The sequence below is a fragment of the Lactuca serriola genome, chromosome 1 (genome assembly GCF_051521515.1).
Source record: "Lactuca serriola cultivar US96UC23 chromosome 1, Lser_US96UC23_V15, whole genome shotgun sequence".
Taxonomy (NCBI): domain Eukaryota; kingdom Viridiplantae; phylum Streptophyta; class Magnoliopsida; order Asterales; family Asteraceae; genus Lactuca; species Lactuca serriola.
The window spans coordinates 3,516,969-3,589,057 of NC_136408.1; the positions used below are offsets into that span (position 1 = coordinate 3,516,969).

A 72,089-nucleotide genomic window follows, 5' to 3' on the forward strand; every position below is an offset into this window, starting at 1 on the left:
TCAAGTCAAGTAATACTTACATCTTCGGAAGATCGGGTGAATAATGGTATGCTACTTGAGAGAGAATGGCTTTCGTTCTTGAGTTTGGAAGTTAGGAAATGAAAGAATGGAGAGTAAACTCATGCTTAAGGCATGGGTTTTCGGCCCTAAGAGAGTTCATGGCCCAAACTCTCTTTGTTTGGCCGTGAACACCAATTCAAGGTGTTGATTGTTCCATTACATTCCCGATTAACTAGAAATCACTTCCTTTTATCCTTCCAATTAGTGAATAATTAATTAAATTACTCAAATGGACTTTAAACTGGCTAAAAATTAGCAGAAAAGTATTTAACTTTTAATTGAAGCGTTGAATTGTAGAGTTCGTACGAATGAACATTTCGGGTTGTCACAAGTTAGGATTTATCTACCGAGTCGACATCTACGAGGTGAGTTATCCTCACTATATCAAAGGGTCTAAGGCACCAAGGCCGGCCCTTTATGGTTTTCATCCTAGTTTAGGATGGTTGCTATGTTATTGATATGCTAGATACATCTTGGTTTGGGATGGTTGCTATGTTACTGATATGCTAGATACATCCTAGTTTAGGATGGTTGCTATGTTACTGATATGCTAGATTTCATCCTGGTTTAGGATGGTTGCTATGTTATTCATATGCTAGATACATCCTGGTTTAGGATGGTTGCTATGTTACCGATATGCTAGATTTCATCCTGGTTTAGGATGGTTGTGATGTTACTGATATGCTAGATTTCATCCTGGTTTAGGATGGTTGCTATGTTAGAATTCGGTTAGATCGGTATCCTGATTATAGGATGTTGTTATGCTATTTGATCTGTTAGATCAGTTTGACTGTTACAAATGCTAGCGTATGATATTTATGTGCACATGTTTGTTTGATTGGGGGTTGGGTTGAGGCGGTCCTACTTTGTGTTGAAGGCCAACATACCCTATGAGTGGTCCGGAGAGACTGTAGGCCCACGTGGCGGTCCAGTCATGCCGAAGGCTCGGTATAGATTCAGTTAGACTGTACGCCCTGTAGGGCGGTCCAGTCGGGCCGATGGCCCAATATGCATATTGATGGGTGGATTATTACTGTTATGATATTATCAGTATGGTGTTGGTATTTTGGGGGTAGCTCACTAAGGCCTTGGGCTTATAGTTTCAGTTATTGTTTCAGGTACTTTAGGAGGCCGTGGCAAGGCGATAGTGTGACCGTACCGCTCCTCATCCTTACGATCTGTTTTTGGGACACTCTGATGAACAATGATTTGAAAAAAATTTGTAAACAAACACTATTTGGGTTTAAATTGTGATTGGAAAATTTTAAATTTGGTGTAAAATTTATGGATATTACAAGTTGGTATCAGTGCCTTGGTTTGAGTGAATTGGAGGAGCACTCGTGTGAATCCAGTCTCAAATCAAGGAGATTTTCGGAAAGTAAAATTTTAAAATGGGTTTAAAAATAAAGGATAGAGGATGCAGAGGGTACGATCAGTCCGAGCCTGTAAGTGAACCCCAAAATACCATACAGTTATTTGATATTATGATATGTTAGAACATCATGCTAGTGCTAGGCTAGGGATCTTCAGGAATCGCATGATAGACTTGCCTGATTATATGATGCCTACTAGCCTAGGGTTTCCCATATATGGAATTGACATCATTATTGTAGTTGCTAGTGTATGCATCACGGTCGTGCATAATCAAGATCTTATAGCCTGAGAATGTTGGATTCAATCTTCGGATATGATTAGGTATTCGAAAGTCTATTGGTTCCAGTGTTATGTGCGACTAGCATGCACAAGCGATACAGGGGGTTGATGGAAGTTTCATGGATGTGTGGGTTGTGGGAGCAGTGAGGTCAGTTGCAAGGTAGGTAATGCTCCCCTGGGAGCGAGGGTTAAGCGCATATTATGTTGACGATAGTATCAGGGTGTTGTGGTGATACTTGAGACAAATATGGGTAGGTGTGGAAGGTAGTATGGGCCTGTACTACTGAAAGCATAGGACCCATATGCGTAGCAAGGAAGTCACAACCCCTAGGGTATGTAGGTTTGGTCTCCCGATATTATGTATCTTATCTGATGTCTTGAGTGTATCTTTCAGTATGGTGGTGACGAGACGTTTTGCTGCTCGGTTCGGATCAGGATTTGGATCCAGATCCGGATCAGGGTCAGGTTCGGGAGACGGAGGGCCAGAGGTGCCGGTAGCACCTGAGCCCGTGGTTTAGATAGGGACCGAGGAGTTGGATGCTAGGATCCGGGAGATTATGCACGACGAGATTGTTGCGGCGTTCAGAGCGCAGCTGCCAGAGATGTTTGGGTCGATTAAGACTGCAATGGTTGAGTACTTTGATGAGCAATATGCAGCTCTAGCAGAGACTGCTGCCGCTGCAGCCACTTCGGCTGTATCTGCAGCAGGGGTTGGAAGAGGAGCCAACAGGGCTTTCCAGTACCGGGACTTCGATAATACGAAGCCCCTGACATTTGATGGTACACAAGATGCGATCAGGGATATGAGGTGGTTATCTGACGTGGAGGGATGTTTCTTCACGTGTTCATGTCCTGCTGACCAGAAGGTCAGGTGTGCCCTAAACCTGCTGAGGCTTGGGGCAAAGGACTGGTGGAGGTTGACAACAGGGTCGTATACTGATGATCAGCGAGCTGCTGTTACTTAGGAGCAATTCCGGGATATGTTCCGCACCCGCTACGTTCCATGCGTTGAGCGAGAGAGGCTTGCTTAGGAGTTTTTGACATTGAGACAGGACGGGGAGTTTGTGATGGAGATTACCTGTATGTTCACGGAGAGGGCTATGTTTTGCCTAGAGTTTGCTTCAGAGCAGTCTCAGATGACTCCTTATTTGAGTATGCTCAAGACTGATATTCGACAGTTTGTGTCTGCACAACGATGTGATACCCTCCTAGATTTTCAGGAAGCCGCGAGGCAGCGTGAGTTGGAGTTAGAGTTGCAGCTGAAGGAGTAGCGTCAGGCACCGACATAGTCTCAGTCAGTGCCTAAGCGGTCTAAGACCGCTGATACTTGGGTTGGGAGTCAGCAGAGCCGCACGTGTGGAAAGTGTGGCAGGGGTCATTCTGGGGTTTGTCGAGCAGGGGGTGGGTGCCACAAATGTGGAAAGGAGGGGCATTATGTCAGGGACTATCATCAGTCTGCCCCTCCATCAGATATGAGGATCTGTTATCATTGCCATCAGGTTGGTTTTGTGAAGACCAACTCTCCGCAGCACACCGCCAAGCCGGCGCAGGGTTCCGCACCAGCTGCTGTGAGGATTGGTGATGGGAGGCCAGTCAAGGTGGAGCCTCCAAAGGCTCAAGGATGCGCTTTCCAGCTCACAACTGAGGAGGCCAAGGCAGCACCGGATGTGGTTGCTGGTACATTTCTATTTTTCTATTTCAGTATTTTATCTGTGTATGCTTAATTGGTTTTATCTGTGTTTAGGTATGTTTTTAGTAAACTCTTTTCCTGCTTTGGTTTTATTCGACTCGGGGGCGAGTCGGTCGTTTGTATCTCAGACTTTTAGTAGAGGGTTTAGTGTACCAGTAGAGGAGCTTGAGTGCCCGTTGCGAGTCTCGATCGCCAACGAGCACGGGGTTTCTGCTTCTTCGGTCTACCGAGGATGCGAGTTGGAGATTTTCGAGGTGCCCTTCCCGATAGATTTGATTCCTATTCCTATGGGGGAAGTGTGCGCGATCGTAGGTATGGATTGGCTCAGTCAATTTGGCGTCATGATCGATTGTGAGCGACAACGAGTGGTGGTTCGAACCCCAAGTGGGGGAGAACAGGTGGTATATGGCGAGGGCTCCAGGATGGGATCAGGGTTTTGTTCGGCGTCAGGGCTCAACAGTATATTCAGCATGGATGCGCCGGTTATTTAGCGTACGTGGTGGATACGCGGGTTAGGGATCAGCCCTTGGTTTCGAAGGTCCCAGTAGTTAGAGAGTTTGCTAACGTGTGTCCGGAGGAGTTACCCGAAGTGCCTCCGGAGAAGCAGGTTGAGTTCCAGATTGACCTAGTGTCGGGTGCGGCTCCTATCACTAAGGCGTCGTACCGACTGGCACCGCCATAGATGCAGGAGTTTTCATCTCAGTTGTAGGAACTGCTGGGTAAGCAGTTTATTCGCCCGAGTAGTTCACCTTGGGGAGCACCGATCCTTTTCGTCAGGAAGAAGGACGATTCGCACAGGATGTGCATTGCTATAAGGAGTTAAATAAGTTAACGGTGAAGAACCGTTATCCACTCCCGAGGATAGATGATCTATTCGATCAGCTGCATGGTGCATCTTGGTTTTCCAAGATTGATTTGAGATCTGGATATCACCAGGTCAGGGTGGGGGAGGAAGATGTGGAGAAGACTGTGTTTCAGACTCGTTATGGTCATTTCGACTTCGTGGTGATGTTGTTTGGGCTCACCAACGCTCCGAAAATGTTTATGGATTTGATGAATCGAGTATGTAGACCGATGCTCGATCGCTCGCTCATTGTGTTTATAGACGATATCTTGGTATATTCCAAGACCCGAGAGCAGCATGAAGAGCATCTCAGGGAGCTGCTGGAGGTTCTGCGGTGAGAGCGGCTGTATGCCAAGTTCTCGAAGTGTGAGTTTTGGTTACGAGAGGTCCAGTTCCTCAGACATCTCGTTAATCAGGAGGGGATTTTATTCGATCCGGCCAAGGTGGAGGCGGTTATGCAGTGGGAGACTCCGAGATCTCCCTCCGACATCAGGAGTTTCTTGGGTTTGGCAGGGTACTACCAGATATTTATTCGAGATTTCTCCAAGATTGTAGTACCCCTCACTCGTCTTACGAGTAAGGGGGTGGATTTCCAGTGGGGCCCTGAGTAGCAGAGGGCATTTAAGACCCTCCGACAGTGTTTATGTGAGGCACCGGTGTTGACACTCCCCGAGGGAGTTGAGAATTTTGTAGTATATTGTGATGCATCCATTTTGGGTTTGGGGGCAGTCCTCATGTAGAGGGGGAGGGTGATAGCTGATGCATCGCGACAGCTGAAGCCGCATGAGCCGAGATACCCTACGCACGATATTGAGTTGGGAGCGGTGGTTTTCACTCTTAAGATTTGGAGGCATTATCTGTACGGTGTCTGTTGCACTATATATACAGATCACAAGAGTTTGATACATATTATGGATCAGCCGAACCTGAACATGATGCAGCGCAGGTGGTTGGATGTGGTCAAGGACTACGATTGTGAGATCCTTTACCATCCTGGTAAAGCGAATGTAGTTGCGGATGCTTTGAGCCACAAGTCAGCTGGGTCTTTTACCCCCAGCAAGGTGTATGAGGATAGCGGTGGATTCCCTGCTTGTGAGCTTGATTAGGGATGCTCAGGTTGAGGGTATGAGACCGGAGAACTGGAAGTTGGAGATTATTAGGGGCGAGAGCGCCCGATTTGTTCAGGATAGCCGAGGGTTGTTGACCCATTACGGTCGGGTTTGGGTTCCGATGTCCGGAGGAGTTCGGCAAACAGTGATGGAGGAGGCTCATAAGTCTCACTTTTCTATTCATCCAGGGCCACCAAGATGTATCGTGATTTGAGTTTGAGTTATTGGTGGCCCGGAATGCAGCGAGAAACCGTTGGGTATGTTGAGAGGTGACTGACCTGTAGAATGGTCAAGGTTGAGCATCAGAGGTCGCACGGTAAGTTGCAGCCTCTGGAAATTCCCATGTGGAAATGGTAGCAGATCACGATGGATTTTATTACGAAGTTGCCGAGAACGAAGAAGGGGTTTGATGCCATATGGGTCATCGTGGATCGATTGACCAAGAGTGCCCATTTCTTGGCCATACGGGAGAGTTCGTCGGCAGAGAAATTGGCCGACATGTATGTCAGCGAGATTGTCTCTCGCCATGGGGTTCCAGTTTCTATCATTTCCGATCAGGATGTCAGGTTTACTTCCCGTTTTTGGCAGAAGTTCTATGAGGAACTGGGTACGCGACTGCATTTTAGTACAACTTTCCATCCGCAGACAGATGGGCAGAGTGAGCGGACTATCCAGACCCCCGAGGATATGTTGAGGGCATGCGTTATTGATTTTGGTGGGAGTTGGGATTCCCACCTACCGCTTGCAGAGTTCGCCTACAACAACAACTATCATTCCAGTATTGGCGCCCCGCCTTTTGAGTTGTTGTATGGCCAGAAGTGTATAACCCCAGTCTGCTGGGGTGAGATTGGGCACAAGGTAATGGGGAGAACAGAGGTAGTTCTGCAAACTACCGAAAAGATACATCAGATTAGACGGCGTTTGCAGACCGCTCAGTGTCGGCAGAAGAGTTATTGTTGGGTCAAAATATGGTTTATACTTTGCTTTTCTGGGCAATTGTATTTTTCTATAATATTTTTGGAGTTTACGGTCATGTTTATGGCCGTAAGCCCATTTACGGCCCATGTCCACCAAGCCAATGTTCCCCTTGTATAAATATAGGTGTTAGGGTGTGAGGAATAGATTGATGAACCCTAGAGAGTTTACGGCCAGAGAGACAGAAGAACTATTGTGTGTTAGTGTGTGTGTGTGTGAATCTCTTGTATCCGGATCATCATTCTATTCCGTAATACATTGAGATTCATCATCTACTTTTTCTCCTTCTCTTCTATTTGATCTGACATCATCCGTTTGATTGAGATTCTGCACCATCAAACAGATTTTATTGATACACAGGCATATTAGGGACTTACAATTGGTATCAGAGCCAAGTTGTATCAACCAATTTTGTCAGATTTGGAGCATTATTTGATCTTATTTTCGAAATATTCTTGCGTTTTTGGATAGATCTCTGAAAAATAAGGGGGGTTTGTTCTTCGTGTTTTTCATAAATAAGGGTTTTTGATCGAGTTTTGGAGCAAAAAAGGGCAAAAATCGGTGTTTTTTGTCGTAATCAGCGAGGGGGTGGCGGCCAGCAGCGAGGGTTTCCGAAGTGTTTGCGGTCTGAGGCCTCGCACGCTTACGGTCCGAGCTTGCGGCCTCAAAGTTCACGGTCCGAGATTACGGGTCTCGCAGTTTTCCGTTCGTAACAGATCCTGGCATCGCGCGTCGCACCTCGGCCTCGCAACCAGCTTCGCATTTAAAAAATAGGACGCGACTTTAGAGGTACTGGGGATCGAACCCGCGACCTCCAACTCCCAAAGATAGCGCCTTACCATCTCAACTACCAAGCTTCATGTTTCACTCCTCCGAAATTTAAAACATAACCCGTCTTTTTCGCTTCAAATTTCGCATTTTTGACACTTTTAACCCCAAAACTCAATTCCTTTTAATTTTAAATTTCTTTTTATCCAAAATAATAATAATAATAAAATTAAAAATAATAATAATAAATAAATTAAATTAAAATTAATAAATAAAATTATATTTTAAAATTTGACTTTTATTTTTTTTAACTTTTGACCTTAAATTTTGACTTTGACTTCCAAGTTTGACCTTTGACTTTAAACTTTGACTTTTTCGATTAATTTTTAAATTTTCAAATTTAGCTTTTTGGTTTGACTTTTAAGTTTGACTTTTGAGTTTAACCTTTTAAATTTGACTTTTAAGGTTGACTTTTGAGGTTTATAATCAAAGGGTTTGACTTTTAAGTTTGATTTTGGCTTCTAGTTGTGCTTTTTAATTGATTTTAAGGTCTACAAGGGAGTTGAAAACATGAAAGAGAGTCGTCAAGATATGTTAAGACAAAATTTCAACATTTTCGATTATATCCCTGGAGAAACCTTTGAAACTCAATTGCAACGATTTACTACACTTACTACTGAGATGAATATAGCTGGGATCTTCTTGTCTAAGTTTGAGATTAACAAAAAGCTACTGAATTCACTTCCGAAATCGTGGGATATGAATGTGGCCATCATCAAGAAGACAAAAGATCTCAATAATCTTAGTCTTGCTGATGTAATTCAAGAACTTGATGCTTTGAAGTGTAGAGAAACAATGAGTTCTAAAAACATTCTGGTCACTGAAGTTACATGTACTCCAGCTTGTGAAGCCACGATTAAATTTCTTCGGGAACAAATTGATTTATTAAAAAGGGAAGTTGAGGACCTGAGATATAAAGGATATCAACTCAGGAAAGGACAGAAACCCCTGAAGGCTGAATTAGAAGCAAAAACCAAGGACTTTAGGAAGCTTCAGAAAGAGTATAGCAACAAGTGTGAAAATTATGACTATATTAAGAGACAACTTGCTGCTGTAACTGAAGAACTTGACACTTTGAAAATTAAGTCTGGAAAAACATATGTTAGTTTTAAAAATTATACTGCTTCAAGTCAGACAGGCGAGTCCTTGTTTGAAACCCAATTAAAATTCAAAGATAATCAAAACAAGGGTCTAGGGTATGATAGTGTTCCTCATCCTTTCAATCATAACTACACATCCATTCCTATGACACAGGAAGAAATTGACAGGGAGGCACATCTTAAATATGGAAAACCAGCTGGATTTGTGTTAGGAGGAGTTATTAATGTTGAAAATACTAATGTTTCTACTTCATGTGTAGGTAAAGTAGCAGAAGATGAGAACAAGGAGAGCACTACTGAACAAACCAATGACTCTTTGAACTCAGAATCTGTTGCTTCGAATTCTATTGCTCCTAACAAACCTGTCATTGAGAAATATATGCCTCCAATTCCAGCACAAAAGAGTGCCTATTGCAAGTGTGCATCTGGGAGCAATAAGAGACAAGGCAAGGATACGCCACCAGGGGCAGGAAGAGATAAATTTACAGTGAAGAAAAAGACTTGTTTTCACTGTGGAACACCTGGACACATTGCCAGAAATTGTCCTAATCGCGCATATGTTCCCTACTATGCACAAGGCTGGCAGAACGCGCCAAGAGGGAGATTTTTCAAAAGAAACCCCTCAAGGTCACGTTCAGACCATGATGACTGGAATGCCAAGAAGGTCATGAATTCAACTCTCAAGGCCAAGAATCAAACCCCAAAGGACAAGAATCAGAATCCCAAAGTCAAGAAGGGAATGTCGGCCAAGAAGCCAAATCAAAGAGATGATCTCGTAAAGTCAAAATCAAAGTCATCTCAACGGACAACATCAGGATCAAGAGCAAGTACTGAGCCACCCATCATATCGAAAAAGAAATGGGTTAAACCCAACTACAAACGGGTTCTGAAGGTTCAATCTCCCAAATCAACTAACGACTCTAATATTTCTACATCTTCTATTTGTGATAAGCAGGACATGTCATGGGAGAGAGTACCGTGCAAGGATGACAAAGGTCGACCCAGTTTCAAAATGGACTGGGTTCCAAAGACCAACTGGTCCTGCTCTCTGTCGGAGCAGCTATGGAGGCATATCATCAGACTTCGGTTTGTTGGTAGTGGTTGTTCCTGGCACTTGATAGGAGACATCTCTCAACTGTACAACACTCAGAACATTATTTGGGAGAATGTGTCCTTTTGCGGGAAAGGAAGAAAGGAAGAGATCACAAACGTGGTTAGTGCTTAATGACATGAAGAATTTTTGGATCTGTTCTGAGATTACGCGTGCTGTTCTCAGACCTTCTGGATGCAAATACAATCAGTGACTTACGATTTGAGTTTTCTTCTCTATACTCCCGAGTTTTTCTTAAGTTGATTCGCTTTAAAGACTAATTTTTGTTTTAGGATACTTTAAATTTGCGCATTTACTTTCGTTTCTCTCCTATGCACAAATTTAGGGGGAGAAATAAAAACAAAACAAAAATTAGAAAAGTTTCAAAAATCCAAAAACATTACAAAATCAGAAAATCCAAAAAATATGGTGTAAATGAAATGTGCTTGTAAGAGATGTTTTGGGAAGTGATATTATCAAGTGATAACAGGCAATCTGAGTCTGCGTAACGTACCCAAAGTTGAAGGGTCTATGCTCTGGTTTGATGCGTCGGTAGGCACAAAAAATTTTAAAATGGACATGACTAGGCAGAGTTGAACTTAGGAAATTTATAGACTTGACAAATCTTGACCTTGTTAGATCCATTCAGCCTGACAATACGACGCTCGGATAGGTTGAGCAGGGAGATATATATGGGAATCTACTCGTCACATTAATTGAACTCGTATTTGGAACCGTGGTTTAACTTTTCCTCGATGTGCGGATTCTGTCCTTAATTCCGGTTGGATGGGGTGACTGGTAAATTCCGATAAATTAGGTCTGTAGAATATCATTTTCTTTCTTTCCGTCTGTTAGTCATATGTTGTCTCCTTTTCGTGACTTCCAGTCCGACCTGGTACACAACATATGCAACTCTATTTCTCTGCATGTTATATATGTGAAATACCTCTTATCTGTTAGCCATATGTTGTCTCCTTTGCGTGACTTCTAATCCGACCTGGTACACAACATATGCAACATTCTACTTCTCAACCCCTCTGAAGTAATAAGTTATAGAATTCTGAATCTATCTTCTCTCTGAATGGTTGTCTGCTCACCCGGTGTAAGGAGTACTCTGGAAGTTCTTGATGGCTGGGGCATATCAGGAAGCGGGAAACACGTTCTAGTACACTTAAAATTGAACACATACAGATTGTCTGTAGATCTCGCTGCTCGATTTAGGTGGACAACAATATCCCTGGTTGTAGTCAGTTAAATGGTCATAAGGTAAATTTATTTAAGATTTAGGAGTTATCATAATGACAGATATTTACAATTAGATATATGCCTGAATCATGTCATTGGTAAATTGTCCAAAAATTGTCACAAATTTTTCGTGTTTAAGTGGACCACAAGACTGGCGATCGATCAGACGAAGATGTGAAGATAAGGGTACCGACAAGTGGAATAAGGTTGTCCAACAACTTTGATCCCAAATCACTCTTAAAGTTAGCTATTATTTTTTTTGTTTTTGTTAAGTTTGTTCATAGTGTTCTTCTAATTTAAATAAAAGGGGAGAATTAAAAAAAATAAAAAAAACAAACAAAAATAAAAATAAAAAAAATTCAAAATCAAAAATAGTGTTATTTCTGTTTTACTTTTGTTCTAAGTTTTCTTTTAGTTTAGTTTTGTCTTGAAAAGTGATTTCAGGTGAAGATAAAACTCATGGAGTTTGTGTTGAAAATTTCTGAGCCAAGACTTCGTCCGTGAGCATCGAAGAATTCTCATTTGAAGGAGCAAGAAATGAAGATTATTCTTTCAAATTCAATCTTTCAACCCCAGAAGCAAGGTGAAGATGAAATTGAAGATTATGTGACGGATTGCATTGAAGCCTCCTCAATCAATCTGCTGCTATCTATGAACCTGCTGAAGTGATCCAGAAGATTATTTCTCTCTGAAGTTCTCTCTGAAGATTCTCAAGGTGAAAGCACCAATTTTCAAGAATCAGTACGTCAAGCCTCCTCACCCAATGTGCGTTCAATGTCAAATTTTGAAGAAAAGCCCAACTGCTCAAGATGAAGTCATTTATTGAAGATTCATCAAGTTCATCTTGAAGCTGTGAAATCATCGAAGATTAAAGTTAAAGCCAAAGCTCCCATTGAAGATTAACAAGAAGAGCCAGCTACTTTTTAGGGGGAGCTTGTTGCGTCAATTAAGAAAAGAAAGATATAAACCAAGGGGGAGATTGTTGGGTCAAAATATGGTTTATACTTTGCTTTTCTGGGCAATTGTATTTTTCTATAATATTTTTGGAGTTTACGGTCATGTTTACGGTTGAGTTTACGGCCGTAAATACCTTACGGCCGTAAGCCCATTTACGGCCCATGTCCACCAAGCCCATGTTCCCCTTGTATAAATATAGGTGTTAGGGTGTGAGGAACAGATTGATGGACCCTAGAGAGTTTACGGCCAGAGAGACAGAAGAACTATTGTGTGTTAGTGTGTGTGAATCTCTTGTATCCGGATCATCATTCTATTCATTAATACATTGAGATTCATCATCTACTTCTTCTCATTCTCTTCTATTTGATCTGACATCATCTGTTTGATTGGGATTCCACACCATCAAACGAATTTGATTGATATACAGGCAGATTAGGGACTTACAGTTATGCCGACAGACACCGATCTGAGTTAGAATTTCAGATAAGGGACATGGTACTCCTGAAGGTCTCACCTTGGAAGGGTGTGATTCGCTTCAGGAATAGGGAAAAATTGGGTCCCCGCTATATTGGGCCATTCAGGATCATTTCCAGGGTTGGCAAGGTGGCTTATAGGCTCGAGCTCCCGGAGGAGCTTAGCCGGATCCACAACACGTTCCATGTTTCGCAGTTGCGAAAGTGCATTATGGATCATGAGGCAGTAGTATCATTGGACGACATTCAGGTCGATGAGCACCTGAATTACGTCGAGAGGCCGGTGGCCATTTTGGAAAGGAAGAAGAAGATTCTTCGGAACAAGGAAATACGTTTGGTGAAGGTGCAATGGGAACACCGGAGTTGATGAACTTGACGAGTTGATGAACAACTCGACGAGTCCCATGAAGATTGCCTTAGACTCGACGAGTTGTATGAACAACTCGTCGAGTCGGATGAGTTTTCCCCGAGTTATGAATGTGTGTGTAGCCGACGTGTTGTAAGAAGGAAACTCGACGGGTGGCCTTAGGGTTTCGATCGATAATCGTAGGAACTCGACGAGTCACCTGATGACTTGACGAGTGGGAAAGAACTTCAAAGAACTCGGCGAGTAGCCGAGGGTACTCGGCGAGTTAAGGTCAATAGGGATTGTTGACCTTGACTGAGGACTTTGACTTTGACCATTGACCTGGGGCTAACTGGTTGGTTTATGGGGTACTTATGAGGTTGAGAATTTATGAGTATGCTCGTACTATGGTAATAGGTGGAGGAGTCTTTGGCGAGTGATCCGAGAATTGGGATTTATCTACCGAGTCAACATCTGCGAGGTGAGTTATCTTCACTGTATCAAAGGGTCTAAGGCACCAAGGCCGGCTGTAACGCCCATAAAATTTCAACCAATTTAAACTTTTCAAAAACAACCCCGTTTCATTAAGTTATTACAAAAAGGTTTTCAATACAATTATCATCAGAGTCTTCCCAGAATCACATCATAAAACAAAATCATGAGGAGCAGTACGATCACGCCTTTGCCTTGCCACGGTCTCCTGAAGAACCTGAAAAACATTAAACCACAACTGTAAGCCCGAAAGCATAGTGAGATACCCCCAAAATACCAACCACATATACCATACACGCACAACATGTCATACCATAACAGAACACATAACAGCCATGCACTTCGGGTCTACTGTGTGACTGGTCCGCCGCACCGGACTTCAGTCCACCCTTTGAGTCTAGCCATATACATCGAGTCTACAGTGTGATTGGTCCGCCTGCACCGGGCCTTCAATCCACCTGGTCTACTCTCTGAGTCTACAGTATGACTGGTCCGCCCGCACTGGGCCTTCATTCGGCCTGGTCCACTCTCCAGGCCTCGGCACGTCTGGTCCGCCCTGTTGGGGCCTACAGCCTATCCGGACCGCTCATTGGGCCTTCTGGACAACCGGTCCGCCCTGGGTATGTTGGCCTACAGCGCAAAGCAGGACCCACCTCAACCCAACCCCAGTCCAACAACCATGTGCACATAAACATTCAATCAATTCAAATTCAATCAATCCGATCTAGCAGATCACTTAACATAACATCATCCTAACCAGGATACCGACCTAACCGGTCACTAGCATAATACCATCCTAACTACCAGGATGCAAACATAGCAAAGCAATAACACAACAACGATACTCGGGTCACAATCCGATAAAGGGCCGACCTTGGTGCCTTAGACCCTGTTGATATAGTGAGGATAACTCACCTCGCAACTTCCGAAACTCTGAACTGAAGAAGCAGATTCCCGAATCACCGCCTCACCGAAAATCCCAAACTATTCGAAGTAGCAAAATAACCATTAGACCAAACACAATATCCTTCCAAGGGTAAATTGACCAAGTTACCCTTAACTCAATCCGGTCCATGACTAAGGCCCACAATCAAAATATGAAAGGCCCATCACTAGATACGCTCTCAAGCCCACTAATGGCCCAAAGACCAAAAGTCCGAAGCAAAGCCCAATATTGGCCCAATTTACTAAATTGGGCCCACCTCATCAAATGGGCCTAGATCCAAGGTCCATAATAATAAGTGAGTCCATAATACTCCATCCATAATGTCCAGTCACGGCCCATGATCTAATAGCCCAATTACAGCCCAATCTCTTAAGGCCCAAAATGAAAACCCAACAGAGGGAGTACGTTGGGCGTACCCTCCTTGGTACGCTGGGCGTACAACGATGCTCGCGAATTGGAATCGGGACACAGACCCACTACGCTGGGCGTACTCCCAGTTACGCTGGGCGTAACTCCGCTGAACTACAACTTCTCATACGATCTTAATGGCTTAAGCTCTTAAGTCCAAACTTCAGATCCATAGACCAATTATGCCTAGGATTCATAAAGTCTCAAACTTTATTACTTGGGACGTCCATAAAGCTCTTAATCCAAGGTCTTAATCCATTAAGACCTATCTATAACACATGTGAGACAACCAAAGCCCTTGGGACCTCATTTTTCTTACTCAAGACCTCTCTTAAGGTCTAAAAGGACAGCTAATCTCAACCAACTCGAAACATGCATCAAGATGAGGCTTTTTGGGACAAGAATGATGTCAAAACTTCATAACACATAGATCTACACAATATGATTGTCAAGCTAGAGACTTTTTACCTCAAAAGAGCCTCAGAATATGATGTCTTTCCAGATCTACAAGATCCAGCCACTCAACTCCTTCGTTGACAACTTCCTCTTTCTTCTTCAAGACTCTCTTTTGCCAAAACAAGCTTTCCAAGGCCAAACACACCCAACAATGGAGGTGGGACGGCTATCTAGGGTTTCTGAGGTTAAGAGAGTGCTTATGGAGGCAAGGGTAAGAACCATTATGTTCCTTATATAGTGGCTGGCCCTAAATTTAGGGTTTCTGGATGATAGACGTACGCTGGGCGTACATCCAGTACGATGGGCGTACGTCGAGAGACCTCCGCGTTTCTTTCCTTCACTACGATGGGCGTACATCCAGCTTACGATGGGCATACCCAGCCAAACACAAGCACGCATGCATGGGACCCCTTTGCTAAATTTTCCCCCTTTAGGGACCATTGCTGCCCACATCTTTAATTTACAACCTCTCCTCCATCATAAGCCGTTCTTGCCAAACTCTATATCCACATCAAGGACTGAAACGCCCTTACTCTTGCTCTCGGGAACCCAAAATTAGATATTTCAAGAACGGGGTGTTACACCGGCCCTTTATGGTTTTCATCCTAGTTTAGGATGGTTGCTATGTTATTGATATGCTAGATACATCCTGATTTAGGATGGTTTCTATGTTACTGATATGCTAGATACATTCTGGTTTAGGATGGTTGCTATGTTACTTATATGCTAGATTTCATCCTGGTTTAGGATGGTTGCTATGTTATTGATATGCTAGATACATCCTGGTTTAGGATGGTTGCTATGTTACTGTTGTGCTAGATTTCATCCTGGTATAGGATGGTTGCGATGTTACTGATATGCTAGATTTCATCTTGGTTTAGGATGGTTGCTATGTTAGATTTCGGTTAGATCGGTATCCTGATTATAGGATGTTGTTATGCTATTTGATCTGTTAGATCGGTTTGACTGTTACAAATGCTAGCGTATGATATTTATGTGCACATGTTTGTTTGATTGGGGGTTGGGTTGAGGCGGTCCTGCTTTGTGATGAAGGCCAACATACCCTATGAGCGGTCCGGGGAGACTGTAGGCCCACGAGGCGGTCCAGTCATGCCGAAAGCTCGGTATAGATTCAGTTAGACTATAGGCCTTGTAGGGTGGTCCAGTCGGGCCGATGGCCCAATATGCATATTGATGGGTGGATTATTATTGTTATGATATTATCAGTGTGGTGTTGGTATTTTGGGGGTAGCTCACTAAGCCCTTGGGCTTACAGTTTCAGGTACTTCAGGAGGCCGTGGCAAGGCGAAGGCGTGACCGTACCGCTCCTCATCCTTACGATCTGTTTTTGGGACACTCTGATGAACAATGATTTGAAAACAATTTGTAAACAAACACTATTTGGGTTTAAATTGTGATTGGAAAATTTTAAATTTGGTGTAAAATTTATGGATGTTACATTATTAGTTGCACAACTGTTTATGTGAACGTCTGAAACCCATGGAGCGACATTTGATAAATGCTTCCAGCGGCAGTTCCTTAGGCGATATGACACCAACAACAATCCGAGAGCTAATCGAAAAGTTGATGATAGAGTTGAAGCATTCTGGTAATGAAGATGAATTGTATCCGGATCAGCCAAGCGGTGTCAAAGAAATCAACAATGCCCATCTGGAGTCTTAAATATGTGAGCCGACAAAGGCTATTTTGCTCTTGACAAAGGAAAAAAACAACTGCAAAGAAACAATGTGGTATCTGCCTGAAAACTGAACATCCAAAAGATATGTGTATGTTACTACAAGAGGATATAGCTCTAGTAAAAGCTGTTAGAGGATACTAGCAATAGAAGATTTATAATCAGTCTCCAAACTATTATCAGAACAATAATTTACAGTCAAGACAACAATTGCAGCAACCGTCGGGTTTCAATAGACGAGCTTTCAGCAGAATTATTAGAATCAACATAACTTTCAGAATCCGAATCAACAAAATTATCCGAGTCTGAATTATCAAAACCAGAATTCAAATCACCAACCTAGTAGTTCCAATGTGACCTTGGAAGATATTGTGAAAAGTCTTGCCACGAGCACCCAAGCATTCTAAAACGAAACCAGAGCTAGTATTAAGAATCTGGAACAACAAGTCTCTAAACTAGCTATTTTCTGTGGGTCGTCTGCAATCTCAAGGAAAGTTACCGGGACACACTGAAAAAACTATCCAAAGCACAATGTGAGTGCTATTTCCTTGATAAGTAGGATAAGTTATGAAGGCCCAAGCGTATCTGAACTAGAAAAAGAAGCTAAAGAAGAATGAAGTTCTGGTTGAAGAAGAAGATGTAAAAGAACCAGAATAAGAAGAAGAAGATGTAAAATGGTTTTGGTTTGAAGAAGAAACTGAATAAGATAAAGAAACGGAAAATCCACAACCAGTGAGCCAAATCTGAAGAAGTACAATCCCATACCACCCTTCCCATCATGACTGAGAAGCATGAAGCGCGAACGTGAGGACGAGGATATTATGGACAACTTTCGTAAGGTGGAGGTAAATATCCCACTTGTAGAAATAATTAAACACATCCCTTGTTATGCTAAGTTTCTAACAAATTTATGTGTTTCTAAGAAAAAATGAAAATTAATGAAACTATCAAAGCTGGCAAAAATATCTCTTCAATTTGCAAAAAGGCTTGCCCCCAAATTGCAAGGATCTGGGAATTTTCTTGATTCCTTGTAAATTGGGGAACCTTACTTTTTCAAGTGTCATGCTTGATTTAGGTGCATCAGTAAATGTCCTGATGTAAAAAGGCATTGATTGTTAGGCTATATCCTTGAGGATTCGACCTTACTTCCCTATGCTATATTATTAGTGTTACCAACAGTGAACTTTTATCTGCTTAATATGCCTGCGTCAACGTGTTAACAGAAACCCTTCTGGAAGCTTTGGAGAAGTGGATTTTGGTGATTAAGTGCTTAATGGGTGGGTGCATACATTTAGTTGCCATTAAGGACTTAGGGTTTAAGATCTTGACTTATTAGGATATCTAATCGGATGAAGTTGGAAAATTTATCCATCAAGACCTTGGGTTAAATCTGAACTTTGGAGCTCTTAGATCTGTAAGAAAACAACCTAATCCATTAAGTTGTTCAGATCAGTTCCTACGACACGACCTTTAGGTTGTCACGACGTGGCAACTGGGGAGGTCTCGACTGTTTTGTCCTTACACTGCCATAGCGTGGCCAATTGGAGGCCACGAAGTGGTGACTTGTTAAAATGAGTGTTTGGGATTTTGACTTAACCGTTGACTGTGAGGGTTGACTTTTTGACTTAGTTGACTTTTTGGTCAACTTATGGTTTGAACTTTAGGTTGAGGTTGAGTTTCCTTTTGTCTTATAGGTGACTTATGGTGTCGATATTGATCTCAGGGGAGCTGTTGTATTTCTTTCAAGTTTGTGAGGTGAGTTTTCTCACTATGGTTTTGGGTCTAAGGCACAAAGGCCAACCCACCTGATTATGTTATGTATCCATGTGTATAGGATGTGTTATGAATTACCGATATGTTAGGTAGGTAGAATTGTATACTTTTATGCGTTTTTATATTATTTTTTATATGTATATGTCAACATGTTGGGGTTGGGTGAGGCGGTCTAGTTGTGTGATGAAGGTTAAGAAACATGGGCGGTCCAGTTGATATTATAGGCCCAAGATGAGCGGTCTAGCTACTGTAGGCCTTACGAGGCGGGCCAGTAGACTGTAGGTTTGGGAGAGCGGTCCAGGCAGGCTGAAGGTTCATACTTGCATGCATTGTGTTTGTATATTTTTTTTTGTGTGTGGTATTTTGGAGAACTTGTGACAACCCGAAATTTCCATTTTGTACAAACCATATCAAGTCAATAGAAGTTAGAACAGTTACAGTGAATTTCCAGACTTTTGGGTATAAGTTTGAGTATTTCAGGATTTACATTTAAGGAGATATCAGGAGAGTGGATGCACTAGGGTTTTGTGCAACTCTGTTATTCCAAAACTCTATGATATTAGAGTTCATTTCGTGAATAAAATATTTTCTGCCAAAAATCCCAGGACTATATATAGGATTCTAAGCCATATTTATTCATTAGTTACATTTCCAACTAGAGAAAAGCCGAATTCTCTCTCACGGATCTTCGGGTTTTCATCCCAAATTGTGAGTACTTCTATCTAGTTGTATTATATAGCTTAGATTGTGCTTAATAACATCAAAATCAGATCAAAACTACAAGATTTGAGAGTTTACCGCCCAAGAACACCTTGGGGAGTAAACTCTTTTATAAGGGCCAAATGGTGCCTAGTCCCTTCCTTAAGCAATGAAACTAGTTTGGACTTGTACACTAATGAGTTTAGGGCTAGAAAACAACCACAAAACACCAAGTAAATGGTGTTCACGGCCCAAGATCTTCTTGGACCGTGAACACAAAATTTAGGGCCAAAGTGTGCCCAATGTCCCTCCAAACTTTGGAACTGAACCTAGAGACTACCCATGGCCTGTGTAGACATCAAAAACATTAAGAATCAAGGGCTAAAAGTGAGTTCACGGCCAAGGATGTTCTTGGGCCGTAAACTCCATTTTAAGTTGCCAAAATGCCCTAAATGCCTTCATTAAGCCAAGAGACTAGCATATCACTTTACCTTGATGTGTCTAGGACCAAAAACAATCAAAATACCAACACCCATAGGTGTTCACGGCTGCAAACACATGACCAAATGGTCCATGGGCCGTAAACTCAAGTAAGGGGTGTTTTGATGCCACAAACACTTCCTAAGGATTAGGCTTGAAGTTATAATGCTTCCTTATGACCTCTAGGACCCTCATAAACATAAATGGCCATGAGTTTACGACAGTAAACTCATAAGGGCCGTGAACTCCTCAAAAACTCCAAAGATGGTGGTCTTTTTCATCCTAGGTTAGAGCTAATGTCCCTAAATCATTCCCTAGCCTTCAAACTTGCATTCCCACATGAGTAGCCATGAGTTTACGGCCATAAACTCCCTTAGGCCGTGAACTCATGGTAGTAAACTCATGTGAGTGCCTTTATACCTTCCTATGTTGAATCACATGTGATTCCAACACTTGGTCAAGGTGTTTCCTAGTCTCGGAAGGTGTTTCCTTTCATATAGATGTTATAAACACTATATTCATGTCAATATGTGTCCTTATATGTCAATTAGGACTTATTGTGTCTCGGGACATCATTCATGGAACTTCTCATCCCTACACGCATACCCGTTAGAACCACTCACAACAGGTGAGTTCATACCCCTCAATCAATGTTGTAAATGATTTTAAATGCTTTAATGGAGGGGGGAATACAAGTAGAAAACAACATGTTATTAAATCACTCATATGTATTTATAACTGTGTTCTCATCCAGTAGATTTCACATACTTCAAAATGTGATGAATGAAATGGTTTTCTGTCTTAAAAATACCATGTTATCAAAGATATTACGTTTGAAATGTTTATTAAAATGACATCAAGTCATTGTTAATTATTGTTCAAAACTCTTAGATGTCTTACAAAACCATTTCTTTTACCTTCTTGAACAAAACTATATCTATATACTTATGTTCTTATATATGTATTGATATTATAGTTTTCATCCTTCAGTCAGTTTCCTACACTCTTGTGTAGCAAGGGTGTATAAACATGCTTGGACAACCAATTACCTTCCAGTTAACTATTATAGGGATAGTTAGAAGATACGAAACATTATTCCTATTACAAGGAATTACACCAGAGTCAGTTCATTCATGAGTTTATACTATACATTACATGTTACATGAATACGTCTACATAGATACGCTTACATGAATACCTTTACATAGATACATTTACCTGTATACACTTACATGAATACTTGTATCTCGATTCACTAGGATGATTTATTAGTACCTTATGTGTAAATTGTCCTGCCTATCCCAGTTCAACGGGATATCTAGACAGGACTAACCATTCCGGAACCCACCTGTTAGCAACAGTGGTAGATGAACATCTACGGATGCCTACGGTTATTACTTATATTAGGGGTACCTTTACGGGACTAACCATTCCTTTAGCCTACTGTTCTCTATAGAGGTAAATGACCATCTACGGATGCCTACGGTTAATACTTATATTAGGTGTACCTTTACGGGACTAACCCTTCCTTAAACCTGCTGTAGCTACAGAGGAAAATTGAACAATCTACGGATGTTCAAAGGTTATACATGTCGCTATTCGCGATGTCGTGTTAATCCTAATATAAAAGGATAACACTTACATGGTTATATTTTTCCTATTACCTTATTTTGTGATACATTCACATAAACGATGAGTTAGACTAAGTACTTTTAGTAATAGTCAAAAAGAAGGAAAACCATCTTTGTTATAGCAAAACACACGAGTCTTGGTAGATGACCACTTACAAAACACACGAGTCTTGGTAGAAGACTACTTACAAAACACACGAGTCTTGGTAAAAGACTACTTACAAAACACATGAGTCTTAGTAGAAGACTACTTACAAAACACATGAGTCTTGGTAGAAGACTACTTACAAAACATTTAGGTCTTGGTAGAAGGCTACTCGTTATACTAATAGAAATCATAGGGATTTGCTAGAGTATTCAAACGCTTTCAACTGATTTCAAACAATTCACACTTATACAGTCTTTTTCCAAAGGTTTCCAAGTCATTACTTTACAGTTTTACAAATCAAAGACACATTAATACTTATGAATTCACCAGCTTTACACTGATACTCTCTTTCAAAATAACTTGTATTCTCAAGTCACCAGTTAGACAGGTACGATGGCCAGGTTTTGAGAAGACAGAGCACAGACAAGACTCGTCTTTTATTTTGATTACATATTTTGATGTCTTATTACAATGAAAGAACACACATGTATTAAAACTTTACTTTTAATGCAATGGATGATGTTGTTGCTTGTTTACTACTTTACACTGTTATGATACTTCACATGACGTCCTCCACCCCGGAACGTTTCCTCCGTTCTTGGTTTTGGGGTGTGACAGAACTCACTAAGCTTTGAGTTACAATTATTGATTTCAATGTCTCGGGTACTTCTGAGGATCGAGGGAAAACGAAGGCATGATCGTAGACATCATCCATGAACTTTATATTTGGAGAGATGTATTGATACTTAGATTTGTCTTTGATATTTTGGAAAACAATGTTTGATTGACTTATGGTTTTATGAAAATGGTTTTGAAATTCAAAAAAAAATTACTATTGTTTTTTTGACGTTACAGTTTAGCAAATATTTTGACAATTTCACAAATAATATATGCAAAATTGGTAGTTGTTTTAATAAACTCTTCAAATTTTGCTTGAATCTTAGAAAACGTTAAATAAAATTAAGTTGGTATATATTTCTCTAATTATATTCATACTTATATAACCGAATAATATTTAATTATAAATAAGACAAAATTCTATAATCGGTCAACAAATAGTCTCACTTTAAGGAAAATGTTGCAAAACATCACATAGGTCCTTGCGGTTTTATATTTTTGCATGGTTGGTCTTTATCTATATAAAAAACTATATTTCCCTTCTGATATCTTTTAGCTTTTCTTTTACCTATTTTTTTAATTTTTGATGATATTAATTTAAAAAAACACACACATACATAATCGTTGTTCATATACCTGCTTCGCCCCCACCCCATTTCAATTCCGGACACCACCATCCCCATCTCCGACCTCCTTCTCTAAACCCCTACCATTACACATTCTCCTTTATGGCTAGAAAAGCTTTATTCTCATAAGGTGGATTAATACCTTTCACTCATATGAGAACTAAGATATGTATGGGGATGTAAATCCTTCAAGGAAGGAACAATTGAGTGGAATCAATGTACAAAACAACTCGACCCCATTCAAGGTAGGCCTGTTAAGTAAAAGGAGTAGTTTTAGTTTGTATTTCTTTTTCCTCCAAATCAAAATCATCGTCTAGGGTGGAATCAACACCTATTTTGGAAATCTTCTTAGAAAATAATATTCTTCCCTTATATTGATGTGTTTCTTCACTGTAGCCTTAGGGTTTACCATCCCTAGAACATGGTTTCTATTTTTTTTCATGGCAGACTCCAGTAGAAACGAAGGATTGCAGGAGTAGTTGGGGAAGAAGAAGAGTGAAAATGAAGAGATATGGGTTGGAATGGTGAAAAAAAGGTCAATAGTTTTAGGTAGGAAGGGGTGGATGGGTGGTAATCAGTCCACTATTTTGTTTTTTTTAATTGAAGTTCATCAAATAATATAAAATAAAATTCATATAAATTAAAGAGGGTATAAAAGTCAATTTAGGTGATTCAATGACTAACCATGCAAGAAAATAAAACCATGAGGACCAACTGCGTGACATTTTGCAAAGTCATCCTTAAAATGAGACTTTTTATAAACCATAAGGACCAATTTTGAAATTTTTTCTATAAAATTAAGATAGACAAAACTTTAAAAGTGGTCCCTGTGGTTTTCGAAAATATCAGGTTTAGTCCTTATGTTCAAAAAACCTCATAGATCGTCCCTGTGGTTTCAAAACTTTTAACATTTGGTCTTTCCAGCTAACTCCGTTACCATTTAACCGTTAAGTCAGGGGCATTTTTGTCATTTCACTATACAGGGACCATTTATGAGGTTTTCAATTACTTTTTTAAAATAAATAAATAAATAATATTTAATATGCAATGGGTCCCACCCTCTCTCTCTCTCTTTCTCTCTCTCTCTCTCTCTCTCTCTCTCTCTCAAGAAATACAGAACTTCTGTCACACCCCAAAACCGTGAATGGCGGAAACATTCTGAGGCGGAGGACGTCATGTATAGTATCACAACAATGAATAGTAGTAAACAAGCAACAACATCATCCATTGCATTAATAATATAATTTCATACATGTGTGTTCTGTCAAAGTTATAGACACCAAAAATATACATATCAAAATAAAAGATGATTCTTGAACGAACTTCATCTTCTCAAAAGCCTGGCACCTGTACCTGTCTAGTGGTGACCTGAGAATACAAGTTATTTTGAAAGAGAGTATCAACTTTAAAGCTGGTGAGATCATAAGTATATTAGTGTCTTAGTTTGTATGAAAGCGTTTGTAAGATGTAATGTATAAGTTTTATAAAGTTTGTGTTTGTTTGAACTATCCTAGAAAACCCTATGTTTCCTACTAAGAGTAGCCTTTTACCAAGTCATCTAGTAACCGTGTGTGTGTCTCTTGTAAGAGTGTGTATTTTTCCAAATTCGACTATCATTAACCAAAAATATAGTTTTTACATTACCGTGCATCGTGTAAATGTTCACGAAGTGAATGTAATGGGATAAATATTATAGTACTGTAGTGTTGTATTAAGTAACTACTGTTGTACTAACTACCTTAAACCAATTGTTATTTAAAGTGCAATGTGATCGGCCTGTACCCTGTTACCGACTGAATAGTAAAACGACGATGTAAGACGCCTTAAGAAATGACATTTGGCACCTGTAGACTTACTAAGTCCCACTGTAGCGAGAAGCAAGGTGTAGGATAGTCAATCCAGTATAAATCTATATGCAAACTCATACACTCCCCAATTAAGGAGATTCTGGATACAAAAACGGTCATGGCAGGTAGTGCCGTGACCCGTTTAATAGCTCACATAACTGAATGTAATGTATATGTAATGTATGTGCTAGCTGTATTGTGTGTTCTTCCTCTGTCTAGCCTGTATGTTTGTTTCTCATCACTATGTATTATGTTTGTTTCTTATTACTATGTATAATGTTTGTTTCTCATCATTATGCATTATGTTTGTTTCTCATCACTATGTATTATGTTTTTTTCTCATTACTATGTATAATGTTTGTTTCTCATCACTATGCATTATGTTTGTTTCTCATTACTATGCATTATGTTTGTTTCTCAGTACTATGTATAATGTTTGTTTCTCATCACTATGCATTATGTTTGTTTCTCATTACTATGTATTATGTTTGTTTCTCATCACTATGTATTATGTTTGTTTCTCATCACTATGTATTATCATTAGTAAGACCCTAAACTATGCCTATTGTAGTTTACTAGTAATATAACTGGTACGTATGAACATGTGAGTATACCCTTGTTACCCAAGGGTATTGAATGAACTGGGAGAACGTTTATGATTATATATGTACACATGATATATAACTAATATTTAAACGACCTTCGGACGAGTACCCGATATCCCACCAGACCACATCTCAAGCGCGAAAAGGAAATAGGGCGGGCGGCCTCCTAAGCCTTTTAAACATTGCTTATATAACTATACATATATGGACATGCAATTGATAATAAGTATAACAGAGTTTAAGTAAAAGTATTTGATAAGTAAAACAGTTTGTAAAACAGTTTGAAGCAAAACAGTTTGATAAACAGTTTGAACAATAAGAAAATCATTGGTTTTGTAGTTATTAATCACATGTGATTGATGTAATAACTATAAGTATTCAACTTGTATTCCCCCCATAAAACCATTTAAAACATTTAAAAGCATTTCAAAGGTTAGTTAAAGGGGTATGAACTCACTTGTAGTGAGTGGATTGGATTGAAGTGTCGGATACTGTGCTAGGTGACAAATGGAGACTTGTACACACGTACGAGCCTAGTTATCATATAATGAACATATATACAACTAATTAGCCAATTTATAACTACTAAATTAAGTTGGGACACTCTAGAACATGAAAACACTTTGTTTCAAGTGTTAAAGATCACAAGGGTTGCATCCAAGTGTTTGTAGGGCAAAGCTAGAGTGTTTAGAGTTCAAGGGTAAACTCCTTTGGAGTTTACGGTTTTAATGACCATTACCCAAGAAGTTTACGACAGTAAACTCAAGGTTTTACGGTCGTGAACTCTACATTTTATGACCATATGTTGTTTTGAGGTTTTACAAGTCCTTTGAAGCATTTCTACTTGGTGGTTAGGCCTTTGGAAAGATCTAGGGCACCATTTCACTCCTAAATGGAGTTTACGGTCCCTTTACCATTTTCCTTTGAGTTTACTACCTTAAACTCATGAGTTTACTACCTTAAACCCATAAGTTTGGTACTAGGGGGTTTTCAAGTCCTTAGCTCAATCATGGCAATAGTCTAGGTTAGATTTAGACATAAGGAATAACCATGGGACTTTTACACACCTTTTGGGGTGTTTACGGTTTTGGGAGATCCCCAAATCGTAAACACATAAAAATGTAAGGTTTTGGTGCTTTTTGTGTGATAAAATCATCAAGGATGAATCTAGACAAGTCCCTAAGGCATGGTGAAGCATCTAGGCACCCTAAGGCACCACTTTGCACCATATTTGGTGTTTACGGTTTTGGGAGCCTCCCAAAACCGTGAACACCTTGATCTTGGTGTTCTTGGGACTTTTCTTTGATGCTAACATGTAATACAAGCTTAATAAGACTCAAGGATGGAAGTACTTACTATAAGGAAGCTTGAAATGAGCTAAAAGTCCAAGAACACTTAGTGTGTGTTCTTGGTGTTTTTGGAAATCTAATCAAGACACAAAAATGGATGGATGAAAAGATGTACAATCACTAGATTAAGTGTTATACCAATTTGAAATGGCCAGAACACTTATAAGTTTGAAGATCTTGAATTAAATCTTGGATGATACTTGAGAGTGTTTTTTAGTTTACTCTTTTGGTGATTAGGGAGTAAACATAAAATGACTAGTTTGGGGAGTAAACTCATGCTTAAGGCATGAGTTTACGTTTTTGGGGGTAGTTTACGGCCCAAACATAAAAGTTTGGCCGTGAACTTCTAAGATACGTGGTATTCGCAGTTTAGAAATTTCGAGACCCGAGACGGCCCATCCGTTCACCCGTTCGTTTAAAGATTAATTATTAAAATAATCAAATGAACTTATTTTTCCTAAAAACAAGTAAAAGTGAACTTGACTTATAATATGAAGTGATTGAATTTTAGGGTTTGACCGAATGAAAATTCTGGGTTGTCACAACTTCCCCTCAATCCCATGCCCACCACCATCACCGATTACCCATAATCACCACCAGTTACCGATAACCACCACCAGTCACGGACATCCACCACCCACTTATTCCGGCACCACTACTATCTACCTATTTTGGAACCATCACAACCCACATTATCGATTCAGCAAGTGTCACCCCAAGATCAAATCCCAAAAATCAAATTTTAACCTAGAAATTAAGATCACAACAAGATCAAATCCTGAAATCAAAACCTAACCAAAGTCAAACCCTAAAATCGTGAATCAAAACCTAAGCTGAAATCAAAACCAAATTTGGAAATCAAAACCCAAACCGCAAATGAAAGCAGACATGAACACCATTGTTCCTCTCTTTTTGGACAATGTCGATGAAGAACATCAAAATCCTACCCCAGATCAAGCAACATTGGAGACCCCAAATCAAGTAACATTGAAATCCGACCAACATCTAAGTATCTAGTCTCGTTTTCTTCCGTCTTCAATCTATTTTACTTGATCTCTTCTCTTGATAGCTCCGACGAAGAACACCAAAATACGCCCCTAAAACTACCATGAATCAAAAATCAGACGTACAATTGCAATCAAAACCAAAATCCGTAATTTCACACATCGATTAATCAAATAAAGTGAATCAGCTGTCAAACTTGACATTAATACATTCGAGACTGTAATCAAAATCAAACTTCATCAAATTTCTGTTTCAACGAAGATTTTAATACAAGTGGTGGTCGGAGATGGAGAGGTGGGGCAATGATGGTTTTGAATAAAGAGGGGAGCCAATGATGATGCGTTTGTAAGAGAGTGTTGCGAAAGAAGAAAGGTGATGGGAGAGGTGGTGACCGGAGATGGAAAGGTGGTGGCGATGATTCTCTTAGAGAGAGATGGCGCCAAAGTATTATGATGTCAGGTGAGATACGGAGAGGGGAAGAAGGGTACTTGAAGCCTGCCGCTTGAGCCCTGAGTGAGAAGTTTAACGAGAAGGTCACCGGTAGTAAACTTAGGTTGCTGGTGGTGAGTTATTGCACTTTTTATATATATATATAGAGAGAGAGAGAGAGAGAGAGAGAGAGAGAGAGAGAGAGAGAGAGAGAGAGAGAGAGAGAGAGAGAGAGAGACTCATTGCATATTAAATATTATTTATTTATTTATTTAAAAAAAAAAAGTAATTGAAAACCTCATAAATAGTCCCTGTATAGTGAAATGAAAAAAATGTCCCTAACTTAACGGTTAAATAGTAACGGAGTTAGCTGGAAGGACCAAATGTTAAAAATTTTGAAACCATAGGGACGATCTGTGAGGTTTTTTGAACTTAGGGACTAAATTTGATATTTTCGAAAACCAGAGGGACCATTTTTGAAGTTTTGTCATTAAGATATTTGTATAAAAGAATATAAAAGAGCTTTATTCAAAGTATAATATAAGTGTTAATATGTAAATGAATATTTTTAAAAGATAATTGCTATTTTACGAATGTAGTTGCAATTGCAAAAGATTAGTGGCATACAGAAATACGATTATCTCATTGACAACAATTGACATGGATGAATTAATAATCCAACATTAGTTATAAGTATAGATGAGATTTATAACCGAAAAATCCAACAATTGACATGGATGAATTCTTGTTTTAATAAATTAATTAGGCATCAGTTGTTCGTTTATAATTTGTGAGAGTATCATGGATTGATATGAGTAACACATTATACTGATTTCTTTTCAGAAATTATCTTCCAAAGGAGCTACCAGAACACTTAATAAACTACCATGACTTCCACTCATCCCCCCACCTCCTTACTGAATTTATACTTCCATTCTGTAAAAAGAAATAGAAACTACAGTATAACATTTTATTCAAAAGTCAAAACACAGAAAGTCAAAAGATACAAAAGAAAATAGAATCTCGAGCACATAAACTTACAAATCTTTAAGTTTTAAACAGCATTAATGAAAACTGCGCATGACACCATGTAAGTAGCCTCCAGTCATTACAAATGACACCACCGACACAACACCCGCCGGAAAAACTTTACCCGACTTCTTAAACCGCATTCCCATCACTCCCAACAGAGCACCAGACAAACCAAGTCCAACACACGATGCAAACACAGGATTCACCGGTAACTGTGTGTAAACAAACAGCAATAATGCCGCCGATATCCCGCCGGAAATTAAAGATTTCTGGCTTCCACTCTTCAGAAACCCCATCACACCACCCAACCCAACCAAGGCGGCATACCCCAGTGTTAGCTTCTGAGACATCGACATGCCCATCTTTTTCGGTTCTTGATTGTCTTCTGGTGCTCCTCCACCCTCTCCACCACCACCGCCGCCGCTTCCACCGCCCCAGTTGTTGTCGTTTCCTTCACCACCACCACCACCGCCACCGCCGCTGCTGTCGGTTTGGAGTTCGGTTGGTTCTACAAAATCGACAGAAAGGGCGGTGGGGGGCTTTTCCGGGACCACGCTGCGGCTGATCACACCGGAAAACCGGTTTCTAGAGTGGTGTTTGATGGTAATTGGGCGGTATAAAGAGAGATTTGGTGTGGTTTTTAATGACAAGAGATGGGTAGTGTTACTTGAAGTTGAAGGTGTGGGGGAAAGTTTATAGCAAGGTTGACGATAATGCCCTTGGATTGAAGCTAGGGTATGATATTGGGGAAGTGAAATGGAAGAATGGGAAATTGCTGAAAGCTCTCCTGTGATGGCCATAACTATGAAGCCTTCAGAAGAAGAAAGATTAAGAAAACTGATAGAAGATATAAGAGAATATTTTTTGTTTATTAGATTCAAAGTAAGATAAATTTGATACAATTTCTCTGTGTTCTGTTTGAGTCTTAAACAAGAACCATAATCATACATTCATTTCAATAGTAAAACTGAATGGACCTATCTTCTCAAGAACAAAAGTTCAAAACTACATTAAACAAAAGAAAACAAGCAACATCTGGTGTTCATCTTACAGCAAAATCAAAATCAACTTTAGAATCAACAAGTATGAAAATCAAAGTCTAGCTGTGTTTGAAATTTAAAGTCCGATAGTTCAATCATTCAAAAGATTCACGATAAAACTGCAAAATCCTGTGTTCAAGTCAATCAAAACCCCTGCTAAAGTGTCTTATATAATACTAACAGCTGACAGTTTTTGGTCAATACGAATACGAAAATCTTCCACAAGAATCGTAATACACTATCTGTTTAATCCGCTAGATTCGTGATTCATATTTTCAGACCATATAATCAATTCAACCAAAGCCTTTCAAAATGTAGAATTCGATAACGAACTTCAGTTTTTGGCAATTTTCGAATATGATTGAATAAAAACACGAAGCAAAAATGAACATTCTACAAAAAAAAGTCTAAATTAAACTGATATGAATATGATACCAAGGGATTACTTACCTTTTAATTAGAAGCTGAAAAACCCTAGTTTCGTTTTCTCAAGGGGTCGTTCGAAGCTGTAATAACTAATAAGCGTCAAACAACTAGTACCCTCCGCCGTCCAAATAAACGGAGGAATAAGAAGCTAATGGGCCCAGAAATTCAGGTTCCCAAACATGAATTAGGCTGGAATCTAACAAATGTATCCAAGAGTCCAGGTTACAACCCATATAGATACAGATGTTCAAAACATCTTTAGTTTCTCACAAATATTTATATAGTAATTTTTATTATCAATAACTTATTAATAATATTAGAGAAGTCAAATATCTTTTTACTTTTTTTATAATAATATTTAACAAAATAAGTTTTTCCTATAGAAGAAAAACAACAATATCACTAAATTATTTCTCTATGTTAATTGTTTTTTTTTTAATTTTATATGATTTGGATTTGGTTTACCTTATTAATAGCTAATAATATTGCTATTTATAGGCATTAGGCGACATGTCAATATTTAGGTTAAAATGTTACCCTTTCTACTTTACGTTAGTTTTGTGCTATAAGCTTTCAAGTGAAACATTATTAGGTCGCCTGTAGACATGCACAAAATGATTGGTCATAGACCGTTTAAAATGAGATTGGACCTATAAAAGACCGAACCGAAAAAAGACCGGTCCGAGAGAAACCGGACTGTTCTGAAACCGGTCAAAAAAAAAACCGGACCATTCGAAACCGGTCTGAGACCGATCTCAAATAAGACCGGAAGCCAAAGTTTACAAATATATCATTTTTGTGTTAATTACACAATTTTTAATCAGACACTATCTAACATCATTTCATTTTTTTTTCTTTTATTTAACTTTATTGTATCATTTTTAATAAAGTTTAATCTATTATTTTGGTGTTAATCTCACATTGTTACGGGAAAAACTCGAAACCGAAACTAAAACACCAACATATATCGAAACTGAGCCGAAAAAACTCGAAGACCGACCGAAAAAACTCGAAAACTGAACCGAAAAATGTGCACGGAATGACAGCGGGACCGGACCGAAAAAGACCGAGATCAGTCCCAAAAAAGATCGAACCGGAAGAGAGCGGTCTGAGAAAAGACTGGACTAAAAAAAGACCGTACCGTTTCGAGACCGACCACAAAAAAACCGGATTGTTTCGAGACTGACTGATGCAGGACCGAAAATGTGTGCAGTTCTATGTCAATGTCGTATACATACAAATTACATTCATATTAAATACATGATAATAAATTTATACTAAGAAAAAAAATATCGGTTTCATAACAACTTTGTTCAGCCTTATTTATATGTTATAGGATAAATTTAAAAAGATGTCCAAACTTTTATATGCAAATTTATAACCAGGCCTAGAAAAAGGACTTTGTATGGTGTTGAACATGTTGTAAATTTAAATTATTAGAATTTGAAGTCACGCCGAAATATTTAAAATTAATTATGATGTGATTATGGTCTCTTTGCATATTTTTTTATTGTATATTTTATCATTTTGGAATTAATCATGAAGCAATTATGACATCATCTTTGTTTGTCGGAATTTCAGACTTATTTAACCAATTGAACCCTCGAATCGATAAGACTGTTAGTTCGCCGTCCGGTCAGATTTTTACAATATTGATTTTAAATGCGCTCTATACCGTGAAAATATATTTGAGAATGCTATTTCCTTAACCAATTATTTAAAAGGTTTAATTGAGAAAACTAGAAGAGTGACAATATAAAAGGTTAAAGGTTCCCTTTGTTGTGTCAACGGAAAATGGAAATAACTTTTAATAGGAAAATAACAAGTATACTCACAAAATGATGTGGCTTTTTGTCAAATCTTCTCATGGTCAACTCTGATCTAGATGTCGCAGGGATGGGCAACATTTCACAAAGGCAAAATACAACACAGGGAATAGTACGAATTAATTATAACATTCGTTAACTTTATATCTGATTCGATTATAACAAGAAAATAGATACATTATGGATTTTAATTTTAGTGAGTCTTTTTGAATACCGAAGATATGCCTTTTACTTTTGTCAAATAAGGTCTGATTTAAAATACCACTAAAAACAATGTTTGCTTATAGGTCGAATACTAAATATTATTGTACAAGTTTTATTACACTTCAATTTTAAACTATTTGATCTTTTAACGATATCAAATTTGATACAAAATTTACTAGGCGTAATATATTACCCTCTTTACCCTAGAACAACTGAAACTAACAATATCAAATTGAACTTAAGGTTAATCTTTTGCTTGTATCAGTAGTATATTCAGTGGTGACTTAACGAACATTATAAATCGTTGTGAACTCGTCATTGATTCACCCTCAATATAGTTGGATCTGCCACGTGTGTTAAGGGATCTTGTCATCGCCAGACACTTTGTTGTCTTTCTTGCCCGAATCTCTCATACTCAAAGTAATCTGATTCTCTAACAAAATTTGCACTTGCACTCTTGAGACTCTTTTTCAAACTACTTTCCTTTGTATTTGAGACATTGGGGCTTGTCAACGGATCGGCAACTAAGTTGTTAAGAACATGTTGTGCCTCCTCTGATAACCTTAACGTGTATCTTTCAACATCTTCAATAGGTCGTTCCATCATCAAATGTCCCGTTGAATATGAACGTGGAAATTTTCTAACAAGTGAAATGTCATGTTTTAAATCAAACACTTCAACTGAAACATGACCACTTGTAGTAGGCCTGTTTGGGCCACAACACAGCTCAGCATAACTGAGCTGGTTGGGTTTTGGAACTAGACTTGCTCGACAAACCGGGCAAGTGACGCGTAAAGCCAACCACTCATCTATGCAGGCCCTGTGGAATACATGGTTGCATTCCGGTAACAAGCGTAAGACCTCGTGATCCGTAAACTCAATTAAGCACACTGCACATTCTAGCACGTGTTGCCCTATTTTCATCTCTTTCACTGTGGAATAAGTGCAAGTTGTGAATGTGGCAATCACTGCAGGGTCGAGCCCGCATACCAGCTTCATGGACCTCCTTCCACCGCCGTTGATGATGGTGGAGGCGAGGGTGAGCTGATGTTCGACATAGTGGCAACCGAAGTAGAAGAAGAAAATGCAAATTAACAAAAAAGCAATTAACAAGCATGCCGGAACTACTACCATGGGTGTATTTATCTTTGACCCCACTCTCTGAGGAGGCGACAACGCAGGTGGTGGTTTGCTGGAAGTTTCCGCGGCGACAGAACTAGTTAGTGCCACTAAAACGAGAACGACAACCACCCATTTCATTTCGTAAAGAAATTTAATAATTTCGGTCGATGAAAACCTGAATGTATCCATGGATTTTGGTTTCAATGTAGATATGCGTTTATATATATAGAGAGAGGTAGATCAATTAATTGATGGGATATATATGAGTCTCAATTCTAATTGGATGTGATGATTCTTGATTTTAGAGGTAGATCCGGCTGTAAAAAGATTCTTGTTTTTCAAGATTCAACTGTTATAATATTTGATGAATAATCCTCCAAATAACAATTTTAAATAATTTATGAAGATTCATTGTAGGTTCTCGATTATAACTAGATGTGAGGATTCTGAATTTTTGTGGTTCCGACAAAAACAATCGTTTGGTTTTTGTTACAAGATTTTTGTAACATTCTTTCTGTATACTCTTTGAAATGTTCAATATTTAATCAAGAATTTGTTTTTTTTTTTTTGAAGCTTGAAACAAATTTTGAATAGAATTTGTTGTTTTTGAAGCTTGAAACAAATTTTTTATAGATATAAGTTGGATTGCTCGGTTCTGCCAAACTGATAATTTGGACAAAACAACTTGTCATGTTATTGTGATTTGGTGGATCTCCATATGAATATGGGAAGGTAACCGTGACATGCAGATACAAAATATTTATCTTGAGCATACGGTGTGGGTGTATTGCTTCTCACTATTGCCGACGTGGAGGGTAAAAACGGCATGACAACGAGATCAACACCCCCCCCCCCCCCCTCCATCTCGTTTATCCTCGTTGTGGCATTTCTCGTTGCCATCTCCACCCAATGAAACGAGCAAAAAATCGACCATTACCACTTTAAAACGTTTAAATACGGTTAATTTAATAAAAAAAAAAACTTTAAAATTAATTATCCTTTCCCTATATAAATACATATTATATCTAAACAATTTTTTAAACACATAACTTCTCTCTTTCTCTCTATTATCTCAATTATCTTCAAAAAAAAAAGTATGGATCCTTTTGCTTCGTCCGATGATTCCGATGACGATATATTCTTCAGGATGATATATCAGCATTATACTAACGAGCTGCTACAACCAGACCCAACTCCGCTACTAACAAGACGTGCGATGTTAAACAGAAATCGTGAGGAAGGACACGAGCATCTATATCGCGATTACTTTGCGGATAATTGTATATACGGGTCGAAGGACTTCAAAAGAAGATTTCATTTGAGTTGGAATGTTTTCCTACGGATCGTCAACGCCTTGGAAAGCCGATATCACTTCTTTACTATACTTTTATACAAAAAAAAATCTAGTACATTTTTCTTTAATTTTACAACATATACAATATATTTTTAAATTGTAGTTAATATATGTTTAGGTACGAATTTTTCCAATTGAGATATGATGTTAGAGGTAGACGAGGATTTACAACGTTGTAGAATGTGCTGCGGCCATTTGTTTGATGGCTATGGGGGAATCACCCGACACCATGGACGACTATATGAAAATGGCCGAAAGAACCGCAAGGGATAGTTTGTATACATTATCAAGGGGTGTTGTTGAAACATTTGGAGACATGTGTTTGCAGAAACCTTCGTTGCATGATTTGCAAGAATTGTATGTGGCGCATGAAGAACGCCATGGCTTTCTTGGAATGATCGGAAGCCTTGATTGCACACACTGGAAATGAAAAAATTGTCAGGTAGCATGGAAAGGGCAATACACAAGTGGTCATCACGGATCACATTTGTTGGTTTTAGAGGCTGTTGCTTCTCAAGATTTATGGATTTGGCATGCATTTTTTGGGGTTGTGGGTTCCAACAACGACATCAACGTTCTTGATCAGTCGCCAATATTCGATGATCTTTTGAATGAAAAGGCCTTGGATGCTCCTTTCATGGTGAATGGAAACGAATACAAATATGGATATTACCTTACAGATGAAATATATCCTTAGTATTCTACATTGGTGAAGGCATTCCGCCACCCGGTTGAAAAACGAAACAAACTTTTTAAGAGAAGACAAGAAATAGCACGTAAGGATGTGGAACGTGCTTTTGGAGTACTAAATGCGAAGTGACATATAGTTGAACATGCAACACGACCATTGGATTTAGAAACTCTACGGTATATCATGTATGCATGTATCATAATGCATAACATAGTAGTAGAAGATAAAAGGCGAAATTTTGCACACTATATACTAACGGAGTCCAGACACGTTCAGTTTCAACCAGGAACAACAGAGTATTTGCATCGAGTTGTTGGCATTTAGAACGCAAATAAACACAGACAACTTCGAGAGGACTTGGCGGATTATATCTTCTATGGTAACAATAACGATAACGAATAGCGTTTAGTTTTTAAAAAAATGTTTTTTTAACGAAGAGCGTTGTATTTTTTTTTTTTTGAAATTTGTATGTTATGTGTAATTTAATTTTTATGTTAATTTTAATCTTTAAAAATTGTTTTTATTGTATGTTATTTATAATTTTTAAACATTATGTTTTATTTATTATCTTATATTTAAAAAATATTTGTCTAAATTAAAAAAATCGAAAAAAATAAATATATTATAAAATGGAAAAAAGTTGGTGTTATAACAAGATGCAACATGGTGACCATTTCTCCATTTGGTGTTATAACACCGTTGGTGTTGTGGCATGTGAGGTGGCATCAAAATGGTGTTACGACTAGTTTCCCACACCTTATACTCTAAGGATTAATATGATAATAAGTGAGGATATCAGCCAGAAAATTTAGAAGTTGTGTCTTACTTTGGTCTAAGAATTATAGTCATTTAGACTTATAGATTGTTAAATAAAAGAAGACAAAACTGCAAAAATGGTCCCTATGATATGTATTTTTTCTGAGTTTTAGTTTAAACCCCAACTTTTTTGGTTTCATGGTCATTTTGACCATGTTTCTTTGTGGATGTGATCCCCGTTAAAGTTAAAATGACTAATATACTATTTTCATTTGTTTTTCTTATTTTCTAAAAAACTTTATCTTTTTTATTTTAATATTAATGTAATACTAATAAATAAAGTGGGCCCCCACTACCTCTCTCTCTATCTCTCTAAACTAAACACACACACACACTCTCTCATTAGGTTTAACCAAAATTCGATCACGAAACAACAACGGTGTCAGAGGTGCCAAAATTGAAATTACATTCACATGGTCTAGTTGTTTCAGCACAAGGATTGGGTTGTATGGGAATGATTAGGAGTCACGGACCGTCGAAAGAGGAATCTGATATTGTCAAGCTCCTCCATCACGCCATTGACTCAAGTATAACCTTCCTCGACACCTCAAACGTTTACAACCCCTTCATTAACAAGATCCTCATCGGCAAGGTAAGTAACGAAGTTCTGATTAATCGATTTGTTAGCTAAGGATTTTGATTCGAGGAATTTGAAATTTCATGAAGGCTTTGAAAGAACGAGGGTGGAGAGAGAAATTTCAGATGGCTATAAAATTTGGATTTCGAATGCTCAATGGAAAAATTGAGGTGTGTGGTGATCCAAGACATCTGCGATCAACATTCATATCCCAAATGAAATCACGATTTGTCCCTCTTTTTAACTAAAGTTTACTTTCCATTTATTAAAAAAAAGGTTAATACATATTGACGAAAGGCAAACGGACAACAAGCTGCGCCACTAGCCCTTTCTAGATGGCAAAACTAATTATTTTAAAAACAACATTTGTGGATCTAGGAGATATAACATTAGAATGTCTGACCTGTTGGACTCTGTTGAGGATCTCCATTGCCTCTGGTGCGAGAAAACCAAATGTATCAAATGCTTCTAATTGTTTCTAAACATCTAAATTGCTTTGATTTGGGAATTTTCAGAAAAACACATCTAAACACCCCTCTTTGACATCATTAAACTGATTATTCAAACATCTTTTACTCTATCAAAGCGAAAGATTCAACTTACTGCTTAGTTTCGTTTTGTTGCAATATAAATCTTGTATGCCAGCCATGGAAAGATTCTACTTTTTCTTAAAACTTTGTGTAAGTGAAAAACTATAATAAACATATGGAATAGCTGAAGAAAGTAGTAAAGGAAGGCAAAGTGAAGTGCATAGGATTATTACAAGCACCTGCTTCAACAATTATTAGTGCTTATCTTGCTCATCTAGGTTTCTAGAAAAATCAATAAAGTTTACGTTTTCGAAGGTGAAAAAACTTGTGTAACGCTCGATCCAAGTATTATTCATTTTTGGTCCCTTATATATTAAGTTATTGCTTTTTGGACTTGTTTTGCAAGTTTGTGGGGGAGGAGGGACCATCCCTGACAAGTTTGGACTTTTGGAGGCAGAGCTTGAACGCGGGGCGTTCCCCAGGGCGTTTAAGTTGGAGCTCAAACCCTAATTTTAGGGTTTAAGACCTATTTAAACACCTTAAGTCCCAGGTGTTGGCCTCATTTCCAGCCTCCATAGCCCCAAACCCTAATCTCGAAACCCTAGAGCCTCTAAGAGTGTTGTGAGCTCATTATGTGTGTTTTGGTGTGTGTTTTATTCTCATTCAAGGAAGAAAAGCTTGGTGCAAGGTGGTGGTTCAAGTAGGAGCTTATAGATCGTGGTTCTCTACTCCATTTCCAACTCATTTAAGGTATAAAGCTCTAACCTTGCTCATTAGAAGCTTAGATCTAAGCCTTTATGGATTTTAGCCCTTTTGGCCCCATAGTTGAGATCTTGTCTTTTGTGACCACTCCAAAAGCTTTGAGTTGCTCCTCTTGGCGTTTCTGAAGTTATAGATTCTTAAAGTTTGCATCTTTAGAGTTTTATAAGCCCCATGCATGAGACTAAGCCCTTTTTATAGAATTTGAATGTTATCTTGAAGTTGGGACCTTTTTAGGGCACGCAAAGCCATCAAGTCAGTGACTTTATGGTTCTAGATTTTTTTAGGACTTGGTTCTAGGTTATAGTCGTGTGGTTTTAGGCATTAAGTGCTTAATAATCATTTTTGGAAGTCAGTGTGCGAACGCCCAGCGTTCGGTCGAGGAACGCCCATCATTCCGGCTAAGGTTTGCAATCTGTTGGCATGTGACGAATGCCCAACGTTCCATCAGTGGGCGTCCCTTGGGCCATTTTCTTGGACCTTGTTGCTTCGGGCTATAGTGGACTATCTGAAATCAGGTTTTTGGACTATGTATATGTTTGGGCTTTAGGGTAAAGCCCATTAGAAGAGTTTAGGCCCAATTTGGAAAATTGGGCCATAAGTGGGCCACTGGTGGGATTTGGAAGATTATCTAGTGATGGACCTTGTATGTTATGGTTTTGGGCCTTAGTCATGAACCAAATTAGGCCAGGGGTAAAATGGTCATTCTACCTAGAGATGGATTATTGGATTTTGATTGGATGTTATTTTGCACTGATAGCTCGAGGAGTCGTCAGGGCAACAGCTAGAGATTTCTTTCTGTGAGATTCAACTTTTCGAGGTGAGTTTCCTCACTGGGTTTAGCGGGTCAAAGGCACCAATGCCGGCCCATGCTTATGCTATGTTAGTATGCTAGCTGTCTTCGTGACTCTTGCATGTGTATGTGTTTATATTCTATCTGGGCTAAGGTCTGATTCTGGGCGGGGCCCGATGACTATTTGTATGCTTTGTATCTATGTGATTATTGCATGTGTATGTGTTTATTTGATATATGTTATATGTATGTTGGGCGGGGCCGGATCTATTACGGAGCAGGGCTCGATGCTGGACGGGGTCCGATGTCGAGCGGGTCCCGATGACAGGGCAGAGCCCACTATATATTTTTGTATGTATGGTATGTGGTAGTTTGCGGGAACTCACTAAGCTTTGTGCTTACGGTTTCTAGTTTATGTTTCAGGTACTTCCGGTTCTAAGGGGAATAGCTCGAGTTGACTGCATCGCACACACCATTGGAGTTCTACATTTGACATTCACTCTGATTTTGATAACACTTGATACATTGGTTTTGTTGTGATGAATGATTGATATTTGAAAGTACTATTTTATCTATTATTAAAAAATGAAATTTTTTGGACCGTATTTTTGGATGTTACAAGTTGGTATCAGCGCCTTGGTTTGAGGGACTCGGGCACACTCCCCGGTGTGTCTGAACTCAAACTAAGGACTGGGTAGAAATTTTCAAAAGAAAAACATTTGATAAAAAGGATATCTAAAAGAGAAAGAGGGTGTGGTGCATGCAATCAGCCGAGCTTAAGTAAGTTATCCCAAAATACCCATACATGTTTATGATATGTTTTGAATTGTGAATCTGTGAATCGCATGCTAGATTAGGGCTAAGGATCTAGGAGAGATGCCTTTGTATGCCCTCTTTATGGGCTTATGGATTCGCATGTTAGTACTAATCAGTTAGTAATAGGGTGGCCTGATTAGGTTATGCTTTATTCTGATTACTTGATGCTCAAATGTTGCTTGCTTTGTGCTTTTAGGAGTTTTAGCTAGTTTTAGCTAATTAGTAAGCGAATATGAAAAGTTACATATTATGGAAACTAAATAATTTTAGAGGGTTAGTTTTAACTCTACTGTGCAGCTCTTGTTTTAGTTCAACCGTTGTAGTGTGAGGCCTTTCATTCGAAGAATTATCTAGTTTGTGTAATATGTAATTGTATTCGTGAGCTAGTTAGAGGAAGTTAGCGTGAGTTCCTTCTGCAGCTGATGGAGGATAGTGGTGTTGAGTTTGCCCTGGGATAACCTAGGATGAGATTTAGTGTTGATAGCCTTATCTGTGAGGAAATTGTTGGTTATAGAGTAACTTGGCTGAGTTAAGGCACTTTTGGAGGAAAGTACAGGTAGATGTGGAAGGTAGTATTTGTCCGTACTACTGGAAGTAGAGGATCCGTACTGGATTCAAGGAGGGTTGCAATGAAGTCAGGAGCTTGTAGAGTTGTGATTTCCCCGATGTGTGTATCGATGCATATTCTGATAGTTTTTATGGTCTAGTTTCAGTATGGTGGTATTGCGAGACAGGTCAGTGGGCAGTTCTGGTGCTGGGGAGGGTTCAGGCTCAGGCTCTGGAGCCGGGAATCTTGATGAGCAAACAAGGGAGTTCATATTGTCTGAGATTACATGTAGTATCCTTGAGCAAACTCATGTAATCTTTGGCACGGTCAATGAGGGTATTTTGTACATTCTTGATGAGAGATTGAGCGCCTTTCTTGCTGAGATTGTGGCTTTGGTCGAGGCGTGCTCTCTGACTTTCATGGAGTTTCGGGGCATGTGGAGCGCCAGATTATCATGGGGCGAGGGATCCCATTGCGAGCAGCAGGTGGTTAGCAGATGTTGCTAACGCTTTCCATACCATCCATTGTCCCGAGGGGGACAAGATCAGACTAGTTTCCTGCCTCTTAAAGGACATGGCACGTGATTGGTGGGAAGAGGTAGGGCATGCTATAGGAGATGATGTGGCTATTGATCTGATGACTTGGAGTGATTTCTCGACCAGGTTCCGAGCCGAGTTTGCACCGGTGATGGAGGTGCGGCAGCTGGCGCGAGAGTTCCATGATCTCCATCAGACTACTTAGATGGTGGCTGAGATCACTGCTATGTTCAAGGAGAGGGCACTTCTGGTTCCACAGTATGTGGTGGACGAGGAGATGAAGAAGGCTCAATACTATGAGATGTTGAGGAGTGATATTCGGCAGTTTGTTAGTCGATCCAACTGCAAGACGCTGGAAGACATGATAGCGAGGGCTAGGGAGAGGGATATTGACTTAGAGATGGAGAAGAAGAGGAGGTCAGATTCTGTGATGAGTGTAGAGGGTTCGGGCAAGAGGCCCAAGGTATATGATTGTAGACCGAGAGGCCAGCATGGCCGTAGCCGCTGTGGCAAGTACGTCAAGGTGCACGAGGGGACGTGCAGAGTGGGTGGTTCTGGCTGCTTCAAGTGTGGCCGAACTGGTCATATCAGCAGGGATTGTACTACTGCCACCCCCACGACTCCGGTATCTCATCTGATTTGCTTTCAATGCAATCAGAGGGGCCACAAGAAGGCCCATTGTCCGAGTTTGGCTATAGCAGGACCAGTGTTAGCACCCGCACCTATGACTTTGAGGATTACTGAAGGCCGTCAGGGTCGGGCAGATGCGCCAACAGCGAAAAGCAAGGCTTTTCCAGCTGATAACGGAGGAGGCGTGTGTAGCTCCCAATGTTGTGACGGATATATATATATATCTTCTCCATGTCTCTTTCTTTATATTAAATTGTTGCTTATGTTTATGTGTTTTATTTTAGGATCGTTCCTCGTTAACGGTATCTCTGTTTTGGTATTATTTGATTCGGGGGCTACCCGATCTTTTATATCTCTTGCGCTTAGCAAGAGATTTGCTGGAGCTCCGGGGGAGCTGGATCGTCCTTTTGATGTGGAGATTGTTGGTGATAGGACGGTCAGGGTTGCGAGAGTTCATCGGGATTGTACCCTCCAGTTATTCAGTGACCGGTATCCGGTTGATCTGGTTCCCATTCCTTTGCGTAGGGAACAAGGTCATCATGGGAATGGATTGATTGAGCCCTAATGGGGCAGTCATCGACTGTGAGCAGCAGTTAGTATGGGATCGGACCCCAAGTGGGGGAGAGTTGGTGATTCAGGGTGAGAGACCGCAACATGGGCCGATTATGTGTGCAGCAGTGAGGGCCAAACGCTATCTTCTTCTGGGATGTTTGGGTTTTGTCGCTTATGTCATGGATACCCCGGATAAGGATAAGGCGACCTTCGGCGATATGCCGATTGTACGGGAGTATCCAGATGTCTTCCCGGATGATTTTCTTGGGGTACCTCTGGAGAGGCAGGTGGAGTTTAGGATTGATTTGATTCCGGTTGCGGCTCCGATAGCCAAAGCACTGCATCGGTTGGCTCCTCTCGAGATGCAGGAGATGTCTACATAGCTGCAGGAGCTTTTAGACAAGGTATTTATCAGGCTGAGCAGTTCGCCTTAGGGATCCCCGATTATGTTTGTAAAGAAGAAGGGCTAGTCCCATCGGATGTGCGTCGACTACTTGGAGTTGAATAAGGTAACGATGAAGAACCGTTACCCCCTCCCGAGGATTGATGATCTTTTTGACCAGCTTTATGGTGCATCTTGGTTCTCCAAGATTGATCTGCGATCGGGTTATCATCAGATGCGGGTCCGGGATGAGGATGTGTAGAAGATAGATTTATGGACTCGATATGGTCATTATGAGTTTGTGGTGATGCTATTTGGGCTCACCAATGCTCCTTCCGCGTTCATGGATCTCATGAACCGCGTGTGCAAACCGATGTTGGATCGGTCTGTGATAGTCTTTATTGATGATATCTTGGTCTATTCCAAGACTCATGAGCAGCACGAGGAGCACTTGAGGGAGGTGTTTGAGACCTTGAGGAGGGAGAGACTTTTTGCAAAGTTATCCAAGTGTGAGTTCTGGTTGCATGGGGTACAGTTTCTGGGACACCTTGTCAATCAGTAAGGTATTCTAGTCGATCCGGCCAAGGTTGAGGTCGTGATGCAGTGAGAGGTTCTGAGGTCTCCATCTGAGATTTAGAGTTTCCATGGTCGGGCGGGTTACTATCAAAGATTCATCCATGATTTCTCAAAGATCGTTGTTCCATTGACCCGACTGACCAAGAAGTCGGTGACTTTTTGCTGGGGGCCTGAGCAGCAGACATCTTTTGAGACTCTTAGGCATCGGTTATGTGAGGTGTCGATTCTGACCTTGCCGGGGGGTGTTGATGACTTTGTGGATTATTATGAGGCTTCGATCATAGGTTTAGGGACAGTATTGATGCAGCGGGGTCGCGTGATCGCCTACGCTTCGAGGCAGTTGAAGCCTCATGAGGCGAATTATCCGACACATGATTTAGAGTTGAGGGTTGTGGTTTTGCCCTCAAGATTTGGCAGCATTACCTCTATGGGGCCCGATGTACCATTTACACGGATCACAAGAGCCTAAGGTACTTGATGGACCAGCCGAATCTGAATATGAGACAACGTCGATGGTTGTATGTGGTGAATGATTATGATTATGAGATCCTGTACCACCCAGGGAAGGCCAATGTGATGGACGATGCTCTCAGTTGCAATGCGGTGCGGCTCCGATCCGAAATCTATTCTTGAGGATGACCGTGATTACTCTGTTGTTGGAGAGGATTCGTGAGGCACAGGTTGAGGCTATGAAGGAAGAGCACCGAAAGAGCGAGCAAATTGTGGGTCAGGTGGCTTCCTTCGATTTTGATAGCCGTGGATTGCTGACGCTGCATCAGCGAGTCTGGGTTCCGTATTGGGGAGGTGTTCTCCAAGTTTTGATGGAGGAGGCCCACAAGTCGAGGTTCTCCATCCATCCGGGGCGACGAAGATGTATAGGGATATTCGTCCTGATTATCGATGGCCCTGCATGAAGTGGGACGTAGCGTGGTATGTGGGGCGGTGCTTGACCTGCAGGAAGGTCAAGGCCGAACATTAGCGACCTCACGACAAGATGCAGTCATTGGAGATTCCCGTATGGAAATGGGAAGACATCACTATGGATTTTATCACGAAGCTTCCTAGGACTGTGCGAGGAGTGGATTCTATTTGGGTCATTATGGATCGATTGACCAAGATCGTACATTTCATCTCGATCTAGGAGAGTATTTATACAAATAAGTTAGCCGAGATTTATGTTCGGGAGGTGGTGGCACGTCATGCGGTGCCGGTGTTCGTGGTTTCATACTGGATGTTCGTTTTACTTACAAATTTTAAAAGATGTTTCATGACGAGATGAGCACTCGTCTCCATTTTAGTACGACATTTCATCCGCAAACCGATGGGCAGAGTGAGCAGACTATTCAGACTCTTGATGACATACTGCGTGCATGCGTGTTGGATTTCGTTGGGAGTTGGGATACGTATCTTCCGTGAGAAAAATTTTCATATAACAGTTATCACGCTAGCATCGATTGACCTCCTTTTGGGATGCTCTAGGGGGGGAAGTACGGAACCCCGATTTATTGGGCGAAGTTGGTTAGCGAGTTATGGGGAGTACCGAGGTGGTGCTTAATACCACTCAGTTGATTCAGCAGGTTTGGAGCAGGCTTCAGATAGCTCAGAGCCAGCAGAAGAGATATGCCGATAGGTGACGGTCAGACTTGAAGTTCCAGGTGGGGCATATGGTTCTACTGAAGGTGTCACCTTGGAAAGGTGTCATCCGGTTCAGGAAGCGGGGGAAGCTAGGCCCCAGGTATATTGGCCCATTCATGGTTTTGGCTTAGGTGGTTCGGGTAGCTTATCGTCTTGATCTTCCAGCCGAGATTAGTCAGATTCATAGCACTTTTCGTGTCTCTCAGCTGCGGAAGTGTTTAGTGGATGATTCTGCAGTTATACCTTTGGAGGATATTCAGGTGGATGATTGTCTGAATTACATTGAGAGTCCAGTGGCAATTTTAGATCGGAAGGCTAAAACCTTGAGGAACAAGGTTGTGGAGTTGGTTAAGGTGCAGTGGCTGCACCGCAAAGAGTCTGAATGGACGTGGGAGCCGGAGGAAGAGATTAGGGAGCATTATCCCAAGTTATTCGAGGCGGCGGACTACGAGAACAAAGTCTGATTCAAGTAGCGGAGAATTATAACGCTCGATCCAGGTATTATTCATTTTTGGTCCCTTATATATTAAGTTATTGCTTTGTGGCCTTGTTTTACAATTTTGTGGACTTTTGGAGGCGGAGCTCGAATGCGGGGCGATTCATTGGGAAACGTTGGGCCTTTACGCGTGGAGCTCAAACCCTAATTTTAGGATTTAAGACCTATTTAAACACCTTAAGTCCCAGGTGTTGGCCTCATTTCCAGCCTCCATAGCCCCAAACCCTAATCTCGAAATCCTAGAGCCTCCAAGAGTGTTGTGAGCTCATTATGTGTGTTTGATTCTTTTTCAAGGAAAAGAAGCTTGGTGCAAGGTGATGGTTCAAGTAGGAGCTTATAGATCATGGTTCTCTGCTCCATTTCTAGCTCATTTAAGGTATAAAGCTCTAACCTTGCTCATTAGAAGCTTAGATCTAAGCCTTTATGGATTTTAGCCCTTTTGGCCCCATAGTTGAGATCTTGTCGTTTGTGACCACTCCAGAAGCTTTGAGCTACTCCTCTTGGCGTTTCTGAAGTTCTAGATTCTTAAAGTTTGCATCTTTAGAGTTGTATAAGCCCCATGCATGAGTTTAAGCCCTTTTTCTGGAAGTTGAATGTTATATCTTGAAGTTGGGACCTTTTGGGCATGCAAAGCCACCAATTCAGTGACTTTATGGTTCTAGATGTTCTTTAGGACATGGATTTAGGTTCTGGTCGTGTGGCTTTAGGCATTAAGTGCTTAATAATCGTTTTTGGAAGTCAGCGTGCGAACGCCCAACGTTGGGTCGAGGAACGCCCATCGTTCCGGCTATGGTTTGCAATGTGTTGGCTGGTGACGAACGCCCAACATTCCAAAAGGGAACGATCCATCAGTAGGCTTCCCTTAGGCCATTTTCTTGGACCTTGATGCTTTGGTCTATAGTGGACCATCTGAAATCAGGTTTTTAGACTGTGTATATGTTTGGGCTTTATGGTAAAGCCCATTAGAGGAGTTTGGGCTCAATTTGGAAAATTGGGCCATTAATGGGCCACTGGTGGGCTTTGGAAGATTATCTAGTGATGAACCTTTTATGTTATGGTTTTGAGCCTTGATTGGGTGTTATTTTGCATTGATAGCTCAGGGAGTCGTTAGGGCAACAACTAGAGATTTCTTTCTGTGAGATTTAGCTTTTCGAGGTTAGTTTCCTCACTGGGTTTAGCGGGTTAAAGGCACCAATGTCGGCCCATGCTTATGCTATGTTAGTATGCTAGCTGTCTTCATGACTCTTACATGTGTATGTGTTTATATGCTTTCCGGGCTAAGGCCCGATGTCGAGTGGAGCCCGATGACTATTTGTATGATATGTATCTATAAGATTATTGCATGTTATGTGTTTATTTGATATATGTTATATGTAAACTGGGCGGGGACCGATCTATTATCGAGCGGGGCTAGATGCCGGGTGGGGCCCCTTTCCAGACAGGGTCCGATTCCAGGTAGGCCCCGATGACAAGACGGGGCCCACTATATGTTTATTGTATGTATGATATCTGGTAGTTTAGGGGAACTCACTAAGCTTTGTGCTTACAGTTTCTAGTTTATGTTTTAGTACTTCTGGTTCCAAGGGGAAGAGCTCGAGTTGACTGCATCGCACACACCATTGGCGTTCCGCATTTGACATTCACTCTTATTTTGATAACACTTGATCCATTGGTTTTGTTGTGATGAATGATTACCCGTCTTCCTCTTTCGAAATACGCTACTCCATGAGCCCCGTAAGGGAAGGAGTACATGGTCATTCCTTGATTCTCGATGGGTCTGCTTCTTCCCGTCATCTCAGCTCTCGCCATTTCAACCCATATCTAATGTAGCCCACAACTCGCCCCAAACCCTACCAGCTTTCCAGGCCATTCAATCCCCGTCATTCCATTTTAGCTCACCTCCAACCGGAAAGCTTTCGCGATGATGTTTTCCGAGAATACATCCTTCAAAAATGGGATTTGGTTGGATGGAGTCTCGCAGAAGAATATCATTTTTATAAAGGGGCGCTACAACTAGCAGCCACTTTCTTATTAGTAAGATAGGGTACTATCTTATCTATTATAAAAAAAAAAAAAAAAAATTAGGACCATATTTTTGGATGTTACAGATTGATTTGGTTCAGAGTGATAGAGAAGATGAGGTTTGTTTAAGGTGTTCTTGTTGTGGTGTCGATTTTCGAGCTTCGGCCATGATAGGAACACTTTTCAAAGATTTGTAAAACGTAAAACAACCCATAAATAATTCTTGTTTCGGAGATATATATATATATATATATATATATATATATATATATATATATATATATATATATATATATATATATATATATATAGAGAGAGAGAAAGAGAGAGAGAGGGGGTGTGGCGCCACTTTATTTATTATTACATTAATTTTAAAATAAAAGATAAAGTTTTTAAAAAATATAAAAACAAATTAAAAGGGCATATTAGTCATTTTAACTTTAACGGGATCAAATCCACATAGAAACATTGCTAAAATGACCACAAAGCCAAAAAAAAATAAAAAATAAAAAATAAAATAAAATAATATTCAGGATTTAAACTATACCCGGAAAAAATACATACCACAAAAACCATTTTTGCAATTTTGTGATAAAAGAATTTTAAAAGAAGTCATTATAATTTTAAATGAGGCAAATCTATAAAACGAGGGTTAAATCTATTTTTATTGTATTCGTTAGACATTTATTTATGTTAAATGACTAGTTATTTGTGTTTCTAACCGAGTATATAATAACTTAACAAATATTTTTTTTAGTATTTATTATATAAAAGACCATACATTTTGTCTTTTTTTTATCCCTTTTAAACCTAAAACTCTTTTTTCCCTCAAATATTACCAATTTTTACCTATTTATTTCATTTTTTGATCTGGTTACTAACATATAACCCTATTGTGTTTACTCCATGAAAGACAACATTTTGTTTTTTATTCATTTTGGACCTAAAACTTTTTTTCCAAAAAAAACAAACTTTTATGTATTCTTTGTTATTTCATTATTAGATCCGGTTATTAATATGTAACTTGTCTTATATCCATCTAACTCACATGCATCATAAACATCGATAACCTAAAAAAAGTTTTGTGATATTAAAACTCTAAGGATAAATGATAGTTACATTATCATAATGAGCAATGATAGTTTTAGACTCTCCCTTGTACCCACCATATACCACATATGTGGCGGGTGTCACATCAACACCATATTTCTTACCACTAACCAATGGATACCTACCACTAAACACACAACTCCACCTCATTTTTTATTTAAATTTAATTCAAAAATACATTAAAATCATTTTTTAATAATAGTTTTCCATTAAATTAAAAGACCAAATTACATTAAATAAAGACTAAATTAATTGAAATAAAAAAATAAAAATAAAAATAAAAATTACATTACTTAAAATAAAATAAAATAAAACATTATAAAAAACTAAAAATTACAACCATAGATAAAATAAACTACCCCAAACATTATAAAAAACTAAAAATTACAACCATAGATAAAATAAACTACCCCAAACGTCTACATCGGGCTCGAATCGACTCTTTCATCGCGATGAAAAGTTCCAAGTTTTCGCCCTCGAGGTCGTCCGCTTTCATTTTCAAGATTTCCATATCGATTTTTGTTTGGATCATCGTTGTACCTCTTGAAATGATGTTTATGTTTCAATCATTTTTTGCTCTATCCAAGTCATCACCTCGGCCTTCGTTTCTTGAAGTTGCACATATCGATCAAATTTATCGGCAAACATATCCATAACACTAAAGTTCGAAGATGTTGAAACCATTTTTTTTCTTTATTTCTTCCAACGGGCCGACGATGTGTGTTCGTCCGTCCGATTGTTGGGAAGTTCCATCGGGGTTTCTCGAACGCTTTGAACCCGAAGATTGCAAAGTTCCTTCCGTTTGCTCTTTCCATTTTGGAGTGTCTTTCAATTTTAGCCATGGTTTCATATACGGAAAAGTTTTGCGTGTTGGCATTGTTTTTTCAAATTGCTCCATCGCCGCCTTGAAAACATCAAAATCGTTCAATCCGCTTTTGCGTATGTTTAGGATGTTGTTGTAGATTCCTCCAAACTCGGTGCATTTTAGTCGAATATCTCGCCATTTCGACGTAATTTGATTGGCATTTCGAGTTTCACTTTCCATTAACTCGTAGAAAATGGCTCAGACTTTCTCTCAAAAACTTCTGTAAGCCTGACTATCTCCTACAATTAGATCTTCGGAAGCCACCACCCATGCCTCCGCTAACTTTTCTTATTCGTCTTTTGTCCATGGGACCCTTTCTTGGGCGGTAGTGGGTCGGACCGATTTTTATTTCTTTTTTGGTTGAGGTGGTGGTGAAGGTTGCGTTTCCGTAACAAAATCCGACGAAAGTGGTGGTTGTGAAATTGGTGGTTGTTGTTGTTGTTGTGACGTTTGTTGTTGGAGTTGTTTTAGTTGTTGGAATTGTTGAAATTGTTGGTATTGTTGTGAAATTTGTTGTTGGAAAGACGGAAAATGTTGATATTGTTGTTGGAAAAGTGGTGTTTGTTGGATAGGAGAACCGGTTTGAAGCAAATTGATAAAACCGCCTTGAGGTGACTCCATAGTCAGGAATTGGCTAGGGGTTGTATCTAACGCAAAAGCGTTATTGAGTTTGCGATTTCTGTAGTTTGGAGGGGTATTTTGGTTAGGATTCATGGTTTTTGGTTGTGAAGATGTAGTGTATAGTTTGTGTATAGATAAAGAAAAGAATGGTGTGAAAAATAAGAAGTAAAGGTGTTATATTTATAGATAAATAAGTTGGGTAATTTTTTTTAAACAAAGTAGCCGTTGAACGGCTATAGAAAATGGTCAATGTGGGTTGGGATTCTATTGGCCGTCGTTTACGTCCGTTATGTGGAACAAGAAAAACCACGAAAACGAGCAACCACGAAACAACGGGGCGGTGTGCACGACTGTTGTTTGTGGCTAGCTCAACCATGACCGGTCTCGTGCTACGTATACAGTGGCGGAGCCAGGATCAAAGTAAAAGGGTATCCCAATTTTTTTTAGGGTAACCTAATTTTTTTCCCGGGGTACTTGGGTTTCCCATGTTCGGTTTCGGTTTTAAACCCAAATTTTAATCAAATCCTTAGCTAACCTCAAGTCTTGTTATATAAACATGAAGTTGAAGTATATTTTGATACTTCAATCGATGTGGGACTCAAAATAGATATCAAATAAAGCATGAGCATAACAGGTTTATATAATAGAAAAAAACGGCTGAGTTTACATGTGATTAGTGATGTGGGATAGAATAGATGGGAAAATAAAACAAAAATAAACAAGGAATATGTAAGAAGCGAGACATTTGCTTGAATAAGCCAAAGCCTTAACCAGTAGACCAACTGTTTGTTTGAGTTTATAAGTGGAGGGATGCGTATATATACATTATACCAAATTTTTTTTGAAGGATACGTAAACAAAAATTACACTGCCGAAAAAAATTTGAGGGGTATCCCGGGCTACCCCTGGATCCCCTTGGATCCGCCCCTGTACGTATACCATATGGCCTTAGTGATAGGCAACATAAACTCAAAAAGAAGGTTTTGAATCTAACTTATTTCTAAATAGAACATCACGAAACAATCATAGGTCTATGTTTATTCAACTTTATGCAATCAAGATTATAATACTACAAGAATAACCGCGTTGCTCGATCAGTGAAACCTGCGTGATGGTCTTCTGGGGCTAGACATTCGTAATGGATCTATCATAGACGATATTTTAGATGGTTCTAATTGTGGGCGATAGTCTTCAACTAGGGGGATCCAGAGTTTCCAAAATCTATTCCTCCAGGGAACACACGAAACAAAGATATGAACTGGGTAAATAGAAATGAAAAAAAGATGTTTCAATTCATCAAAATGAGAAGTTTTTTCTACATTCATATGATCTATTAAAGTAGATCGGTATTACCCATATAATAAAAGCAGATTAAGATAGATGATTTCCTCGACTTGGAGCCCAAAATAAAGTTCCTTTTTGAAATCGTCCATATAGGCTTCAAACTAGCAAAACTTTCTCTTTATGATCCCAACAAAATTCGCCAAAACCCTTGTGAAAGGGTCCTTGAACTCGTTTTCAAATGCTAGATTTGTTTATTATTACAAAATAACGGCCAAAAGAACGCCATTTTAATTTCCATTAACTACCAAATATTTTAATCACATCTAATATAATTCCAAAAGTTAAGCTCCAGCCTCCAAGAATATAAAAATAGTCCCAATTATGTTAATCTCATCTTATATAATTCCAAAAGTTAAGCTCCAGCCTCCAAGAATATGAAAATAGTCTCTATCAACTGTGACCTACACAAAATCCTAATAATTCAAAATTACTAAAATACCCCTTTAGATTATTGTAAAATACGAAACGCCTTAAATTCTAATCATTTTATTAAAACAAATTCGTAAATTACAAAATTAGTACGTTACAAAATTAGTTTTTGTCTGCAGATCTTTTTAGTCTCTTGTGTTTACGTTGTGTAGACAATGCACAACATTAGCCTTTAATGACGGTTTGTTTTTTAAAGATTGCAGACATAAAAATATATGTTCCTCTTCTTTTTAGCGCAAATATGGACTAAAGTCTTACCTCTTCAGACATCTTTTAGTCTGAAAAACATATATATCTTTGTTTTTGTTCTTAAATTTATTCCAACTTTATTTATGATAACCAATTTGTAAAAAATGTTATACTTCAAGAAAAAAGATTTGACGAGACAAACTTGAACTATTTGACAAATTTATAAATAAAAAGTTAATTACAATAATAAAAACTATTTATATATACCTGGAAAGAATAATCCTAATGTTATCTTATATTTTTTGTGCTAAATTTTATAAAATATTATTTAATACAATATCATCAATTTTTTGAAAAAAAATATTTACTTTCGAGTTTTTATTGATTTAATTAAAAAAATAAAATAAAATTTTCCATTTAAAATCGAAATTTATGTTAGTGTATCTTTGTAATTAACTCTATAATATAGATTTGTATAACCCATTATGAGCCTAGTATAGCTAGCCTATATGAATGTATGGTGTATATATATTATGTTATACCCATTATTCAATTCATGGAATGGTACTAAATATTATCATATTAGAGTCGACGTATCACATCCCCATGACTCAATACCTTCATGTTTATCCTCATAAAGCCTAGGACTCTGATGGAGAGTGTTAGTGTATCCCACATCGGTACGACACGGTAATATAAGTGATTATATATGTTAGAGTTTCTCTTCTTTCCAAAAGACTTTTTTGGAGAGACAACCGTCAGCTTCACATATATATACATTTTATTTCCTTCTATTTTATGTGTTAAATTATTTGATCCCTAATTACAATATTTATGTATAACTTTGTAACTAAGACTTTTTGGTTTTTATTAATTATACACGACAATTCTTACTATTTTATTTTCATATTTTATATAATAATACATAAAATTTGATGCAAGTTTGTTAACTATTCATAATAAAATCATAAAAGTATTAAAGAATTTTTCTAAGTTTTAAAAAAATCAATTTGTTTAGATTTTAATTTATTTTAACAATCTGTAGATGTTAAAAAAAAACAATCTTTTAGACTACAGACATTGGACTTATCTCTTCTACTACAAAAGTATACAAATATGGTCTTCTACTACAAAAGTATACAAATATGGTCTTCTACTACAAAAGTATACAAATATGGTCTTCTACTACAAAAGTATACAAATATGGTCTTCTACTACAAAAGTATACAAATATGGTCTGCAACTGCATACATTTTAACTTAGAAAAAACAAATAGCACATCAGAGATCAATGAGATACCACTTTGTTCATTTAATTAAAAGTTATTGGTCCATTATCCAATCCACTCGATGGATGCATCCGTTTTGATTTGCAACTTTGTATTTTTGTTAAAAAAATCGTTTAGAACAAATTACTCGAATGCTCCTTTAGGTTTTGGTTTTTTCCCTAATGTAGTCCCTACAAAGGTTTTTTCCCTCAAATGGTACCTATGGACGTTAAGTTGCACGCGAATAGTCCCCGAGTTGGATGTCCGTCCATTCCAACGTTAACCTGCCCCCATGTGACTTGCACATGAGGGTATTTATGTCATTTTACCCTAAAGGACCTTTTCCTGAACATATTATTAACGCCTATATTGCGTCTTCTTCTTCTTCCCCTTAATTCAGTCGTACGCTTCTATTGTTATAGAAAGAAAACATGGAGATGGAATCACCGATTCCTGTTATTTGTGAAATACTCATCACCCGATTTAGTAAGCAACCCATAAATGGCATCAACAAGTTTGGAATCACCGATTCCTACTATTGCTGGAAATACATTTACAAAGCTTACCAATGTAGGTTTAACTCCAGACTTCAAGAGCTTTATGAAATAGGTAACAGCTTCCACAAAAAGTCTCATCTTCACATACCAGGAAATGAGAATGTTCGATGAAATGACATTCCTTTTTGGAATTGATTCAAACACACTTTTTATACATCGTCATACAAGCAACTGGCATACATGTTCAAAAGCGAATTACATACTATTTTGCTAGGATACAAATGGGACCAAATAATATGACAATGAACGGCTTTATTGTAACACTCATAAAAATTTGCTCCAATTTAAAACATTTTAACTCATTCAAAAGTCATTTAGTTATTACAACTTGTTTTCAAAAGAGTTTAAACATCAGAGTATCCCTAGAACCAAATCACAAAATCATGAAATATAAGGAGCGGTACGAGCACGCCTTTGCCTTGCCACGATCTCCTGAAGTACCTGAAACAAAACACTGAAACTGTAAGCCCGAAAGCTTAGTGAGTTACCCCCAAAATACCAACCACATATAACCATACTCATATCATATCACAATACAGAACAACCATGCGTATCGAGTCTACAATGTGACTGGTCCGCCCGCATCGGGCCTTCAATCCACCTGGTCCACTCTCCAAGTCTAGCCATGTATATCGAGTCTACAGTGTGATTGGTCCTCCCGCATCGGGCCTTCAGTCCACCTGGTCCACTCTCTGAGTCTACAGTATGACTGGTCCGCCCACACCGGGCCTTCAGTCGGCCTGGTCCACTCTCCGAGCCTCGGCACGTCTGGACCACCCTCTTGGGGCCTTCAGCCTATCCGGACCACTCGTTGGGCCTTTGGTTTATTCAGTCCGCCTTAGGTATGTTGGCCTATAGCACAAAGCAGGACCCGCCTCAACCCAACCCCAGTCAAACAATCATGTGCACATAAAACAGTTAATCACATAACAATCCTCAGCCAAACAAACGAATCTATCAGATCATGTAGCATAACAACATCCTAACCAGGATAGCGACCTAACCAGTCACTAACATAAAATTACCCTATATACCAGGATATTGACCTTAACCAGGTCACTAACATAACATTACCCTATATACCAGGATACAGACCTTAACCATGTCACTAACATAACATTAGCCTATATACCAGGATACCGACCTTAACCAGGTCACTAACATAACATTACCCTATATACCAGGATACAGATATAGCAATTCAATAATATATCAAACAAATACCCGGATTCCCATCCAATAAAGGGTCGACCTTGGGGCCGTAGACCTTGTTGATATAGTGAGGATAACTCACCTTGCAACTGCCGAACCGAATCACGAAAGCACAAACCCGAAGCACAGCCTCCAACTCCAACTCCAACACCTATAATCATCAATGTTCCAATGACATAAATATTCAAAATTACCATAATACCCTTGAAGGTTAAATTGGTCAAAGTCAAAGTCCTTAGAAAAAGTCAACCTTCCTGGTTGACTCTACTCGCCAAGTCAATCCACTAACTTTCTGAGTTCTAAAACTCAGAAACTCTCACATCACGACTCGACTCACCGAGTCACCCCATGACTCGTCGAGTTCAACAATCTTCGAGTCCTATCTTGACCAAGTCACTGAATCACCACTCAACTCATTGCTTTGAGTCTAAACAGAAGAGGTTAGGGGTTTTGCGTCGTGACTCGCCGAGTCCAAGAACCGACTCGCCGAGTCCACGGAAATCTTCATTAGACTCTTCGAGTTGTTCTTCCACTCGTCGAGTCCAAGCTCATCATCATATGACGCACCGAGTTCACCCATGTGACTCGTCGAGTCACTACGCGACTCAATGCCTGAAGCCTTAGCCCAACTCGCTGACTTATCTCCCAGACTCGCCGAGTTGATACGGGTATTCCCATAATCAAAAGATACAGAGCTACTCCTTTGCTCCAAACAATAGATCTGGGTCGCTAGAGTGTATTAGCAACATAAATTTGCTACCTTTACGTGCTTCATGTCCCATAATTCCAAAAACCAAGCTAGAAAGGAACTTAACTCATGGGGAATGGCTTTTGCATAGCCATGAGAACGGCTTTCTGTATATTTGATCCAAATAGAACTCAGATCTGGAGTTTCAGCTCCAGATCTAACTCATGCACCAAGATCTCATCATATTATTTCCAAACAAACCCTAAAATTCCATGAAAGATGGATCTAGAACGGAGAAGGCCAAGGATAACGATTCATTACCTCCAAAACGACCTCCCACAGAAGAATAAGCCAAATCTCCACAAATCTCCTTGATCCAAGCTCCTTGATCTTCAAGATCTCTTCACAAAATCACTTATCTAAGCTCCAAATTGATTCCAAGGACTCTCACTCACGCTTTTAGGGTTTCTGGATCTCAAAGGGTAGTAAGGGGGCTGAGGGGAGGAAATTAAGTCCTTTAAATAGGGTGCAAACCCTAAGATTAGGGTTTTCCTCTTCCAACACTGACTCGTCGAGTCCAGCCGCCGACTCGGCGAGTCAGGCCACTTATCACGTGCTCTTTACACGCTCTAACTCGACGAGTCATAGCTCCAACTCGCCGAGTCCATCCTTCTAATAACACTTTACACCCCTGAACTCTTGCTTCTGAACTTAGGGTGTTACAATTCTCCCCCACTTAAATTAGGCTTCATCCTCGAAGCCGGCTACAACACATGTTTCAAAGAAATCATTTCTACAATGCAGCCTTCCTGGTAGAGCCGAACCCCCGGTCTCTACAGACATTACTTATCACATCCCTTATGGAACCACTTCTTCTCATGCCAACTTTGCCAACTGATCTAAGCCGGCCACCGGCTTCTTTCCCCCGATAACTACACACATCAACTAAGGATCACCTGATGGTACTATCATATTCCCGACTTGCACCCACTTCTGCAGCTTGTGAAAACCGGATACTATAATAAACCATCAGACTCTACCATAGCTCTAAGCTATTATCCTTTTGTCAAAACTAACGACAACCCAGGTGCGTGCAATATTGGAACTCAACCAGTTCTCCTCCCGAAACTAATCCCTTTCTTGTGTTAAGATAACACATCCTTCAGCGTCCAAACAACTCTCATAGACAACCAGCTAAATCACATAAACACTCATAATTGGCCCAAGCAGCCTCGGGCTGGAATTCCAGGTACATCTACGACGGGTCCAGCCATCCCTCGGATGGAACACCACCACGTACATAACCCATGACTACAACCATACTGGGAACCGAAGGATCTATCCTTGCATCACTTCCGAAATTTTCTGATTCAACATCAGCGCTAATCATTTCACAACCTCAACAGACACCCAACCCGGATGTGCTTCCATACAACTGGTACAATCTCAGTGCTCACTATTAATAACTGAAATAATTTCGATCATCCATTTACACTACTGCTTTCCCTTCAGATGACCAACAATCCTTCCCGGAGCCATATACCTTTCCTTTCCATTCTTCAAGGAAGTCTACTCAACGACCTTTACCACATCAACAAGTGCCATGGTGATAAAACTCCACTTTACACCACCCATGTACAGCAACTGCTACTCCCTAACTCCCATATACTCCGAATCTGATCACACAGCTAACGAAGCCCATACATGACCTTTAGCTAACTCCATCATCATGATCAATACTTGGGGTCAAACCTTATCGATTGCTATTTCACAGCGACATACTCATTCATTCCCCGCATACAGGTCTACTAACGCATATAGAGTCTTCAACATGACTGGACCGCCTTACCAGGCCTTCAGCCCATCTAGACCACTCTCAGAACCTTCAGCATGTTTGGACCATTCTTCGCGCCTTCGACATGATTGGTACGCCCACCGGCCTTCAGTCTATCCGGACCGCTCAAAAACTGTTGTACATCACCCCGAACCATTCTTCCCGGGAATCTCTCCCATGCAGTCTGTTCTAGCCCTCTAGGGGTTCCGAACTCCAGATCCGTTCTATGAATTTTTTACCCCGGCCTAATCCCAAGCCTCATGTCGATCAACTACCTTACCTGAAACCATGGTCTGCTCCTTGCCCCATGTGTCTATCACCTACTCTAACCATACCACACTCTCGGCTAATGACACTATTGAATCCAAACAGCTAACCAACCTTGGATTTTTGCTGTTTCATCTGAGAATTTTCCAATTCTCCCCACTTAGTGCACCAAATACTAATTACCGATGACAAAACTGGCATGGCTCGATCGACCCTACTTGATCTAGTCCCCCTTCTCCATGAACCGATTCCCTCCGGAGTGAGCAACCTCCACAGAACAACTTTTCCGTCATTGCACATCCCGAACTCTAAGGAAGTTTGAGCCTCAACTGAACACTTCTCACATCGCGGTTGCTATTCCTAGCAGCGAGATCATATATCTTATCTTCCGACCATGAATCCTCTTGGACGCTAACCAACTACAACTCCTAACTACTAAGATCCTTAATCATACTACGAATCATGTGGAAAAAGGCAGACAGGTTTACAATACCACACAAATAACAAGATAACAAGATGGAAACATACCCGCAGCTGCATTTGGCTCTGCCCTGACCTCCTCTACTATAAGTTGGAAAACGCGTCCCTGAGCCCTCGGAGGCTCCGCTCCACCCTAACCCCCGCCCGTAATCCTCAAATTGGCCGGTGCTGGAGCCTGCACCGGTCTTGCAACAAGCTGTGGACAGTTGACCCTCAAGTGTCCAAGCTTATGGAAATGATAACAAATCCTTATATCCTAAACCGGGGCCGACTGACGACAATCGCCCGCATAATTCCCCTCTCTCCCGCACTTGCGACACGCACCACCAGATCTGCAAACTCCGGCATGACCCTTCCCACACTTCTCACAAGTGTGGCTGCTCTGACCCCCAATCCTAGCGTCAACGGTTTTGGACCGTTTCGGTGCCGGCTGCGATTGCATCGGGGCCTGCCTCTGCTCTCGCAACTGCAACTCAATCTCCAATTCATGCTGTCTGGCAGCCTCCTGCAACTCTAACAAGGTATCATATCTCTGCATGGACACAAACTACTGGATATCCCTCTTGAGCATACTCAGATATCGGGACATCCGAGCCTACTCCGAAGCAAACTCCGGGCAAAACATCGCTTTCTTAGTGAACATCCTGGTTATCTCCGTCACCGTCACCGACTCTGAATCCTGCTTTAGCTCCAAGAACTCCTTATCCAACCTCTCTCTCTCTCAACCCGCGGAACATAACGAGCACTGAACATTTCCCGGAACTGATCCCACGTAACTGCAGCCCGTTGTGCATCAGAATAAGATCCCGTAGTCAACCTCCACCAATCCATCACTCCGAGCCTCAAAAGGTTCAGAGCACATCTCACCCTCTGATCCGCAGGGCATGAATACGTAAAGAAACAACCCTCCACGTCTGACAACCATCTCATAGCAATGATAGGATCCTGAACTCCATCAAAGGTAGGGGCTACGTATTATCAAAGTCCCGATACTGAAAACCTCGACCAGTTCCTCCCCCTACCGCTGCTACAGCCGTTGTAGCTGTCGTGGCAGCCGTCTCCGCAAGAGCTGCATAACGCTCATCAAAGTACTCAACCATGGCGGTCTTGATCGACCCAAACATCTCCGACAACTCAGTCCGGAACATAGCAGCAACCTCATCATGTAGGATCTCACGAATCCTGACATCCAACTCATCCGTACTCATCTGATCAATGACATCGGGTGGTACAGGTCCATCCTGACCACCCTCTCCTGATCCCGATCCCGAACTGGATCCTGCCCCGAAACGTATCGTACTCGCCATACTGCAATGCACCAACAAGACCCTTAGACACTGTTGGATTAATGTCTAAGTCCATAACTATTTTGGTATGTACTTGACCCGATTATGAGCATGGTCCTTTTGGGTTGCCTTCACCATAGCAATATGTAGGATGAATTAAGGAGAGAAAGGTTTAAATATGATTTATTAATATATTATGAGAATAATATATTAAAGGAGAAATCATATTGTTTAATTAATATTAGTTAAGAATTAATTGATAATTAATTTTGTGGCTAAAAGAGATTAATTAAACTCAGGGGACTAGACTGCAATTATTGGATAATTGAGTTATTGGGCTAAGGAATGCTAAAGGATCAAGGGGTGAACGAAATTATGATGGAAGCCCATCATATTTTCGTCCATGGCCTTATCCAGAAGGTTCCATGGGCTGCTTAGAGTTTAAGCTGTCCATTAGGGTTTTGACTGAAACCCTAGCAGCCCACACAAGTATATAAAGGACCCTTAGGCTTCCAAAAACGTGGACAACTGATTCTCTAGGGTTTCTAGTCGTTTTTGGGCAGCCTCCTTTCTTCTCCTCTTCATCCAAGTTGTATATGGTGTTTGTGACTCCATTAGAGGTGCAACACTTGAGGCACTAAGCTTTCTAAGGCCAATCCAAGCAAGGAATTGATTGTTATTGCTATATAACAATCAAAGGTAATTCTCTAAACCCTAATTCAGTTTATAATATGTTAGATCTAAGTTTATTAGTCTTGGATTCAAAGTATGTACAATAGAGAAACCTAGATCCAAGCATTAGGGTTTGTATGAGCACATAGGATTGTTCTTATGCCTAAAACCCATCAGTGGTATCAGAGCCTTGATTGGTTTCAGTTGCATGTGATGCTTAACTGCTTTATTTGCTGGAAAATCGATTTTTAGCCTCTGCCCGACCTGACTCGGCGAGTCAGTGGAGAACTCGGCGAGTCTATCCCTGACTCGGCGAGTCCAGGGGTCGGACAGAGGGAATTCCGGGTTTTTGCTGCTGTTTTGACTTGGATTTGATACCTAATTCGTTTTTTGAAGTTAAAATCCGATTTTATCTTAAATTAGTGATTATCCTTGCCAAAACAATAGATAATTTCAAATCTTTTAAATATTGGTTGTTTATATGATAAATTTGGATTATTTCAAATTATTTGGTAATTATCTAATGACTAAAATAAGATTAGGTCAAATATAGATAATGAATAAATTAATTGTTTAACTTATATTATTTGTTATTTGATCCTTGTGATGTGAAAAAGTCTCAATTGCACCCTTTAGGTTTTATAGTTTAAATTTGAACTTAAAAGTTTCGTTTATGAAATTTAAATAAGGTAAACCCTAATGTTTTGAAATGTTTCAAAACTTGCCCTCAAGTTTTGGAATTTTAAATTTGATTAAAAGTTTAATTTTGAAATGCTAAATTCTAAAGCCCTAGTAATTTGAAAAAGTTCAAATCACACCCTTATGGTTTTTATTAATTAATTAAAGTGTATAGTTAAAAGTGATTTAATAAACCCATAAAGTTTTTGGTTTACATTTAATTAAATTAAAAGTATAATTTACTAAATTAAATCACCTAGTATTTTAAAAGTGTAAAATACACCCTATACTATATATAACATTAAAAGTTTAATATTATATATATGTATGAGTAAACAGTCAGTCTTACCTTTAGAAGGCCTCATTCACGAAGCTGGTCTATAAGGGGTGTTTAAGGAAATTGCCTATAAAATGGCGATTGAATGGGTATCCACTCTTACCCACTGCACTCTTGACTAGTGGAGGGTCGTTAGCCGAACGGGTAGGATAGGACAGAAACCTTCCATTATAAGTATAATGAAGTACAAAGTAACTAAATGCTTTTTCAAATTCCCAAATCATAGTTACTTTAGGCAAAATGTGAAATTGCATGCTAACCCATGGAATTACACTTCGTACCCTTGTCAAACGTTAGTGGAGCGTGTGTGGTTAACCGGCACACTAATTTGGGGATGACATTGGTGGCGGAGGGTGGCTCGATGCTTATCATAGATCAATGGAGCGTGTGTGGCTAACCGACACATTGATTAGGTGATTGTAGCATTGGGTGCACCACGTGATTCGTATGGTTATTCACACCTTGTTTGTGATCCTCGGCATCCCAGTCACAAATAGTAGGGCATAATCGAGATTAAACATGCCATTGAAAAGTTCAATGAATCTCAAAAGATCTAGGAGTTTCAATTCATTTAAAACTTAAACTTCCTTTTCGTTTTTCATGGTGGAAATTGGTAAATCGTCATTTACCTACCTTCAAATATTTTGCAACTAGATTACGGCATCCCTTTTCTAGGTTGTAGAATATTGTGTTGGATCCTAGCTTGATGTTTCATTTGGGTGTTACATCAAGAATTCTAATCAACATAACTTGAATTTTCTCCCGTTTTGTAGATGTCTGAATCTTACAATGGTCTTCCCAAATCCTTTGGAACAAGCTTTCCAAATGAAGATGACGTTCCGAGATATGATCAAGGAAATAAGAGTCATGCTTCACTTCCTCCACCTCCTCCAATTGTTCTCCCTGACCCACAAGTTCAAAGGCTTGAAAAGTTCAAGCTCACTCAAGCCCTTTTGGCGAGTAAACACGAAGATGGGAAACCTGTGTGTGCACACGTCTTAGAGATGAAGTCACACATTGATAGGTTAAGCATGTTGGGTGCCGAGATTTCAAGTGAGTTGGCTGTTGACTGGGTTCTTCAGTCACTTTCTGAATCATATAGTGAGTTTGTTAGAGAGTACTATATGATGGACCACGACGTGACCCTAATTGATCTCACCTATTTGCTTATAGCTGCTGAATCAGCAATGATTTGGCGTGCTGGTCAAGCAAATTTGTCTAGTGAATCAAACTCCCAAACTTCAATGGACACTGGCAACATTGGAAGTCCAGAAAGAACTGAGTCTGTGATTGTCCGATGTGTTGTGCCAAAGGAGTCCATTTGTTTTTATTGCCAAAAGAAAGGGCATTGGAGACGAAGTTGCCCTAACTACCTGAGAGATCTAAGAGATGGGAGAGTCAAGACGTATGGCTCTGCTTCAGGTAAAATCCATTATCTAACTCTTTTGAGTTCCTATTCTAGATTCTTAATACATGATATGATAAGATTACATTTTGATGTTTTGAAGGATCGAAGAAAAGAGAGGAAGCTTGAGGGAAGAAGTGAGCTGAATCTAATCATGAAGAAATGGATTTCGATCGCATTACTTGAAGAATGGATTCTTGAGCTACTACTTGGAGTTAGAATAGATTGTTAAGAAATATGTAATAACATTGTTTTTCAATTGAATTGCATTGTAAGGACAAATTTTTCCCGCAATAAAATGAATTTTGATTTTATCTTATTTATTTATCCTTGTGATGGCATGTATGAAAAATTGATGTTTGAATGTTTCTATTATTAGCAATAATGGATTTGATTCTTAATTGTGTTATTTGTGGAAATGTCAAAAGTTTACCAAATAGGGAGAGTTTCTCATCGCCCAAGTTTCAATTGGACAGAAACTTGGAATCATGCAATGTGTATTGCATGATGAATGAAAAACTTTCATATTTGGGAAACTTAGACTAATTCTTTGGCAAAATGTCAATTGAAGGACTAGGAGATCGAGTACACTAGGTCGTACGTTGATCAAGTCTACCACAAGAGTGACAAAGATATTCGTAATGATTTACTAAAGTTTAGTAAATATGGTTATACTTATAAGATTGAGTATAATTCTGAGTTAACTGAAATAGTTTCAATCAATAGCAGAATGAATAAGAAGAATCAAGAAGGCAGAAAGATAAAAGTTTCTCCATTCTAAGATGAAGGGAGAGTACCTTTTATTGTGTTTTATGATAAGTCTTAATGATTAAGAACCATGTCTCAATTGATCCTCTAAGTGAGTCTTAGTGCAATTGCATGTCTCAGAAGAGGAATCAAGAATTGTAGAAATGGTTAAATCAATAAGTCAATCATACTTCGTTCCAATATCAAGTCTTAAAGTCAAGATTGTGACATTGAGTGAAAAGTCTTAAGTAGGTTTATAACACTCATCAAATGTGGAATTTAGAAAAAAGTTTTCTCATTCTTGCACATTTAGAATTAGTAAGTTGTGATGTCTTGGATAAGACAAAGACCAACTAGGACCAATTGTGTGAAGTGTTTTGTCTTGATAAGAACTACACTAACTCTTGAATATTTGCTTTGTCAAGAAATGTTTCTTGACAAGAGAATCCTATATATCAAGGAGTCAGTGGGAGTCCTAATGGTCTTGAAGGGTTTCAAGAACAAATCAAGAATAAACCTTATAGATCATCACTAGCACATGAATTGAGGTTTGCAACCTATCGTGCTGACATTATTTTGTTTTTGTGCCATTCCAATTGAGTAAATTGCGTATGTGAGTTCTATGAGTTCTCATTTGAATGCATACTAGAGCCTTAGTCGATGGAAAGTACATTGATATGTAAGGACAAGTTACTAAACTACTTGGAAGACATGGTGGGCACTCGTGTTACCATAAGGCAAGAAATCAAGATTAAGAAAGTTCAGTCCATATGAGTTTGGATTTGTCGCAAACCTTGGTTTTGGCAAATTCACATGGATAGGAACTCATACACCATAAAATCTAAGTGTCATAAGATTCCCTCCTTCATGAAAATGACTGTGAGGAAATGCTTTCACTAAGAGAGATTTTAAGAAGATAGCAATTGTGAAAAATTGTATTCTCAAATTCGATTATGGTTACGACATCCCTTTCCATAGATCAAATTGTGAGATTTGGCAATTAGTTTGAACATTTGGAACTTAGTAACATAAGTTCTGAATTGTTTAAACACACATATGAGCTATCTAAGGCAAAGGTGTATAAGTTTAAGAAGCTTAGATAAAGGCTTATCGAAGCATCTGGTATTAGAAATATGAATTTCAGAAGTTAAATAGGCATTGTTTTCTGGAAGTACATTTGTTTTCTGAATACATGTCAAAGCTAGTGGGAGCATAAGTGTTATGCTTATATGTTAATAATCATCATGATAGTGGGAGCATAAGTGTTATGCTTGTATGATTATTATGGCGAGTATTGCAAGTTAGCAATATTAATTATAGAAAAACAAAGATTCAATTTGCAAAGTTGCATGGGTTGAAAAGTTGTTTTAATATACTTAAGGGAGAGAATATTATACTTCGTTTCAAAATCTAAAGCTTAGATTGAGAAATTTTAACATTTTCAGTCAAAGGATACATTGTGTGTTCTTAAAATTCGATTATGATTACGGCATCCCTCTTCATAGTTCGAATTGTGAGAACATGACACATAAAATATTATGGCAAAAGATTGGTAAAGTATCATATCTTTATGTAATACATTATGCATCGTGTCCCATACGCTTCGGGTATAGGATCGATTGCAAATGCTATAATATTTACCATTCTAAAATTTTTCAAATGTCTAGCACATTAAGAGGGAAAAAGGACTAGAATGGATTTTGACTAAAATTATTAAACAACTATCAAAGGACGATCCAAAGTTCGCTAAGGATTGGTCTCTTGTGAGTAGTTGGAAGTATGGTATTGGATGGACCATATCGACATTATTATGAATAGATAAGATTCTATTAAGAATGAGTTGTCATATGGCAAATGTGGAAATGTTTCCATATTGGGAGTTGGATATTGAGATTCTGTGTCTAGATTAGAAAACTTTATGCAAGAAGGATGTTCAAAGGAATGTCCTTTGAATGTGAGACTTCACGTCTATGGAATTGTCTTGTAACAATTTCTAAGAAAGTACTTTGTAATTTCATTATCCAAGTCTTGGTGACTTTTGTGCTATGACTTTACGAAAGGATCGTTGCGTAAAATGTTAGAATCTAGCATATTCTAGTAGTGGAAGAACCTTGTGTTCTTACACTAATAATGGGGATTGAGGAATTGTGAAATGAGAATCATTGGAAAAGTTTTCAATTGTTCTATTTCACAAAGCATGGACCATAGGAAACAAAGTGTGCATGCTTAGAGCATGGGACAACTATTGTTGTAATTTAAGTAATAAGTTGATTTTCTGAAACAGTAAACGATAATAATGAGTAATCAATATGGTGGTTAAATAGAAGTGTTTTATTTACTCTCACAAGTTTGAGGCCATATAGGATTAAGTATTATTGTTATGTTTCAATTTGCATGTTTTGACTTCCATAATAACTAGGTTATTCAAACATCCACAGTCGGTCATACGTTGGGAGTAGGTATGAATAAAGACTGTCATGAATCTGTCTGTAGATTGTCTGAAGTGTTTAGACATAGCACAAGTTTGCTGCAGAATTCATGAGTGCTTTGATAAGATTAGAGTATTGGATTAAACCCACGCTCACTTGGATCACTTCATGGATTTATCACGAGTGATTAGTGAGACGATAATATTGTATATTCTTGAAACCGAGACGTGTGAGTTGTTATTTGTTGGTCGGTTGCACATTGATAATAAGTAAACGCACCAGTAACTTGGTGCTATAAAACTTATTGTTGTGTGTGATTCGATCAGTAAATGCAAGTGAGCATTTGAGTCGAAGTTTATCCATTCCTTTTACCCAAAGTGGGATAAAAGCGATATCATTGGGCCTCTCGATTATTTAGTGATGACACCTAAGCGCTTGGCCAAGCCGGGACTAAGTTGATGTGTTCAATTGTAGTCTGTTATCAGTCGTCATAAATCGGAAGTCGGGAAACAGTGTAGAGAGAATGATTGAAATTCATGTCTTTTGTCTATACGATATCTTGAGAATGGAGGAATATATAATCCCTTATCTAGAGGACACGCTATCTGATAAGATCAGAGTTGACAGCGGCTTTTGAAAGCTACGATTGCTGATCAGGTTCTGAAGTCATACGGAAAATAGTTATTAGACTTATCCAAGTGGGAGACTGTTGGATTAATGTCTAAGTCCATAACTATTTTGGTATGTACTTGACCCGATTATGAGCATGGTCCTTTTGGGTTGCCTTCACCATAGCAATATGTAGGATGAATTAAGGAGAGAAAGGTTTAAATATGATTTATTAATATATTATGAGAATAATATATTAAAGGAGAAATCATATTGTTTAATTAATATTAGTCAAGAATTAATTGATAATTAATTTTGTGGCTAAAAGAGATTAATTAAACTCAGGGGACTAGACTGCAATTATTGGATAATTGAGTTATTGGGCTAAGGAATGCTAAAGGATCAAGGGGTGAACGAAATTATGATGGAAGCCCATCATATTTTCGTCCATGGCCTTATCCAGAAGGTTCCATGGGCTGCTTAGAGTTTAAGCTGTCCATTAGGGTTTTGACTGAAACCCTAGCAGCCCACACAAGTATATAAAGGACCCTTAGGCTTCCAAAAACGTGGACAACTGATTCTCTAGGGTTTCTAGTCGTTTTTGGGCAGCCTCCTTTCTTCTCCTCTTCATCCAAGTTGTATATGGTGTTTGTGACTCCATTAGAGGTGCAACACTTGAGGCACTAAGCTTTCTAAGGCCAATCCAAGCAAGGAATTGATTGTTATTGCTATATAACAATCAAAGGTAATTCTCTAAACCCTAATTCAGTTTATAATATGTTAGATCTAAGTTTATTAGTCTTGGATTCAAAGTATGTACAATAGAGAAACCTAGATCCAAGCATTAGGGTTTGTATGAGCACATAGGATTGTTCTTATGCCTAAAACCCATCAGACACATCACATACCTGCCCAGGGAACTATCTGATAACCGACACCCTAGAGAGTTGTGACTTCCTTGATACGCGTATGGGTCATGTGCTTTCAGTAGTACGGGCCCATACTAGCATCCACACCTACCCATATTTGTCTCAATTATCACCACAACACCTTAACCATATACATACACACACAACGAACACTCAATCCTCACTCCTAGAGGAAAGCCGAATATCTCATATAATGAAAATCCTAGGCTAGTAGACATCACTTAATCAGGAAATTCTATCATGCAATTCCTGAAGATCCCTAGCCTAGTACTAGCATGTTGTTCTAACATATCACATAATCAAATAACTTGTATGGTATTTTGGGGTCTATTGGCTCTGGCTGATCGTACCCTCTGCATCCTCCTTTACTTATTTCTAAAACCTTTTGAAAACCATTTTGAAAATCCCTCCTTGATTTGAGACTGGATTCACACGAATGTTCCTCCAATTCACTCAAACCATGACTCTGATACCAACTTGTAACACTCATAAAAATTTGCACCAATTTAAAACATTTTAACTCATTCAAAAGCCATTTAGTTATTACAACTTATTTTCAAAAGAGTTTAAACATTAGAGTATCCCCAGAACCAAATCACAAAATCATGAAATATGAGGAGCGGTACGATCACGCCTTTGCCTTGCAATGATCTCCTAAAGTACCTAAAACAAAACACTGAAACTGTAAGCCCGAAAGCTTAGCGAGTTACCCCCAAAATACCAACCACATATAACCATACTCATATCATATCACAATACAGAACAACCATGCATATCGAGTCTACAATGTGACTGGTCCTCCCGCACCGGGTCTTCAGTCCACCTGGTCCACTCTCCGATTCTAGCCATGTATATCGAGTCTACGGTGTGATTGGTCCTCCCGCACCGGGCCTTCAATCCACCTGGTCCACTCTCTAAGTCTACAGTATGCCTGGTCCGCCCACACCGGGCCTTCAGTCGGCCTGGTCCACTCTCCGAGCCTCGGCACGTCTGGACCACCCTCTTGGGGCCTTCAGCCTATCCGGACTGCTCACTGGGCCTTCGGTCTATCCGGTCCGCCCTAGGTATGTTGGCCTACAACACAAAGCAGGACCCGCCTCAACCCAACCCCAGTCAAACAACCATGCGCACATAAAACAGTTAATCACATAACAATCCTCAACCAAACAAACGAATCTATCAGATCCTCTAGCATAATAACATCCTAACCAGGATAGCGACCTAACCGGTCACTAACATAATATTACCCTATATACCAGGATACCGACCTTAACCAGGTCACTAACATAACATTACCCTATATACCAGGATACCGACCTTAACCAGGTCACTAACATAACATTACCCTATATACCAGGATACAGATCTGGCAATTCAATAACATATCAAACAAATACCCAGATTCCCATCCGATAAAGGGTCGGCCTTGGTGCCGTAGACCCTGTGGATATAGTGAGGATAACTTGATGGGTTTTGGTCATAAGAACATCCTATGTGCTCATACAAACCCTAATGCTTGGATCTAGGTTTCTCTATTGTACATGCAAGTTATCCAAGACTATAAACCCTAGATCTAGCATATGATAATCAATATAACATATAATTAGGGTTTAGATCATACCTTGATTGTTATATAGCAATAACAATCCCAATTCCTCCTTGTATTGACTTTAGAAAGCTTAGAGTCACAAATGTCACTCCTCTAATGGTTCACAAACACCAAGAGCAAGAGGATGAAGAGGAGAGAGGAAGGAGGCTGCCCTAAAACGTGTGAAACCCTAGAAGGATGCTTAGCCACGTTTTTGGGTCATAAGGGATGTATATATAGTTAGGCTATTAGGGTTATCTAACAAGGAAACCCTAATTTGGATGCTTAAGCCCTAAGCAACCCATGGACCCCTTTCCTTAAGGCCTTGGACAATTTCCTTATGGGTTTCCCATAGAATTCGTCCACTCCTTAATATAATTCAATCCATGGCCCAATTGCAATTATCTTATAATTACAATTCCAGTCCCTTAAGTTTAATTAATCTCTTTTAGTCACAAAACTAATTACCAATTAATTATTGACTAATATTAATTAAACAATATGATTTCTTCTTTAATATATTATTCTCATAATATATTAATAAATCATATTTAATCCTTTCTCTCCATAATTCATCCTATCAAGTTGCTTTGGTGAAGGCAAACCAAAAGGACCATGCACCATCAGGTCAAGTACATACCAAAATAGTTATGGACTTAGACACTAATCCAACAGTCTCCCACTTGGATAAGTCTAATAACTATTATGCATATGACTTCAGATCCTGATCTGCAATCGTAGCTTTCCAAAGCCGCTGTCAACTCTGATCCTATCAGATACGCGTGTCCTCTAGATAAGGGATCATATATTCCTCCATTCTAGATATCGTATGAGACATGATTTCAAATCATTCTCTTTGTACTATTTCTCGATTTCCAATTCATGACGACTGACTAATTGAACAAATCAAATTAGCCCTAGCCCGGCCGAGCATTTACATTTGTCATCACTAAATCATCGAGGGGCCCAAAGATATCGCTTTTATCCTACTTTGGATAAAGGGAACGGATAAACTCAATGCTTGCTTGCACTTACTCACCAAATCACACACAACAATATGTTTTATAACACCAAGTTACTAGTGCGTTTACATATTATCAATGTGCAACCGATTTGCAAGATACAACTCACACATCTCGGTTTCAAGAATATAAGATGTTCTCGTCTCACTAATCACTCGTGATACAATTCATGGAGTGATCCAAGTGAGCGTGGGTTTAATCCAATGCTCAAATCATATTCATAAGCACTCATGAACGTTGCAGCAAACATTTGCTTATGTCTAATACTCTTTAGACAATCCACACACCAATTCCAACATATGAACGACTGTGGCCCGTTCGAATAATTTGAATGTTCTTAACCAATTAATTTATTCAGGAAGTCAAAACATGCAAAGTGAAACACAAGAATAATACTAATCCCATATGGCCTCAAACCTTGAGTATAAATAAAACTCCTTTTATTTATCACCATATCGATTACTCATTATTTGTCGTTTCGGGTAATCAACTTCTTACTTGAATTATTGCACTTGTACCATGCTCCTAGCATGCACACAATGTTTACCTATGGTTCTTACTTTGTGACATAGATCACATTGAACACATTTCCAATCATACTCATTTCACAACTCCAAATCCTTTTTCCATAAGTGAAAGAATATCAAATTCTTGCTACTTATAGAATATGCTAGATTCTAACATTTTATGCAATGATCCTTTCGTAATGTCACTACACCAAGGTCACAAAGACTATTGCCAATGAAATTACAAAGTCCTCTATCGGAAATTGTTACAATACAGTTCCTTAGATATGATGTCTCTCACTCAAAGTACAATCCTTTGAACATCCTTTTGCATAAAAGTTTCTAATCTAGACATAGATTTTCAATATTCAATTCCCATTATGGACACATTTCCATATTTTCCATATGACAACTCATTCTTAATAGAATCTTATCTATTCATAATAATGTCGATATGGTCTATCCAATATGGAAACATTTCCATATTTTCCAATACTATACTTCCAACTACTCACAAGCGACCAATCCTCGGCGAACTTTGGATTGTCCTTTGATAGTTGTTTAATTATTTTAGTCAAAACCGATTCTTGTCCTTTTTCCTCTAAATGCGCTAGACATTTAGAAAATTTTATAATGGTCAAAATGCATAATGTCTTACATAAAGATTTGCTACTTTATCAATCTTCCGCCATAATATTTCATTTGCTATGTTCTCAAAATTCGAATTGTGAAGAGGAATGCCGTAATCATAATCGAAATTTTAAGAACACACTACGTACACTTGACTAAATTTATTAACATTCCACAACCTAAGCATTTAGATTTGAAATGAAGCATAATATTCTCTCCCTTAATTATAGCAAAACAACTTTACAACCCTTACGACTATGAAAGGTATAACTCTTGTTTTCTATAATTAATATTGCCAACTTGCAATACGTGCCTTAATAATCAATCATAACATTTATGCTCCCACTATCATGATGATTATTATAAACATAACACTTATGCTCCCACTAGCTTTGACATGTATTCAGAAACAACTTAACTTTCAAAAAAACAATGCTTATTGAATTTCTTAAGTTCATGTTTCTAATACTTAGTGCTTTGATAATCTTTTATCAAGGCTTCTTGAACTTATACACTTTTGCCTTAGATAGTTCATATGTGTGTCTTAAACAATTGCCAAACCTCACAATTCAAATTATGGAAAGGGATACCGTAACGATAATCGAATTCGAGAATGCAATTTTACAATCACTATCTTCTTAAAATCTTTCTTAGTAAAAGTATTTTCTCACAATCATTTTCATGAAGGAGGGAATCTTATGAAACTTAGATTTTAATGGTGTATGTGTTCCTATCCATGTGAATTTGTCAAAACCAAAGTTTACGACAAATTCAAACTCATATGGACCGAACTTTCTTTATCTTGATTTCTTGCCTTATGGTAGCACAGCTGCCCACCATGTCTTCCAAGTAGTTAAGCAGCTCACCATTTCCTATCAATGTACCTTTCATTGATTAAGGTGCCTTGCCTTTTATGCGTTCAAAATGAGAGCTCATAGAACTCTCATGCATAATTAACTCAATTGGAACAGCATAGAAACAAAATCCGATGCACATAGTAACCAATCTGTCACACCCCGAAAACCAAAGGCGGAAACGTTTCCGGGGTTGACTCCACGTTGAATATCAAATCTGATGCACATAGTAACCAAAGTAAACAACCATTACATTACATATATTTGAAAGTTTACATTTGGTTCAAAAGTAAATTGTACAAGTGTTATACATATATCATATGAACAAAAATAGAGACGAGTCTTCTGAGCACTCCGTCTTCACCAAAAGATATCGCCGGGTACCTGCTAACGTGGACCTGAGAATACAAGCAATTTGAAAATCAGCATAAAGTTGGTGAGTTCATAAGATGTTTGTTTTTCTGAAAATGTACCAGTTTTCCTTAGTTTTTCCGAAAAGGTTTGTTATCCAAGAAAATCCCATATTTTCTTATGTAAAACAGTTTAGTTATTCTTCATTACAGTTCAATTACGCGTTATACGTTACCCCAGGAA

The 72,089-nt window shown here is 39.1% G+C and overlaps 2 protein-coding genes across 4 annotated transcripts; one reads left to right on the forward strand and one right to left on the reverse strand.

Moving 5' to 3' along the window:
- Positions 1-28,306: 28,306 nt before the first annotated feature.
- On the reverse strand, positions 28,307-30,256 carry LOC145082513 (uncharacterized). 3 transcript variants are annotated; one of them, XM_079023328.1, is made up of 3 exons: positions 30,101-30,256; positions 28,620-29,421; positions 28,307-28,514 (listed from the first exon to the last, which is right to left on the reverse strand). In XM_079023328.1, the coding sequence occupies exon 2, from the start codon at positions 29,408-29,410 to the stop codon at positions 28,643-28,645; it is 768 nt and encodes a 255-aa protein (XP_078879454.1). In that variant the 5' UTR covers positions 29,411-29,421; positions 30,101-30,256; the 3' UTR covers positions 28,307-28,514; positions 28,620-28,642. The 3 variants fall into 3 exon arrangements, with proteins under 3 accessions (XP_078879454.1, XP_078879463.1, XP_078879447.1); XM_079023337.1 differs by having other exon boundaries at positions 28,307-28,533; XM_079023321.1 differs by lacking the exon at positions 28,307-28,514 and having other exon boundaries at positions 28,535-29,421.
- A 4,534-nt stretch (positions 30,257-34,790) lies between these two features.
- Positions 34,791-35,279, forward strand: LOC145050878 (uncharacterized). The gene is made up of 2 exons (XM_078999070.1): positions 34,791-34,943; positions 35,025-35,279. The coding sequence occupies exons 1-2, from the start codon at positions 34,791-34,793 to the stop codon at positions 35,277-35,279; spliced, it is 408 nt and encodes a 135-aa protein (XP_078855196.1).
- The last annotated feature ends 36,810 nt before the right edge of the window (positions 35,280-72,089 follow it).

Coding starts and splice junctions, on each gene's coding strand:
- LOC145082513 (XM_079023328.1), bottom strand. CDS start 29,410: ATGGCCATCACAGGAGAGCTTTCAGCAATTTCCCATTCTTCCATTTCA.
- LOC145050878 (XM_078999070.1), top strand. CDS start 34,791: ATGGGGGAATCACCCGACACCATGGACGACTATATGAAAATGGCCGAA. Junction 34,944..35,024: donor ATGATTTGCAAGAATTGTAT/GTGGCGCATGAA, acceptor AAAAATTGTCAG/GTAGCATGGAAAGGGCAATA.